Below are 65,850 nucleotides of genomic sequence, written 5' to 3'. Positions count from 1 at the left end.
CATCCCAGATCATTGCAGTTTATAACAGTGTTCACAGATCCACACTGATTAGGTGTTTGTTTCTACTAAAAGCTTTGCAGTTCGGTGTTTTGATAATAAGGTGCTTTGCAGTGTTTCCCTCCTAATACATTATGCAGGTGTTTGATGTGCGACACTCACATGATGCACCTCTTTAATGATGTCTGTAGCTCTTCTCCTCACAAAAAGTTACAAGTCCAATTTCACCTATAGAAACTTGAAGCAAACAAGATTTTAGTGGTCCCTTTTTGCATGTGCACCATGCTCCACAAAAGAGCATACTTGTTTAAGCTTTCTAGAAATCAAGTGCGGAAATGAACCTCGTCTTACTGCTAACACTGTATTTGAAATTCAGAAAAAAGAAATAGCTGATGAAGAGGAAATGAGGTGAAACATCCTTGAAGTAATATTTATTCAGCAACTCCTCCTCCAGACATAACACTGTGACGACAATGTCTCTCCCTTTCAACAAAGTTAAACGCCATTGACATTTTTAGAAACAGTATAGTTACTAATATTTTTTGTTTTTTTATCTGATTGCCTGTACTTATATTCAAGATGCAGTGGTTGCTTTTGTTTTTGTGTTGTTTGTACAAAGTACCTACTGCTTTCAAAGGACTCATGTAAGTAAAATATTACATTCAGGATGTCAAAAACTTTGCTTTATAAAGAACTAAAAGTATTCCTCATAAAACAAGCCCACATCTGACGTGGTGGTACCAGGAGTGTATCTGTTTCAATAAGTCAGAATCTGGTAAATCTTAATTTTTGCTGATAACTGCCAACATTTAGCAAATAAGGTGGTAAATGACCGGAATTATGAAGAAATAGATAGTGCTTTTCGGACATTTACCGAAAGCTTATTGGTAAAGGCAACTGGTTATTCTCGAGATCTTCTGGTAAATGTCCAAAGAAAAACATTATCATGTTTATATCAGACATTTACCGCTTTACTTGGTAAATGTTGACATTTACAGGTAAATCTTGATTTGCCAATATTCAGACTTTTACTGTAACATACACATTTGATTGAGTGATTTCATATGTTGTCTCATTAAGGACAGGGACAAAGAATAGGATACATTGTGTTAGGATCTCCAGATTTCCATGTCGCACTAATAGCACTAATAATTCTAGATTGATTTGTGAATGAAAAGGGATTGTAATCGTTTCTGTTTTGTACTTTTTTAAATTTGTTTTATTTTATGGAACCTAATTCCCTGTGATCACAAAGAAAGAATAAACATTTAAAGCCTCATTACGAAGCATGTACCTTATGCAAAACATGATTACCATGTGCAGTCCTGTTCACTATGCCAGTTTCCATAGCGGAAAACAAGGATTTAGCGGATGCAAAATGAAAGGTGTGGAATAGCGTTGCCACCTCATTTACATTGAATTAAGGCTGTTTATATATCAGCATGTTAAACACAGATAATGAGCTGCCGTACATTCGTGAGCTATAAGGTTTTGCGCATGCAAAAATGCTGCCGCAAAGCAGAGAGCATAAGCGGCAGAAGCTGTGTACCGATTTGAAATGTTGACCCTGGAGTTTAAAAACACGGAGGAAATGTATACCTTTCAGCAGGAATTGTTATCTCTGTAATGTAAAAGAGCCTTTTTAATTGCTGGAGCTACAGTTTGTTTTGATTTATTAAACCCACACACAAAGAAGAAGAATTTGCACACAACTGCTTTCATGAGTGGTGTAGTTCATCTTTTGACTCTTTGATTCTTATACAGCAGTTGGTTCGTGCCATGTGATCATACTGCACATTCACTGCTCTTCTTTTAAACAATGGAAAACAAGAATGTCTTTATTCTTTATTTACAGATAACTGTAGTGACCTGAACTCAGAGCTGCAGAGGGTGCTGACGGGGCTGGAGAATGTGGTGTGTGGACGAAAGAAAAGCAGCTGCAGTCTTTCGGTGGCCGAGGTGGACCGGCACATTGAGCAACTCACTACTGCCAGTGAGCATTGTGACCTTGCCATTAAGGTACTGATGGGAACAAAATACATTCTTTTCTCAACCAAATGAACACTTCAGTAATCCACAAGATACTCAGTACTGTTGTGTCGAGATGCCATTTCAGTTTGATTATTTACTGACAAAGGTTAAAAAGTTGATTAAACCCCAGCACACTGTGTTACTATTTCTTATCCACTATTAAAACGGATTCACTTTATTTGTATTGTTGTTTTTTGGGGGTTTTTTTTGCATATTATTTCACTTTCATCATGTATATGTTTGTACAAAATCCCTTTTAACTAATTTAACCATAGTATGTGTGGAATATGCTCTTTAAAATAAACTTCAGTATTATAGATAAGAGAAGTCCATTTTGTTTAGCCTTTCACAAGTGTGTTGATAGTCTTAGCGACCTTGACTTGCAAGTGAAATTTGAGAGAGCAAATTACAGGGACTGTAATTCAGCATCTCATTTCTTTGCAGTGGATCTTCAGCAGACTGCAAAACAATTTCACTTTCACTCGCTTGATAGGAATTGATAGCAAGTGATAGGAATTTTATTTGTGGCTCTTGAATCAAAATCTGTTTGGCACTGCTGTCTCACTGGTACATAAAAAGAGCTGATTATTGTCTTAAAAGATGAATACCAGACCGTCCTTGAAGACATTGTTTATTCTTTTTGGAGGGATTGATTAATGGAATGTGAGCATGATAGGACTATATTATTTATTACAGACATTTGGACTGCTGGTTTTTAAGCATTTTAAAGCTGGCAGGGCTAATGACTGAATCACATGACAGTGAACTCATCTTAAAAGCTCACCATGTCATTCTGGAGCCTTGAACTACAGAACTGCTATGAAATTCTGATAGCTACCTCATATACAGAATAATGAGAACATGAATAACGTTTCCTGTTGAATTATGCCACAAACCTTATTATTTTAATGAAAGCCAATGCTTATAAGAAGTAAGACACCTGGTTAGTTTTGCATATAGCTTGAAATATGAAATATGTGTCAGAATAATATCCCTGACAATAGGGTTATGGTGAAAGTAACTGCATGTCATTCTTTAGATTTTCCCTGCTATCTTAAGAAATTAACAAGGGTCATGGTAACTGATGTTTCACCTAGTTCTGATTGGCTGTTGAAAGCTGTGTATACCTGAATTTAGAGGAAACTTTGCAGGAAGTTATTACACTTTCTCCCGGTGAAGGTAATTTTATGTACATTTACAGTACTGCATTAGCTATTGAAGGCAACTCTTGAGAACCACCAGTTTTGTTGAAGCTATGCATTGCTGTGGATATTGGTACTGGTGGCTTTTTAGTGGCACTGATAATAAGTTTTGTATTATTAAACAATAAACCTGTCTTTAGGTTATTTTATTTTTTTCTGATTAGAAGATGATAGAATAATAAAATGAGAATTGCAGCCATATCCGATGACTGAATCTTACAAAGTCTGATAAAGAGCAGCTGTGGTCTCAAAGCTCGTCTTTTATGCCAGACAGGGCTGCTGTAAAACGTGTAAAGTAAGATGGTTGGTCCAGTAAGACTATGTTAAATAATTGCTTAAAACAGCTTAAATCAGCAACATAGATGAATTCCTTGCTCGGAGTAAATGAACAGTGAGTGCTGCTGTGCTTTTAATCATGTTGGCAGAATGTACACCCAGTCTTCATTAGATAGGATCTCAAATAGTAATCCACTATATCTTTGCTCCCTAAATATATTCAATCCTAATCTAACTAGCCTTTGTTGTAAAATACCAAACACTTAGCTCTGAGTTGAAATATTATTGAAGGTTGACACTTGGCTGAAGACAGATTCAAAACCTTGAAAAAGAACTGTCCAGCAATGTGCCAGTCACATTAACCATTACCAAACACTGTGCTGACTGATTCCTTACTGCTACATAGTGTTCTGTAACACTTATGGGGTAACACACTACACAGATATGACTAATTTTAGGAAAGTTAAAAAACAGTATAATGTTCCTGAGCATAAATAGTTACCTTTCCTGAGACATGCTGCTACTGTATGTGTAAGATGTATATTGGCATTGAGCATCAGTTTCTAACTTACTATGCAACCTTTGACAAGTGGCTTTACCGTATTTGCTTGAGTAAAAGTCGACCTTGTATAAAATTCGACACCCCCACCCCCCCATTGTGAGGCTGAGATTCGATTGTAATTTTTTTTTTTCCTAAATATATGAATAAAGATACCCTGATGGCGTTTGAGTGGCAGATTTGCAAAAATAACAATTTTATAGCACTTCTACCTAGAACCGCCAGACCCGTTATTTTGACATGTATTACAATAAGGTACATTGTTTTTTGAATATCCTACAATGGAATTATTTGAGTTTACAAGCCACACCCCCACTTCCTTCCTAGCCCACATGGAAGTATGTATTTCAATGGAATGTGGGGGTGTGGTGTGGTCTGGCTGTAATTCAGTGAAGCTGTGTCTGTGTTTTACATGACAGCTCCTGGATGTAAACAAATCTGGGATGTTTTTTATTATATATATATATATATATATATATATATATATATATATATATATATATATATATATATATATATAGACAATGTTGGAATCGTTTTCGCCAAATCTTGAGATGTTTGCGTTTTGATTTGAGAGAAATTAGAAGCATTTGCTCTGGCAAAGAGGGCAACAAGGATTTGCACACAACAATAGAGGTGCTGCTGTTTCCCACAGAAGCACTCTGCTGCAGGGTCACGCAACAGAAAAGGTAACATGTTTAGTTATTATTATTATTATTATTATTATTATTATTATTATTATTATTATTATTATTATTTCCCTCCATAGCGTTCATGTTGCCGCCGGTCATCGCAATCAGTAAATATAGGCTTTTACTATAAGTTATAGATCGGTTCATATGTTTTCTTGTTTGTTAGTCGAACCCCCCAACTTCAGGATTGTGTTTTGGGTTTAAATTTCTCAACTTGTATTCAAGCAAATACGGTATGTCAGTCCTACACAGGTACATCAGACAGGTAATGGGTGATGTAAAGTTAATGTTCCCTTTAGTGAAGTGAGTGGTTGATTTTATGTTTAGTAGCAGCAGTGCAGTACAGTATATCTTCCTTGTTGACGCAACACCCGTAGTTGAAGGCCTGACCGGTGTCTCTGTAACATTCTTCTCTGCAGACAGTGGAGGAGATCGAGGGGGCACTGGGTCGAGACTTCTACCCCAGCCTGGCAGAGGAGAGGTCACGCTGGGAGAAAGAGCTGGCTGGCCTTCGGGAAGAGAATGAGAGCCTGACCGCCATGCTGTGCAGCAAAGAGGAGGAGCTCAACAGGACCAAGGCCACCATGAACGCAATCCGAGAGGAGAGGGACCGGCTCAGAAGAAGGGTAAGTTTCTTCAAAGTAACAGCCTTCTCCTTCCTGTGTTCACATTGCTATCAGCTGGTGGCATTGCCTGGACCTACTGAAAGGTAAAAAAAGAAACTAAGTCAAGTAAACAAGGTTGTGACAAGTGCCTTCTTCAGTGTAATCTACAGTATGTTGAAGAAGGAACTTGTTGAAACTTGTGTCTACTCTGATCCAGTTTGATCTTAATGTTTGTTGTCATATCTTAGTATTACAGTAAATATCAACAGTTGGTTTTATTTATATTTTATAAAAACAGCAAGTTCTATATTGCTTGTGTTTATTTTTTGTATGAAGAGCTAAAAGAAGGCTTTGTGTTTTCTTGGTAGGCATTACATTCAAGCCACCTCATCTTGTTAATTTTCCACTGTGGCACTGATAAATGACAATAAATTGCTGCCTAGCAAATAACCCATGTGACACTGTCATCTATTTAGATCAAACTATATACAGAAAGATTTTAAATCTGTCTGGTGAAGGCAGAGCTTTGTTTAAGTTGATTTATGACTGATTTTATTTATTTTTTTGGCTTCAAAATACTGGTGTTTTTACTTTTGAAGGATGGGGGGAAATGTGCAAAATATTTATTATGGACATATGTGTATCCTCATGTAGTTCAATATTACAAGGAATGGATTCTAGAAAATGTGGCTGTCAGAACTGATTTTTATATTATTGTCTTGCTAAAGTGATTTAACTCAGGAATGTCCACTTAAACAGAAAAAACCTCATCTCATATTTTTGTTTTTGGATTTAATTTAGTTAAATTGTTAGTTAGTTAAATTGTGAGAGCAAAATAAGTTGGGGATGACCACTTTAAGACCTGTAATCAAATTTAGTGTTCTCCAAAGACTTTTATGACCTTGTTAAAGCTTAATCAAATCAAATTAGGCATTTAATATATTCAGTAATTGAGACTCATTGTTAACAAATCTTGTACTGCAGCTGTAGCCATGAAACAGCATGCACAAGGTTTTTTTTTAGCTTTTCTTGCAGGTCACTGACTAAGCCTAAGGTGTCATTTTCTATGTGTTACAACTGAATTCCGAGCTAGCTCTCCAATGGAGGTATTTTGTATTCTGTGGGCTTTACACTTTTAAAATGTATTGGAAAAGTACAACACATGTTAGCTAGCTTCATAATAAAAGCCTGCCATTTGGGGTTTTGGAGGAGCAACAAGGGTAATATGGATCGATTTCTAGTGTGGAAAGTGTGGCGTGCGTGATTAACAGAAGAGTGATTGCAGTGAGGGGGGGTACTGCTGTGGGGGGTTCCTGTCAGACCCAAGATGACTTGTCATTGAAGAGGCTGAATGAAAGGAGCTATGCAATGCGGATCATTAGCCCACTTTCATGCAGGATTGTTTGCTCCTTCCTTGTTATCGTCTGTCTTTTTCGTGATGAGGTGATAGTTACAAGATGTTTTATCAACTTTTGTGAGTAAAAAACTATTTTGCTTATTTGGTTTTTCATTGGTTTCCTGATACTCTGTGTTATGAAATATTCAAGAGCTAATTTGTTAGAATTGCTACAGAACAGTGTGTACAGCAGGACACGTTGTCAGGGAGTGATAAGGACCTGCACATTGCTCAGTTTTCTTTAAACTACTTTTCTTATTCCCTTTAAAAATATATAAAAGCAAGCAAATCCTGTCTGTTTTTATTTGCAGAGAAAGTGATGCAGGAATTTAATCTTAGTCTGGAGAATTTAGAGTCACACAGTTAACCTTCCTCTAGTCTTGTGACCTTCCCAGAATGCTTCTTTCCTTTAGGTATTCTACTGTATGTACGACTGATGTTCCAGTTTTATTCCCTAACCCGTAATAGCTTCTCTATCTACACTACCTCTGAGTGACATATTTGACTTTGATACATTCAGATTAGTCTTGTCTGTAGTACATTCGAGGAAACAGTACCACTGAATATATGTCAGGTATTTTATTAAGGCACTCAGCAGATGTCATAACCAAAAATGATATGTTTTGGTTCTTAGCTTGTGTTTTATACTTCCTTCAGACAGCTCTTTTCTTAATAACCCAGTGGTTTTCTCTTGTATAAGAGGTTTTCAGTGTGGTAAAACAGCACTTCTTTCTCTCCTGTTAAAAGATATTAACAGGAGTTAAAGTAGTACGTGTTTGGCCTTGAAGATTCCAGGAAAATAAGTGGCCAGGATGTTGCTGCCAGCCCTGCCCACAGAAAATAATACTCTATTTACCAGAGTCCACAGAGAGTGAATGGAAAACTGCTGTAACAGCTGCAAAATCAGCTTGTCTTCGTAAGCCTGAACTTACAGTCTGATAGCTAGTTTCTTGGCTAGTACACATTGTTTTTCCTCGTTCTTCACTGTGTTTGCAATCTAGTTACACTGCAGTCTAATTAGGGAGCCTGCGTCAAATAGAAAAACTTGGCTAATAACACATGAAAAAGTGACACACACATCTGTAGTCCTGCTTTTAACACAGGGAATGTTCCATTTTATTTGACTGTCAAATAGCTGCATGTGTTTATGTTGTGACATACAGCACTCGAACAGGATTAAGTAGAGTAGTGATGTATCTGGAGAATGGCTAAATATGTCCTGGCTTCACCAACAAGGCTGGTGATACCTAATATTTTCAATTTTCTCTTCCTGAAAAAGAATGAAAAACAGATGAAATAATGTTCTTATAAATAACTGATTACTATTGTAATACACTGCGAGCTAGGATCATGGGTATGCAATAAACAATGCACCTAGTTAATAGCGCTTGCACTTGCAGGTACGAGAACTGCAGACTCGGCTGCAGAGTGTCCAGGCGTCAGGCCCTTCCAGTCCAGGAAGACTGACCCCAGTCAGCCGCCCCATCAACCCCAGCACTGGAGAGCTGAGCACGAGCAGCAGCAGCAACGACATCCCCATTGCCAAGGTGAGTGGCAGACAGAGCTGGCAGGCCATCTGAGAGCTGCTGCTCAGCTCGCTGTCCCAGAACACATATACAAATAAATAAATAAACTAGTGCTTATATTATGTGCAGCTGCTGCCCAAGGACCACAGCTATCTGGGGGAAAAAAATCATCTGAAGCCCTGAAAGGAGCTTCCAATCTCCCCTTGCAGTAGCCCCTTATCTTATGCTGTATTGAAGACTTGATAGCAATTTAGTGGAGCTGTTTAAGTACTGTGCAGGTGCCATTCTGCCTTAATTGAGAGGATGTATAAATTTGTATGAATTCAAAGCAATTTTCACCCCCTAGATGTCCCCAGTGATGTGGATATTGTGGATGCAGAATTTAGGTCATCATGATCACTGGTTTGTGAATCGTTCGTCTGAATAAATTGTAAGTAACGGCAAACTTTATTGTATTATTTTTATTTTTATTTTTTTTTGTAGGTGGCTGAAAGAGTAAAACTCTCCAAAACAAGGTCAGACTCCTCCTCTTCAGACAGGCCTGTGCTGGGATCAGAAATCAGCAGCATAGGGGTAAGAAAAATGAAATGCCATTGTTTGAGGTACTTTAACTTAAACAGCAAACTGCAGGAAGGGTGTACTTGTTCAGGGTTGGATTTCGATTATCAAAGCCATTTGACTTGAAGGGAGGAAGCCACAAGTTATATTTTTTTTTTAACAACCCAAGAAGTAACTGTGGCCTCCTCTTTTTGAAGCTAACCATACCTTCTTATTGAACTTTGCTGAAAGCTCTGTGGTAAAGGGTTCTAATAAAGCAAATGTGTACCACATGATTATAATTGGTGGTTTGGTACCAGGGTTTCGTCAGTCATGTTCTCTTTTTTCACTGTATTTGTGTTTAAAAGTAGAACATATAAACATTAAGAATAATTTAAGTACTTTCATGGAAAGTGAAGATGTGAAAAACATCCATAACTAAAACTCAATGCAGTAAAACACCTATCCAAACTAACTGATTACAACTATGAAATTCTTTCTAGTCAAGAAAACCCCTAAAATATATCATTCAACCCCTTGACCTGTACATATACATACAGTACTGAACTGTTTCTGTAAATACTGGAAATTCAGGGCTGAACTGTGCATTTTCTATGACAACAGTACAGAAGAACTCAGTACACGAGAAGACAAGGTGTTTGGATAACCAGGGATTGGATAATTAAGGTTGCAGCAGTTGTACATTTAGAAATACTAAAAAAAAACAAATGAAAATAATAATAAAAACAAATATGAACTAATTTCAAACAGTAACAGATTTTTTTAAACCAAAAAAGTCTGTTTAACTGGTTCCAAACAATTTCTAGAATTTCCACTCCTTGGTAATGAACACATTTTCTATTGGTGGACGAGAGGTTTCTAGGCTTCATGAATTGCATTATTCTATCTAAAAGAAAATGTCAAAGTTTCACTTTAATGGGAAGGCCAAAATATGTTCAACAGTTATGTATTTGAAATAAATAAGAGTTTCAGTTTGGTCTGATTAACTTATGATTGCTTACTGGATGACAGTACTCACACATATGAAACAGCTTGTGCATGAAAATGTGACACTTTAAATCTCTGTCCATGAAACATTAATTATCTACTGAATATAATACAACATTATTTTGTGTGCATTTTGTGTACTAGGCTGATTATGTGGTGTGTTTATTTGGACAGGTGTCCAGCAGTGTAGCGGAGCACTTGGCACATTCATTACAAGACTGTTCCAACATCCAGGAAATCTTCCAAACTCTTTATTCGCATGGCTCTGCCATCTCGGAAAATAAAATTCGGGAATTTGAAGTGGAAACAGAAAGGCTTAACAGGTAGGCTGATTATTGAACTATATTGAATACCTTTTAGGACTTTAATTAATTAATAAAGTTTAGACCACTATAGTTAAGGATACAATTTTGCCATGGTAAAAGTATATACAAATCATGTCACCATTCTGAGTAAAAATAGACAATTTCATAGAATAAATATTAATAGTAATGTATTGTAATGTTTAACATGTATTTAGTTGTCTTTTAACACAAGCTCCTACTCACTTTATTTGTTTTGCTTTTTTTAACTGTACCTTTTCAAACAACAGTGTCAGGAATATGCTTACCTTTTAATTTTAACATGGATTCCTTGTCCAATGTAAACAAAATAATAATCTGAGCACTGAAATAGTTTTGTAAAGTGAGAATTTTACAATATTGTTTTTGTTAATGTCTATTTAAACACAGCTGTGGCTTTGATATAACAAGTTAACTTTTGATGTAATGTCTGTCATCCCTGATCCCTGAACAAATTCTGCCTCTACACTGTTCCACTGACAGGTACTGTTAAGCAGTGCAGAGCCACTACTGCAAGAGCTGAAAATCAGGGTTTCATGCTTATCCAATACTGTAAACCGTACTCTTTTGAAGTTTTGCATTATTGCTCTGGGATATTGCTCTGTTAGTTGCTTTGCCCTTAATTTCACCACTTTGCACTTCCACCAATTTCACGCTGACTGGAAATAAAGGGTTCTGTGAAAGTGGTGACCATCGTGGTACAATGGTATCTTTAACTAGAAACAACATTCTTAAGACTTCATGAGCAACATGCTGTGTAGACAAAATATTTGCATAGAACTGATTGAAGTGTACAGGCCACAAATCAGTGGCTGATTTTTGCACCAGTGATTAGTAATGTAAAGACTTTTGTAGAACTTTAGGAGCATATGTGAAAGTTTTAGTTCAGTCTGTAGATGACAAATGTCCATAACTGTGTCTTCTGTCAAGACCAGGGATTGAATAGACATTTTTTAAAGTGCCCTCTGTTGACACCTGCTGGAGTAATAGTCTAATATACCTTAAGAGGGGATTGACAGTCTGCCTGTCTGCATCTGTATCGAAAAATCAATAAAAACAAAAACAAAAAAAAAGAATTTCATTCTTAGATACAGTTCTTGCTTTCAGCCGAATTGAGCACTTAAAATCCCAGAATGACCTTTTAACAATCACCCTGGAGGAGTGCAAGAGCAATGCAGAGAGGATGAGCATGCTGGTTGGGAAATACGAGTCCAACGCGACAGCCCTGAGACTCGCCCTGCAGTACAGGTAGGTTGACTGAACTCCTCACTGCAGCACTTTCAAGGAGCAGACAGAGTAATTTGTTATTTTCTCTGTAATCATATGGTATTTCAATTAATATTGAAAGGTCTTTACTGTTTATCAATATTATAGAACACGAGATTGAAAAAAATTAACTGATTAAGACAAGTAGAAAATATGAATAATAGTAAACATCATGCCTGTCAGGTTATACAACCTCTTCCCTTCCAAATAAGCTGAATGAGTGGACTAGAGAAGAACATGTGTATATATATATATATATATATATATATATATATATATATATATATATATATATATATATATATATATACAGTGCCTTGCAAAAGTATTCAGACCCCTGACCAATTCTGTCATATTACTGAATTACAAATGGTACACTTGAAATTTCATTCTGTTTGATATTTTATTTTTAAACACTGAAACTCAGAATCAATTATTGTAAGGTGACATTGGTTTTATGTTGGGAAATATTAAAAAAAAAAAAAAAAAACTGAAATATCTTGCTTGCATAAGTATTTAACCCCTGTGCTGTGGAAGCTCCCAGTTTGCACATGAAAGAAATTGCCCTAACAAGGACACAATTACCTTACCATTGGCCTCCACCTGTGAACCATTAAAGTTGCTGTCACATTTTCTGGATAAAAACCCCACTGTTGAAGGATCATTGGTAAGGCTGTGAATCTGAAGGAAAATGAAGACCAAAGAGCATTCTACAGAAGTTAGAGATAAAGTAATACAAATGCATAGATTAGGGAAAGGGTACAAAATAATATCCAAGTGTTTGGATGTCCCAGTGAGCACAGTTGGATTAATAATCAGGAAGTGGAAGCTGCATCACACCACCCAGGCACTGCCAAGAAAAGGCCGTCCCTCAAAACTCAGCGCTCAAACAAGAAGGAGACTTGTGAGAGAAGCCACAGAGAGGCCAACAATCACTTTGAAGGAGCTACAGAGTTCAGTGGCTGGGAGTGGAATAATGGTGCACCAGTCAACCATATCAAGAGCTCTGCATAACACTGGCCTGTATGGGAGGGTGGCAAGAAAGAAGCCGTTACTCAAAAAGTACCATCTGAAAGCACGTCTTGAGTCTGCCTGAAAGCATGAGAGTGACCCAGCTGCAATGTGGGAAAAGGTTTTGTGTCTCAGATGAGACCAAGATAGACCTATTTGGCCAAAACTCAAAGCACTATGTGTGGCGCAAACCTAACACTGCCCATGCCTCAAGACACACCATCCCTACAGTGAAGTACGGTTGGTAGCATCATGTTGTGGGGATGCTTCTCATCAACAGGGACTGGGCATCTTGTTACAATTGAAGGAAGAATGGATGGAGCAAAATACAGGAAAATACTGCAAGAGAATCTGCTTCAGTCTGCTAAAAAACTGAAGCATGGGAGGAAATTCACCTTTCAGCAGGACAATGATCCCAAGCACAAGGCCAAAGCAACATTGGAGTGGCTCAAGAATAAAAAGGTGAATGTCCTACAGTGGCCCAGTCAAAGTCCTGATCTCAATCCCATTGAGAATCTGTGGCACTATTTGAAAATTGCGGTCCACAAGCGTCGTCCAACCAACCTGAACAACCTGGAGCAAATCTGCCAAGAAGAATGGGCCAAAATCACTCCGACACTGTGTGCAAAGCTGGTACATACTTATCCCAAAAGACTTAAAGCTGTTATTGCAGCGAAAGGTGGCTCTACCAAATATTAATGTGTTGGGGTTGAATACTTATGCAAGCAAGATATTTCAGTTTTTTTATTTTTCTTAAAAATAATTCCCAACATAAAACCAATGTCACTTTACAATAATTGAATTTGAGTTTCAGTGCTTTAAAAAAAAAATATCGAACAGAACGAAATTTCAATGTACCTGTGGCAGAGCAAAGCTCTGCCCTTTAAATTGGCAGGGATGGGGTTAACTTCCCCTACCTGCCTGGGTTTATTATGTTCAGGTGGCTGGGGTTGATTAGTTGATTAGGTTGATTAACGATCAATCAGCGCCCAGCCACCTGATATAAAAGGAGGCCTCTGCTTCTCATTTGGAGAGAGGGAGCTGAGGAAGCAGGTTGGGTTTTTTTTGGTTGTTTAGAAAGTTTGAATCCAGTGAAGGCATTGCCCAGCCTGGAAACTGTTATTTTTGTAAGTTTTGCTTTTTATCTTTTTTGTGTTTAAATTGCTTTGTTTTGGCCCTTGTGCCCTTTCATTTTGTGTTTATTTATAATAAAAGTATATTTGTTTGAACTGAAGTCTGTCTCTGGGCCTCTATCCACTCGCCAGCCTGCCACAGTACCATTTGTAATTCAGTAATGTAAGAGAATTGGTCAGGGGTCTGAATACTTTTGCAAGGCACTGTGTATATATAGAATGAACTAAAACAGCATTTAAACTATTGCCATAGTCCTCACACCTGTAAAGTAGTATGGACAGTATGAGCATCCACATCAATGTGGCCCTTTCAGACCTATGGTGGCCTCATTTCTAAGCGTACAGCAGTTCACAGAAGGGGCTCATCACATTCTCTTAAGTTTAACCATATGACGGGTCACTTGCCAGCACAACAGACATTTCCCACAATAACCAAGTAACCACAATCCTCCTTCCAGCTGGAGGAGAGCAATGAGTGAGACCACAGGCTAGACTTATCACTCTTTTTTTTTTTTTTAATGCTGCTTCATATTATCCAGCTGAAGCTTGGGTATGGGTTTGGGTTAGGGTATGTTTAGATAAGAGCACACAGAATACATGTTGAGACTTCCGGGTCTCTGATATGCCATCCTCTACGGGGGTTCTGTGCATAATTCATTTAAATAATGTTCTAGTTTTTTAACGCAGTTAGATTTATTGTCAATGTTATCACATTGCCAAAACTGTATGACTTTGAGCAACCATTTTAATTGCTGACACCATACGGCAAGAGACAGGACAAATACAGCCGTGAAATAGCCGCTGCTTGATGGCTTTGCATGACAGGTTACATGCATTGGCTTCATTTTTATGTGATATTTCCTTGAGTGTGGTGGGGGCCAACAGTACCCAGTGATTTATTTTTTTAAAGTAAAGTAATGTGAAAATGTGATCTCATGAATGCTAAGTAACAAGTGTAGGTGTTTTTAGATTTTTTTGTTTTGTTTTGTTTTACTATAGTAAGATAAGACATGATGTGTGTATTTACTGTAATCTTTGCGTTTTGGTTTGCAGTGAACAGTGTATCGAAGCATACGAGTTACTACTTGCCCTGGCTGAGAGCGAACAGAGTGTCGTTCTTGGCCAGTTCAGAGCTGCAGGTATTGGATCAGTAGGTAAGTAGTGAATGGTTTCCAGTAAGTGTGCTCCTGCTGAAGGGGAATATACTTTCATCAAGGGGTTTTTCGACAGGATGGGTTTGTATTTTAAATGGCATGACCTTGGATTGAACCTAGCCTAGGATAGATTGATCCTAAAGAGTTCTATAAAGCCACCAGAGCCTTTGAAGAAGCCCAGGCAGTCTAGAGTGTGTACTAAAAGGTATCCCCTTGGTATTCGTTTTCAAGCAAGTAAAGTGTGCTCAAGCAGTGTGTCACCTTCACACCAAGCTAGAAACAGCTATGTTAAACATAGAGGTGGATGCAGCGGTCCAGATAAGCTGTGTACCTGCTGTTTTTCCCCATTCAAAAATCAGAAATACACACAATTTAAACTGAATGTATAAAAATACATATAGCAATTTTGCTGCACAGCTTGTCTGCCTCCCCTTCTGCCTCCCCTAAAACCTCCACTAACAACTACATCTCCCAGAATACAATGTCTTCATTTACTAGGAAACTGTACACAAGAAAAAACAACCCAACAAGCGTTATCCAGTCTCTGGCTAGCCCTGCTGTCTGCAGTAAGAATAAAAATAATTCGAAACTACACAGGTTGAAGCGTAAATACCCCAGTCCAACTGGAACCATCGTCAGAGGCAACCTCTATAAAATGGTGCCTATAATATTAAACTAACTGTTTTATAACTTATTTATCCGTTTCCTTATTTTATTTATCTGTATGGCTTTATATTTTTATAGTTTTAAAATGTTCACTAAGTTTAAGAATTTAATGTTCAAATATAAGTAACGTAATTAATTTGCAGAGTCAGTGTGATACCTCAAAAAAAAAAAATGCGCTGAGCCGATAAAGAACCTTGCGGAACACACGCGTGGTTGTACAGCAGTTCAAAGTAACATTGCAGTTAAAATGGAAGGCTCTTTTTTAATACTTACCGCAATACCATTAAAGAATGTACAGTATTTGTCAAGATGATTCATGAGTTCTAGGTGATGTTGCATTTTACCCCCTGAAAATATGTTTTACTCTCTCAGTGTTAAAATTAGAGGATAGAGTTACTACCAGACCTAAAACCTTATCTGGAGCGCTGAGTGGGTATACTTCCTATTCACTCTTCAGATTGTTATATATTTATGATATACACCAGCAATTTATTTTTTACCTAATTAAAGTGAGTAATAAGATGTGCTCTGAACTTGAAAAAAACAAAAAAACATTAATGTATAAAAAATGTTTAATTTTCTGTGTTTCTTGTAGCAACTGAATTTAATATGTGATTGACACCTGCCGTTGCTACAATGTGATTATAATACATGGCCATACAGAATATTAAAAAACAAAAATGAAATGTGAATAATGATGAATTAGATCTATGTATAATTCAATTTCTACCTTTAACGCAATCACTCATTTCTTTTTTTTTAAGGTTTAATGGGTCTTGATTTTGACCTATCCACAGTTTTGCCACCTTTGTTATTATGGTATGTGCCTATTAACTACTAGGCACTATCATCTGTTTATAAAACATCAGGCAGCATCAATTTAAAGGTTTTATAAGCATTAATCACAGGCATGTTTTGCCAAACACTTGTGTGTTCAAGTTCAAATCACCCCCCTGCAGCTCATACAAGCAAAATTAAGTGAGGCAATCTAATGCCAATCTTACCCTCCGTTGTCTCTGCTGTTCTGTGTTTGATCTTGACAGCATCCTATTATTTCTTCAGCACTGTCAATCTGCTCTATGACAAACACTAAAGCACAGTACCAGATCTATGATAAAAATGAATTAAAATTCTGGTCTCAAATATCCTGTCTAGCCTCTTTGTGCTCACGCTTCTCTTTGAAAAATGTCAATGCTTTTAATTCATGCTAAGCTTGTATCCATCCACAGCAATACTAGTAACAAAGACAGTTGTATTTAGGATCTTTCCTTTGGTTTCAGTTTGATTTTAATCGGCAGATTTTGTTTTTGTGTTTGTATCTTTAGTTTCTTTTGACGTTTACACAATACAATACCACAATAAATGCATAGTTGCAATTATTTTATGGGACTTTTATTGTATTTATCAGTTTAACAAACCTACACATTCTAGGATCCATTTTAATGATCTAAAGTGGCAGATCTTAATACCGCCACCCTAAAATGTAGAAACCTTTTTTTTTTCCCCGCACTTACCTGATTGCAGTGTATTTTTATTGTATGTATTAAAGTTGACAACTGTGTCAATAAATTACCCACATAGAACCTCCAGCAGGATTTATACTGAGTTACAGGGATGGCATTTGTAGTCTCCACCGGTAAATTCAATAATGGACCACTCTGTCCCCAATAGTAGGATATATTAAAAAAAAACCAAACAAGCAAACTATACTTTTAGGTGTCTTTACAAAATCTACTTTATGTCTGTGGTTTTGGAACACTAAAGCAAAAAAATATATAAAATACTGTTGGTAACAGTCTGCAATATGCCTAAGTTTGTTCTTTCTTTGGGCAGGTTGTGCAACCCTCAAAATGATTGTACTCAAATATTTACTAAATCCACCTTTTTTTTTTTTCTCCATTTAATGTATTAATTGTATGCAACTGCATTGTGTTAAGCAGGTGAGCAGACAGGTGATGAAAACATTACCCAGATGCTAAAGCGGGCGCACGACTGCAGGAAGACAGCTGAGAACGCTGCCAAAGCCCTCCTGATAAAACTGGACGGCAGCTGCGGAGCAGCATGTGCAGTGACAGGATGCAGCGCGCTACCCTGGGAGAGTCTGTCTTCAAACAGCCACACGAGGTCAGCTGCTCCGTCCTGAGACCAGGGTTGTTCACATAGTCATCTGTGGGCGTGTTTCAGTGTTCATCACTAGTAGAGGAAGCATATCAGTTGCTGGGATATTCACATTTACAATAAAAAGGGCGCATTGGATATTTGCTTCATTTATTTACAAAATATAGATGCTTTCAGTTTAATTAAAGATGTGTAATGGTAGTGTTTAGATTTTGATCCTTTAGAAAAGTCAGCACAAGCAATTGGCAGAAAAGCCATGACGTGACAGGTTTGAAATCTGAACAGTCCTGGTTTAAACTGTTTTGCATGCCATGTCTACCACAATATGGCCGTGCTATAGCATAGCAGGATTTCTATCCAGATTGCAGCAGCTCCTTGTATTAAGACCTGTTGCCTGGAATACTGTGTGTGAAAGATAATCTTTGGCTTTACGTAAATGTTCCCTTCTTTATGAAAAAATGAATGGTAAAAGATTCCTCTTGAACAAAACCCATATCTCACTGCATGTTTTTGCTCAGTATAGACTTTTTGGCACTGGTACAGTTAAATAAACCAATTGCTGTCATCAGCAGGGCAGCTTGGTGACTTGCCAGCCATAGTGGGTGTGATGAAATATCAGGATTAGTTTGCACTTTAGAAAAGGGCATGCAAGTAGAAAATGGGATTGGAAATGTAAAAGTTTCAGCCTGCCAGGTGTTAATATTCAGGGGATGGTGAGTAATCCTGCAGTGAGGAGTGTAGTTATTAGCACACAGAGTATACAATCGGATAATAAAAAGCTTATTTTCTTTTTATATATATATATATATATATATATATATATATATATATATATAATATATATATATATAATAATCACAATACCAGAATCATTTCTAGTCTGGATTAATGCTTAATGACTTGTACAGTAGATAGAATAGTGTAACTGTATTTAATTTACTTTACATTTCACAAATAGCCTTGCAGTTTAAAGATTGCATTTTCTGTTTCATACTGTCCTTTTAATGTCTGGCAAACAGGTTTGTCACAGTGGGCACTTAAACCATTATTTTAAGATTGATGTTTATTTATTTGTTTAATTATTTTTGCTTTGTATAATAAAATACAGTTTGATAGTCATGAAACTAATCTCGACTTGTTGGTCAACCTAATAACAATTTCAAACAGTTCTATGCATTCCACATTTACTTTATTCCATAAAAAAATAGAAAAAAATGTTGTTTTCATCTAGTTTTGTCTGCTTTATGCAGGTCTTGAATGATGGTTTATAATTAGATTTGCATAACACACTCATCAAAATTGTAATAGCAGTTGGTTAGTTTTGGAACATTTGTTTATTCTTATGAGACTTCATTATTCCTGGAAACGAGCCTTATAAAAGCAAAGCCCAAAAATCCTCCAGCAATGTTCTCTTATTTGATATTGTAATTAGCATAAAGGTTTTGGAAACTCTTTCTGCCAATGCAGTTTTTCCTGTGAGGCTAAATGTGACTAATTTTTCCCAGAATGTTTTACATTAATAAAATTACACAGTGAGGCAAATAGGTGTATTGCTAGCATCACCTTTATTTCCCTTCAAGGAACTTGTGACATAATGCTGTAGTATATATAAATGAAGAGGAAATGATTGCTTTGATCATGTGCAAACAAATGGCAATTATCAAGCTGATCGTTCAGCTTCATCAACCGTATCAAGATTAGCAGTATTTTGCTTTTCACTTTTTTCCTCAATTGCTGGTGATTTAAGATTTCTTAACCCCCCCCCCCCCCCCCCCACACACTTTGACTTCTGTTGTTTTTGCTATAGTAGTTGCTATGGCAGCTTTGTTTTAATTGATAGAAAAGTGTAATTGTTTTCAAATAAAGTAAATACAAAGCAATATATGCAAGTTTTCTGATTATCTGTCAACTGGCAACGTTCCCCTCTTAAAAGAGGATATGACATGTTGGAGAGTCTCTCCCCCCTTCCTCTCCCCCCTTCCCCTCGCTGAGAAAGACAACCCTCCTGCTATGACTACATACATCTTGAAGTCCATGGTATTCACATCAGAGTTGAGTGCCTTTTCAGGTAGAAAGCTCATGCCAATTGAGTGTGGAAAAAAATGTACCCTGAGAGCACTGAGCTCCACTCAGGCCTCTGAAAATCATAACCTCGACTAACAATTTAGAAAACACCTTTGAAAAGTCTATGTTTGTTTATGTAAATAAATACCAGCAAATGCGTGTGCTGTGGATTTACTGCCTGACCTGACGTCACCACGGAGTAATCTTTGACAGGCTCTTAAATGCAATAGCTGGCTTAGATCATGCCTTTTGGAATGTAGACATTGATAATACTGAAAAGAGGCTGTTTTAGTATTGTATAATCATAGTTTTGCCTGAAAGAAAAGACACCTCTAATTGTACCTGGAGAAATTACTGGTGCTCTTTTTGCCACTATAAACGTATATCTATTATTTAGACACTGATAGAATCTGGCCAGTTATTTAATGAAGTTGAATGGAATATTGGAATTAACCAGTTCAACTAAATAGAACCTTTTAGGCATTCACCGTAGATCAAATATTTACTGTTTTAACAGGGATTAGGCTTCTTTGTTTATTGGTAGTTTGATAAATGAATCAACATTTCACATCTTTCAGATTAAACCTGTTGAACTTTCTAGTGGAGTTCCCAGTGTGTACTGGTGTGTCGGCAAGAGAAGAGGGAACGCAAATGACCTGCCCTTACTCCTGCGCATTGACTATACGATTACATGTCCTCTTTTAATCCTCTCCACATTCTTAAAGTCAAATCTAACACTCTATTAAAATGTTTTACTCTCCAGCACCACAAGCTCCACAGCTAGTAGCTGTGACACAGATTTCACAAAGGATGACGAGCAGAGGCTAAAGGACTACATCCAGCAGCTGAAGAATGACCGAGCGGCAGTAAAGCTGACCATGCTGGAGCTGGAGAGCATTCAAATCGATCCCCTGAGCTACGACGTCAAGCCTCGGGGCGACAGCCAGAGACTCGACCTGGAAAACGCTGTTCTCATGCAAGAGCTCATGGCAATGAAGGTACACTGCTAAGTCAAGGACATTGTTGCCAAGATCAGCAGAAGGATTGGCTACAGTGAAGGGGAGGGTGGTGTCATCAGACCCTTTAGATATGGTGCATTTTTACTGGTTAGACATCTCCCTGAATTATAAAAACTCTGATTAGATATGGTTTGAGAATCTTATCACTCTAACACATAATAGTATAGGCAGGAAGTCAATATTTGTTTACAATTGGCATTGTTTTCGGTTCCACCAAATAAAAAAGGCAAGTAGCTGAAACCTGAACTATGTACTGTGAACAGTAATTGAGCGTTAACAACTACTGTCTTAAATACGTTTCTATAACATGTGAATTCAGTTTGACCTCCCCTCCTCATTTGCTGTTGCCAGGAGGAGATGGCTGAGCTGAAGGCCCAGCTCTACCTGCTGGAGAAGGAGAAAAAGGCTCTGGAGCTGAAGCTGAGCACGAGAGAGGCACAGGAGCAAGCCTACCTGGTGCACATCGAGCACCTCAAGTCTGAGGTGGAGGAGCACAGGGAGCAGCGAATGAGGTCCATCAGCTCCACCAGCAGCAGTGGAGGTGGCAAAGACAAGCAGGGCAAGGTATGTGCGAGAGTGGGTAAAGATGATAATAATATGCATTTTACTCGACTGGATTGAGATCCAGCTAAAGAAGCTTTGATATCCCTGTTGCACTCAAACCTGTTGCTGCCCCTTTTAGACAGATGGTCTTGCTGGTATTGTCATTGCCGTACAGGCAGAACACCATCTGACATGGTATCCAGGTACAATTACCACACAATCTTGACATGAACAGCTATCAGATCGAGGTCCAGATGAGGTCTCATTGATGACCTTAACCATGGGAAAACTGTGTAATCGGATACATATCAAATATAACGCTGAGTGTACATAAAAGGACATTTGCATGCAGCGTGGAAGGAGTTCTGATTCCCCTGCATGTTCCTGTAAATATGTTTTTGCTTTGCTTATTTTTATCCTTTTGATTTGGTTTCTGCAAATCGGCCCGTTCTGCACATTGTGTTTTATGGGTAGTGAGACTCGGGTCTGTAAGGCTGCAGTAATGCAATATTGTCTGAGGTTTCCCCTGTCTGAAACGCAATGGCCTCCCCCCTCTTCCTTTTATAGTCAGTCAATTGGTTTAGTCTGACTTGGTCATAAATCACTGGACTGTGAGCAAAAAAAACCCAAATAAATAAATAAATCTGGTAGTTAACAGTATAAAAGAGAGATTTATCAAATGTAAAAAAAAAAATGAATTATTTTAATTGTACACAAGCTCATGGAGTTTCCAGCTGTACACCAGGAAGTTTGCAATAAGAGTACCAGCAATCAGAAAATGAACAGTTATATAGCATTCATGGTTGGCAAGTGTCACACATCAAATCTAAACAGTCAGAACAGTATTACTCCTGTTGGAAATACATGTACCGTTTCATTGCTTTTTAGGTCCAGTTTTAACAATCAAGTAACATGTGACCCTGAAGTTCAGTCTTTTGATGCTGGAGAGGTCGACAGCAAAGACAATTGTAGACCAGTGTGTTTTAACTTCAGTTCCAGGGATGATGGATAAACAATCCATTTTTGTTGTCATTTTGTTCATTTTTACTTTTTTTTTTTTTTACTGGATTTCTGATAGAAAAGTGCTGCAGTTGAGAATCATTTTATTTGACCTTTGGGCATGAATAATTGTTTAAAATGGAGAATACTTTGAAATTGTTTTCTATTACTATTTTGAGGTACAGTATCTGCAGCTCTGTATTGCTTCCTTGTGGTGGAGAGGTTGGTACAGCTGCATTTCACTTAGTTGGTCTTATTAATTATTGGCTCCGTGAAAAAATATGCCCTGCAGAAAGGACTCCCTCGATAGCTATGTCTTGGCAAAGGTTGATCCTGGAATTTAGTTTCTTATCCGCAGTGTAAATATGCAACCCTTGGGTCTGTTGGAAAATGTTACAGGGCATTAAGCCAGTAGTAGGTAATCCAGAGTTTATTCTGTACACAGTTATTTAGCATACTAGAATAACATTGTTATCCTCCTATATCAGTATATTACCATCGGGATGCAGGTCCTGCACAGAACTGGTTTGTTAATGGGTTTTAATGTCATGTAGCGAGACAGAATAATGTATTGTTTTGTAAAGTCTGGATTGGTAGTTATTCTTCACACATAATGTGAATCATAAAACTTGATAGATCTGTGTACCATCCTCCCTGGTTAAACTGCTGCTGAAAGTGAACTGTGAAGGTACTATACTGTAATGGATTGTGACATTACCATAGTACATTGTTTACTGCTTCAGTAGCTTGAAATACCCACAAGGAATCATTTCATAAAAAGCAACATATTCCAGGGTTCTTGGTGCTTTATTATGTAATCTGGAGAACGGTTCCACTGGGCTGTGACTCCAGTTACACTGGCTTCATCTGTGAGACATTAGGCTGTGCTAGCATTACTGGAATTTAAAATCCATGCTAATGTATTACTAGACACTATTGTAAGGTGAATCTCTTTTTCAAATCAATGGGATGCCTTTTTTACAATGTGGGAAGTGTAATATGCATGGCAAGGTTCTGCCGTGCAGAGCTACAGAGTTCCAAGATTCTGAAGTTCTGCTTTTCCTTGGAGTGGCACAGATCATAGTTGTGACATTTCAGAGAGCAACCAAGTTTCAGACCCCCGTTTCAATGTGTGGCCTGCTTCCTAATTCATAAAGTGGGGGGGGGGGGGGGGTTGGGTCTGGTAAAAAAAAATAAATAAAAAAATGTCACCAGCAGCAGAAAATTGATTTTATTTGCAATGTAAGTCTTACATATGTTTCAACAGCTGTTTCATGGGCAAAGTGTCCCTTATCCCTCCAGCAGAGTAAAAGTTAATTTACCTTTGCAGTAGTTAAGCATATGTGCTGTGAGTGGAGCACGCTGGTAGTTAAGCTCCCAGTGGAGAGGTAAGTTTGTGTCATCACTGTTGTTTTTTACTTCACAGGATTCCGGAGATGGGGGGACACCAGCTGTAGCACTTTCCGATCTAAGAACCCTTAATGACAGTGATCTGGCAGCAGAGCTTGCAAATGCACTCAGACGGTAAGTAGCACATTAAACAACTTGGAACTTCAGAGTACATTTTCAATGTTGGCTTGCTTTTGTTGCCTTTGTAACTGATAGAGGGAGACGTGTGCTTAGTAACAAGAACATACGTGTCTCCTAATTGTGTACTACTGGGTTGTCTCCAGGGAAAGTGGACTAAACAAATAGAAAATGTAAAACTGAATTTGCAGAATTTACTTTACTTCCTAAAGCATGTTGGTCATTAGGGGAAGCAGCTGGTTGCTTACTGACAAGTAAGAAGTTGTTGTAATAGACTCATCACTGTCAGCAATCAGACAGCGCAGGGACACAATCAAAAAGACAAATAATGCTTGGGGATATATTCAAAAGTTTAAGAGTACAAATCCAAGGATGTTATGATGAGGTTGTATAATGAACTGGTGAGACTGCACTTAAAGTACTGTGTTCAGGTGGCCCTGGAGAGATTCCAGCGAAGAGCGACCAGACTAATCTCAGGGTTTAAAGGAATGAGCTGCAAAGAAGAAAAAACCTAATCTATTTAACCAACAAAGAAGAATTAGGGGGACATGGCCAAAGGCTTTAAAGTCTTAAAAAGAGATAACATAGTTAACTCTAACCAATACTTTAAATGCAGTACAGAAACCAGGACCAGAAGACACATTTGGAAATTAATTGGAGATATAGGACAGAGGGAAGGCGCTACTTGTTCACAAAGAGAGTAGTGAGGGTATTGAATGGGCTACCTAATCATTTTGTTGAGTTAGAATTATTTGGATCCTTTAAGACCAAATTCGACAAAGTTTTGAAATCCATCAGCGACTAGGAACTGGACCAGCTTAGTTTGTAAAATGTTATGTTCCAACGCTAATTCCTTGTTTTCCTTGGGATTGTATTCTGTATATTAACATTTCAATAATCTTTCCATGTTTGTTTTATAAAAATGTAGATACGTGGTCTGAACCAAATTAAATAGTGTTCTTTTATGAATAACTAGTGGTTTTATAACCCTAAGTGATGGTGAGCAGTGGAAAGGGCTGCTGTTAATTGAGTTGTTAGATGGCCATGCATTTTACTCTGTAGACACTCACACAGTCAGGCTTTACTTCTTTTTTTTGTGAAGATATTGTTATAAAGAGATCATGTCTGTGATTTTGTAGAGAGAAGAAACTTAAGAGTAGAGCCCAGGAGTTGGTGGCCGCTTTGGAAAGACTCACAAAAAGCAGCGAGGTGCGGCACCAGCAGTCTGCAGAGTTTGTCAACGACCTGAAAAGGGCCAACAGGTAAGAGCTGCACTGCCATACACAAGGCCTTTTAATGTTAATGCAAATCAGAAGTGGTGACTGGGTCTAGGATTTCATGATATTGGGTTAATGCATATCAGAGAAGTGTCACAATGTCAGTTCTCAGGAGAGACTGACTGCTTACAAGAATTGGCGCCTCTGTCCTGAAACTGAAACCAGAACACGTTACAAAGGCCCTTTAGCAAAACCCACTGATATCCTAGACTGCATTCAAATGTCTGGTATTGTTAAAGACACATATATATTGATACATTAGCAGTTTTAGGAATCTAACTTGGACCCTGCTTTTCAGTTCAACTTCGTGTAACCTCACATTGTGTGTAAAAAAAAAACAAAACATATGAGTTTAGTTTGAATTAGGGTTTATTGAAACAGTTAGCATAATGCCACCCATGTGGCACAACGTACTGGTAAGATATTGGTCAAATTTATGTTATACTCAAAATGTATTGCTAATAGCAGGTTACCTTCCGGAGCCTGAGTAAACACAGATGTGACTGTCCTACATGCATAGCTGTAGGTTGGGTGTAATCCTAGCTGTTCTAAAAGAGAAGAAAATGGTATTACATGTATTACACTATGTAACACAATTTTTGTTCCTGGGTAGTAAGTGTTATTTCCTAATTGCTTATGCCTCAAAAGTATAGAACATGGCTATTATTCCCCACAATCTTTGCTTTTGTGACCAGGACAGCGATATTTCAAAATATCACTATTTCCAGTGGGAAAACAGGCAAATGCGTGTCTTTTCGTTCACATAGTCAGAAAAAAACAACATATGAATCCAAATTAACATGTATTTATACTAAAGTAATACAAAAATGACTACAAAAGATTTAGAAGTGAGTAGTTTTTCCAGATTTACAATTATACTGTATTTAACCCCCAGCCTGGCTCCTGGGTGGTAATTACACCTATTGCTTACATTAACCATTTACAATGGAAAACAATGTGTGGCTTAATAGTAACCATACATATCTAAAGGAAATCATTTTGTTGAAGATTTTTATTGTATAGCCTAGTGAAATACAATGTACCAGACAGAAGTGGTTATTTTTCAAATACCACATGTATATGTATTTTTATTGTCTCACACTGTGACATATACTCAAAGTCCTGGGGAGCCCCCTGGTGTTTAACATGTGAAACTGACACCTCAGTGTTTAACATGTGAAGCTGACACTTTACTGTTAAAGAGGATCTGTTTCCACTCAATGGTTGTTGAATCCCTTTAAATTGTGCACGTCTATATAACATAACCCTTATATTTTACATACATGCTTCACCAGTAAGGTTCTACTAAATAGAAAGCCCGCTCATTCTGTTTGAGAAACCATAAATAAAGGAGGACCTATAACTCTGGGCACACTTTTGCAGTGTCATGCAATAAATTACTCTCCGATAACACGATAATACACGAGCACAGCAGAGAACACTAAAAAAGCATGTATCAAGTCAGTTTGTATTGTGCTTGATGAAAGGAATTCAACCCTCTAGAGCAGCAAAGCTGTTTGCTATTCTTCCTTTATGACAAACTGCCATGTTGTTTCTCTTTCCAGCAACCTGGTTGCAGCCTATGAGAAAGCAAAGAAGAAACACCAAAACAAACTGAAAAAGCTGGAGTCTCAGATGATGGCCATGGTGGAGAGACACGAGACGCAAGTGAGGATGTTGAAACAGAGGATAGCACTGCTGGAAGAGGAGAACTCCAGGCCTCACACCAATGAAACCTCTCTTTAAGAAGAGATCATTGGCTCCCATAAAGGTGCCCCAGTGAGAGAAAAACTCATGCACTGCTTTTAAAGACCTGTAACATGGACAGTTTTTGCTGCGTCACCTTGAGATCATCTCAGCTAGCAATCATTTCTGACAAATGCATACTTTACCATGCAGTCCTTTAAGGCACATACATGTATCATTGCAGTATATCAGCTGCTGCTGCTGCTGTTGCTGCTGCAACCCACTGTCATCGAACTTCAATCTTTGGAGAGCTTCACACTTGAAACAGCACACACCCTTCTTCAACACTTGTGGATGAAGACAAAAGCAATCTCCTCTTACAAGCTTGTTTGATTTTGTTCCATTTCCACCAGCAGTTAATTCAATTATCACGACAGAGAAAACATGCTTGCAAAGCATTACCACAAGAAGTGCCATTGAATGTATTGCAGTACCTGTCAGACTTTTATACTGTGCATCACACATTATTTTACTAGCTGCCATGGTTTCTGTTAGTCTAACTGTCTTAAGTTTTTGTTTCAAGATCATTTACAGTATTCTTTTTTGCAGACCATTGTTTAAGGTTGATAATAGACACCCCTATAGTTGTTTTTAGGGCATGTTTAACCAGATACATAACTCAAAATCTAAAAGAGATCCTTACAGTCACTGAACTGCCTTTGTATAACCAGTCTGCTCCATTACAGTGTTAGGACCTACAGTCAGTGTTTACATGCTTACAGTCAGAATATACAGCTATTCTGAATAACTGGATTACATGTGCATTGGCATTTGTATAGTTTTTTTTTTTATGTCTCAAAGTGTTATTCAGATACCCATATGAAATTCCCTACTTTCCGTTGACTTTGACCTTGTAGCACAATATAACACTTACACTGGTTACAACAGACCCAGCTGAAATGAAAGTTGTCCATTACTGAAGTAAATCTTCTAATTTCCTAAATAAGCTGAGAAATAGTCTACCTTGCACAACCATGTCTTTTGCACACATGGACAACATCAAAATGCACATAGACAAAGCATTGTTATTCAGAATACCGGTGTTCAGAATATATTCTACATAGAATAATTATATTGTTCCTGTTCTGCATTTATCATCAAATTACAGCACAATATGTTGCTGGTTTGTTTTTAAGTACTTCTGTATTCCAAGGTACCGGTATTGGTATTTGATTCACTTTGGAAATCCCCAGGTTTGACTGTGATTTCATTTTCAGACAAGAACAAATACCAGACCTCTGCACTTTAACTGGTCTGAAAACTGATAAGATTTATTATTAATGTAATATTTAAGAATGTCTACAAACTCTTCATTTGCACAGATATTCTATTGCTGTGGAAACAGGTCTCTGTCAACACTTCCAGTGATTTAAGTAACAGAAATAATTTGGGTTTATTATAATATGAAGTTGTAAAGCATGTCAGGGGGCTGCGATACAGTACAGTGAGCAGACTGATACAGATTACTAGTTCATTTCAGTCACCACTGACATGTGGAGCCATTCCATTCTCTAATGATCAAGAATGCCTTTTTTCTTCAGTTTATAATTCAGTAATTACATGGTTGTGTAAAAATGTACATTCACCAGGTTGAATGTACAGCTATATTGTAAGCACATATTCATAGTTTGGCTTTTTAGAGGTGTAATACTACAGCGCCAAGGAACATCATTTCATAAACTGTTTAAATTCATGGATCCAAGATACCATTCCAGAGCAAGTGGACAGCGGTATTGTTTTAAGGGTATTTCTGGTTATCTCCTATTGTCTTCCTATTTTTTGTGTTTCTTCAGTTGCTATAAAATGGTTATTCGACTCATTTTATATAGAATTGTAAAAAAAAAAAAAAAAAAAAAAAACAACTCTCTGCATTTATTTATGAGACATTTAAAATACCTTTATTTTACAAAAAGGTCATATATCCAGAATAAATACTTTTATTGGTACACGTCTATCATCTTATGTATATTTGTATATAAATAAACAAAACGAAAACCACAAGCCTTAAAAGACTTTAAAGTCTGCAAGAGGCCTGGTCTTTTCCTGTGCGAAGTGGGGTCATTCCAAATCCTCAATTACTGGGTGCTGGGATGTCAGATCTTAGTTGCAAAATTCATGCATAATGGCAATAGGATGCATTTTTTAAATCACGTTTCAGCTCAGTCCAAGAGTTTGCAAGATATGTGCCCCCGATATTGGGGGAATTACAGCTGCCATTAAAAGGACACCCTTATTATTAGGCTTCATCATCTCACTTCAGAAAACAGACTTTTGACACTAAGACTGTTACCACTGCTCCATTTTTATGCACTCTGTGTACACAACAGTTTCCAACACCAGTCAGTTTACTGTCTGTTCTTGTGCACTTACATTCTCGTCTGAATTTGTTTTTTCACATTGATACACATTCCAGCAGAGGATAAGCGCAACAGGTTAATCCACTGCCAGGGAAGGGTGCATGCAGAGAGAGCAGTTAAAGACCACAGCTCTTGTGCATGTTGTGCTCATTTTTTTAAGAGGACACTGGAAAGCAGGTTGGCCTGCTATTTCAGGGACCGATCTGCATCTCTGCCACTGGCACAGCATGACTCGCCCCATTCGTCCCCTGGGGTGCAGTCAATACAGTCCCCCCTAGGACACGATCCTCTAGGGGTAGGAGCAGGACTAAGCCTTTGCTCCTCTTAAATCTTTCTCTTCATCATCTGGCTCAGAGAGCTCCCCCTCCTCCACCAAGAAAGAGAAACAGGAGCTGTCGTAGCAGGCATTCTGGTACTGCCCCTTCCTGTCAAAGGAGCTCACCTTCCTTATCAGACATGCTACATGGACTTGCAGGTACCTTAGGCCACAGAAGATGAGCCTAAATGCTCTATATTTTATAGGGTGCCTGCTGTGTGTCAGCATCCAGCCCCCTCGGTTCTCCCAGATTTTTTGCACATGGTGCAATCATCCTGGGACCACCCAACAGCTGCCCCGTCTGTCTCCAAGTAGCTGGACAGTTTGTATAGGATGCACGATGCAGGGAAGCTGGGCCTTGCCTAGTTTCTGCCTGTTGAGGCTTCCATCACCTCTAATGCAGATGCCTAATCTAGCATTGCTGCAAAAAGACGTTTCATGTCCTTATAAACAATGCCACGTCACTGAAATGATACATCCTCAGCATTTTGCACATGTCTTGGTAGCTACAATAGCATACTGGTGGCTTACCAGTCCATGCTGCTACAATCGCTGTCCTCGGACTATAGGCCCTTGCCCCTCCAGTTGGACGAGCTGAGCCTAGTCAATAACCTCTTGCTTGAACCTCCTGGTCAGGCATCGGGCAGGAGCGTGGCTGCATTGGTGGTGACAAAAAGGCAGACCTGGCTTGCTCAGGCTTGAGTGCCTGACAAGGACATGGGATTGTTACTAGATACACCTGTAACACCAGGGCATAGGTTTGGGCCGGCAGTGGATCTGAGGGTAAAATGCATTCACCAAGCACATGACTTCCAAGGAGTTGGCATGCTTCCTCCCCAAGCAGAAGCCCCCAGCCCGTAAGTCAGCAAAGCATTGAAAAAACAAGCATCCTCAGCCCCAAAAGCAGATTCAGGTTCCTGCAGCCCCTGCTAGAGCTAATTAGCAAAAATGTTTTCATGTTGCTCAATGTGGAGACTGGCACAGATAATGACACCCTGCTCACAAGCAGCAGCCACGAGCTTCTACAAACCAGCAGCCTTAGAGATTTTCTGCCACAGGTCCAGGGTCCATTCTATCAGGCCCACCTGGATTACTGACAATCATGCACCATGGACACGTGGGTGATTACCACCATTAGGGCCAGTTACTCACTGCGTTTCAATTGGGTCAGGTGACTGGTTCACTACAGTGGACCTCAACGACCATCTATAAGACCTGGCCACAGGAAATACTTGCGGTTCACCTTTCAAGGTACCCTAAAATGGGGGAGGGCTATGTACGAAACGTGCTGTAATTTCTAAACGGTTCATCCGACATGGATGAAAATACCCTCAAATTAAAGCTGATAGTCTGCACTTTAACCCATAATCATTGTATCATTTCAAATTCAAAGTGCTGGAATACAGAGCCAAAACAACAAAAAATGTGTCACTGTCCAGATACTTTTGGAGTTCACTATGCATACATGTTGAAATAATACATGGCAACATCCAGTTCAATATCTACAAAGCCTAAACAAGAAACTATTATTGAAGCACCAAAAAAAAGAAACTATTATAATTCATTATATTTAAAATCAAATGTTTTATTGTTAAGCTAACACTTTTAGTTATTGTGGAACTATTTTTTGTTGCTTAAATACACAACAGGGTGTGTGTTATCATGAGATACCCCACGCCTTGGATGCAAAGAAGTGGCGATATCTCATGATAACACACAGACCCTGGAGTGTATTATTGCTATTATTAAATGGATAAAACCAGGAGGAGACCCGGATTGTAATTGTGAGTGTTTTGTCATGTCTAAAAACTGTTTGTTTGTTGTTATTAGACAGCTAACACAATCCAGAGCTGTCTCAAAAGGCCAGCACCAAACCCGGACAACATCACTGAACTTGTGTCACTATTAAACTGTATTTGCACCACAAGCACTATAGCACGCACTGTGGACTTGTGCTCCTATTTGTGTTAAATGTGGTTGTTTAAATATAGACTATTATTTCAGGGCAACCCCATGGATTGAACAGGGCAATACGCAAACTCTGTGTATTGTCTTATCATTATTGTATACTGTTTGTCATTAGACTTTGGATTACAAAATAAACCTCCATTTCACCAGTACTTTGTTGTCTGTCATTGTCTTGAGCACTGCAACCCGTTTGCCAGTGCTTCTATAATTGTTTTTTGTTTAGGTTTTTGTAGATATTGAACTGGATATTGCCATGCAGTGTTTCATCATATATGTATGTGTGGGTTTTGTCCAGTACACAGAGCAGCTGCAGCTGTTGTGACATTTTCATTTGTGGTTGCTCGTTTGACAAGAGGAGGTTGAGATGAATTTTCTTTATCTTTAGATACCCGGGTCTTTTTCAGGTATTTAAAAACAAAAACAAAAAACCCTAAGCACAGATATTAATGTTTTAAGTGCATGATACTTATTTAAATAGTATATTGTACACATACTATATAATGTGCCACAATTTAGTCCCTTCAGATCTGTAGACTTGTGTAACCTATTTCAGTTTCAATAATAATAATAATAATAATAATAATTTCAGTTTGAATAGTTATGTTAAATGCGCTTCATGCTGCAGGATTATTTGCGACAGTGGCCATATTCAACTGCTGCTGCTGTTATTAATGCAATGCTGTATTTGTATTGATCCAGGGTGATGCAAGGGTTCTAATAATGGAGGTTTTATTTATTTTCTAAATTGGAACACAGCGTAGTTTACACAAAACAGAAGTATATGCAAGGAATATATCTTGCTGCTGTTTCTCTCTCTCTTGCTTTTCCTGTTTATCCCTTTCTCACATCTGTTTTTTCTAACTTCATTGTTTACCGGTCTCTGGCAAACACAATAGTTCAAAACAAAATTTAAAAAGATGCAGGCCTCCAAATCCGAACTGATAAAGAAACGCGAATATTTCAGTCTTACATTAACTTGGCATCTAAGCAAAGCATTGTGAGTAATGTTATTCTAATACTGATTTAATGTTGTACTTTGCACCTATGCATTTTGGAGTGCATGCTTAGTATCTACTTCATTAAAATAAAAACATGTTTATGGTTTTCAGTCTGTTTTCTGGGGTACACCGCTCACAATACTTTAGTTATTTGTTTATTTTTAAATAAAAGCTACTTAATTTTTAGTAAGAAGCTGTATCTGTGCAATAACTGTAAAGCATTCCATATTGGAAGCCACACATTATTATTATTAATGGATAATTAAGAGTTATCGCGGACGTAAAAGATGTTTTCTTTCTGATTTAGTTCCCGAGAAGAATAGTTGCCGCAATTATTATTGAGGTGTACTTGCCGCTAATGCAAAGCTTATTTTTAACGTTGTCTTTATTACGCCTTTTCACCTCTTTGTTCCTTAGCCCACCCCAGTGTAGCTTTGCTGTGGTCTGGGTCATTGTCATGCTGAAAGGTGAACTCATGTCCCAGTTTCAGCTTTCTTGCAGAGAGCAGCAGGTTTTCCTCAAAGACTTCTCTGTACTTTGCTCCATTCATTATCCCTTATATCCTGGCAAGTGCCCCAGTCCCTGCCAATGAGAAACATCCCCATAACATGATGCTGCCACCACCATGCTTCACAGTAGGGATGGTGTTCTTTGGGTGATGCGCTGTGTTGGGTTTGCGCCAAACATAATGCTTTGCATTTAGGCCAAAAAGTTCAACATGGCTACAAATCTCCTGTGTTTTTTTGCATACTTCAAATGGGATTCTAGGTGGGTTTTCTTGAGTAATGGCTTCCTTCTTGACACGCTACCATACAGGCCAGATTTGTGGAGTGCTTGGGATGTTGTTGTCACATGCACACTTTGACCAGTCTTGGACATAAAAGCCTGTAGCTCTTGCAAAGTTGCCATTGGCCTCTTTGTAGCCTCTCTGATCAGTCTCCTTCTTGCTCAGTCATCCCGTTTGGAGGGACGGCCTGATCTAGGCACGGTCTTGGTGGTGCCATACACCTTCCACTTTTTAATAATCGTCTTGACCGTGCTCCAAGGGATATTCAAAACCTTTGATATTTTTTATACCCATCCCTTGATCTATGCCTTTCAGCAACTTTGTCCCGGAGTTCTTTTGAAAACGCATTGATGCTCAAGTCTTTGCTTTGAAATGCACTACCCAGCAAACCCACAGGAACTACTGAATTTATCCTGAAATCATATGAATCACTACAATTTATCACAAATGGAGGCCACTTAACTTGGTGTGTGATTTTGAAGGCAACTGGTTACACCAGAGCTAATTTAGGATTGCTATTACAAGGGGGTGGACACTTATCCAACCAAGCTATTTCACTTTTTATTTTTAATTAATTTTCTAAAAATGTCTAGAATATATATTTTATTTCACTCAGAAGTTGTGGGGTAGGATGTGTAGATAAATAAATAAATAAATAAATAAATAAAATTCCAGGCTATAAGGCAACAAAAGGTGAAAATTTTGAAAGGGGTGTAGACTTTCTATAGGCACTGTATACTGAGCATCAAAAGAAACTTCACGTATTTGAGCATCAAACAAAACGTATCACTTATATTTGGATAAAATTCACTAGCAGTGATTGAAAAATGACAAACTCTTTTAGAGTAGGTACGGTGACTTTTTATTGTGCGGATTAACAATTGACATCACAAAGATGCTGCAAAATGATTTGTCGATCTTGGGCAGGTGTTGCGAGTCTTGGTCTCCCAGTTTGTGTCATTCAGTGTCTGGTTATACCATTTCGCCAGGTTTGAAATTGCCGGCTGTGAAGACCCAACACCGCGAGCCACAGTACGCTGCCCTAGTCTAGCCCCCAACATGCCAATTGCACAAAGGCACTGCTCTCTTAGCATAGTTTTTTTTTTTTTTTTTTTTTTTTTTCCTTTTTCCTGTGATTTTCTTTATTGTTTTTATTGAAGCTTGCAATTCAACAGTTGAAGTCACTCCATATCCAGTGTCAACTGTCTCAGTAATTAGGTGATTAAATGCAAATACTTCAGTCATAGTCACTCAAGCGTGTCATGGTCAAAGATGAATGACTGAGTGATTAAAAAGAAACCAAAAATATTTCGTCAATGTCCGTCATTTATATACCTTTTTTCGAAAAGAAATGTGTTGTTATAATGGTGATAAGTTTCTTTTGATGCTCAGTATAGATTGCCTTTTTGACTCTGCAGACAAACCCCAATTTTACTAGTCTCCCATAAAACCAGAGGTTCAGAGAAGGTTCCCTGAGTCCAAGATTTACTGAAGCCTTTAAAACAAACTAACTCATTTGGGGAAAAAAAGGCTTACTTCAGGTGTTTTTGAAACTACATCCGTGGCACCCTGTGTTTAAAATTGTCAAGCCAGTTGTTTGAAGCTTTTTAAAATAAGGATTACATGTTTGTATTCTGCTCCCCCCTCCCCAATATAAGAGCACTGTGTACTTCAAAATGCAACTCCCTTGAAAATAACTTTGCATAGTTTTCAAAGCATTTGATAAAATGCTTTCTGACAGATCTTCCAGTTTTTAAAATTTCTATGCACTTTCATAATTTTATGCCATTAATAAAAGTTTTAGGGAAAAAAGGAATACGAAAAACTCGCCCATCTAGTCCCTAGCTTTGTGGTATTCATAAACCAGTTACTTTACAGTTTCATGTTGACAGATAAATGTGTACACTAACTGCAGTAAACATTTACACTTACAATTATTAATTGTGCCAAATCCACAATGAAGCATGAAATACTCCAGTTAAACAGACATCCACCATTTTATTAAAATAATAAACCTATTCACTTAATAAAGCACATAACATACTAAATTAAATTAGAATCAAAATGTTAACACAAATCACAATAATACATGCAATCATTTCCATGAAAGCCTTTATTGACCAACATTAGAATGAGATCCAAAAAAGACCAGGTTCATTAACTTTATGGCTGCAGTGTTAAGCTCTCACAATGTGTGTCAGTACCTTTCTGAGCAGTAATGCTGTCTTTACACCTACTATAGCAGGGGTGTCAAACTCAATTTTACCAAGGACCATATCTTAATTTAACATTTGATTCGCGGGTCACAAAATGCACACCTTTTACATATACACATGCATTAGGTGATATAGAAAACATGTTTATATTCCCAGTTTTTAATACATACACATTGATTTTATATATGACTTATTAATTTAAAACACGTTATCTATCTTACCTAGTTGCTGCCCTGTGCATTCTCATTTACTGAAGAAATCTGGCACCTTTTTCGTGAGACAAGCTTGTCAATATCGGGATTTATGTTCCGTGCTGAAATGATCTTTAGCACGAAGTGTAGATGCTTGTTATTCAGGCGAGATCTTTGCGCAGATTTATTAATCTTCATCAGTGAAAATCGCTATTTGTACGTACTGCCAAACATTGATATGGCGCGTGCAGCCTGAATGCGGAGCTGTGGGAATGTGGCTGGAAGGAACGGGTAAAACTGCTCAGCCAAGACAGAATCAAACTTAGCCTTCAGTGTGCTATTCCACTGCAATTCAATCAATTCCATCTGGATGTCTTCTGGTCCAGTTTCCACATCTACATCAAATGGGTTTGAAAAAAGCTGGAACTGGAACTGCTACTTGCAAAAATCTGAAAAACGGTGCTCAAATTCCACATGCAACACGTTTAATTTAGCAGCAAACACACTACCAGGAAAAGTAAAATCCGCCATAGAATCACACACAGCTTGGCACGTTAGGAAATGGGAAAGGTTTCCTTGCTGCTTGTGTTTTTCCCCCCCACACGTGTAACTTTAGCTAAAGCACCTTACCACCATCATACATTTCAGTTATCACTTGTTTACAGCCTTGCAGTTTCACATTTAAATTGCTGAGCTGTTTGGTTATATCGCAGAGAAATCCCAAATCACACAATCACTTTGCATCTGAAAGCTGTCTTATTTCTTTCCATTTATTGTGCATGAAAATGTATATTTCTCGACGCAATTCAAAGAACCTTGTAAGTACTGCAACGGGCAAAGCCAGCGAACTTAGGTGTGGTGCAGCAAATTACCATATTGAGCACTACGCTAGTCAAGCAACTTTTGGAATTGCGGGCAATTCAAACCTTTCGCCCAGATAAAATTTATCGTTTTCAAAACCGTGACCATTATGTGATCCATTTTCAGCACCTTCCCACACAGCGCTTGCTGGTGTAGAATACAGTGGTACGTTATAAGTGTTGTTGGACAATTCACCTCCTGTAGTTTTTTGCACACCAAAGTAACAAGCCCATTTTTTTTCTCCACACATGGGAGGTGCTCCGTCTGTTGTTGTCAATCCAACTAATTTCTCTCACTGTAATTTCTTGCGCGCACACTTCTCAAGCTGTTGAAATATATAATTTGCTGTGGTAGTGAGGTGCATAGCTGCAACATCCAAAAGCACTTGGGTAACAGTGAAGTCTGCATCAACACCCCAGATAACAATAGGTAACGCAGCGGTATCAGTAATATCTGTGCTCCCGTCAACAGCAAGAGAAAAGGCTACGAAATCACTTGCTTTTTCAGTGAGCTCTCCTGAACATCGGTAGCCATGTCATCCACTCTTTCAGCCACGGTATTTCTTGAAAGACTGACACTTTTTCTCAGGACAGACTATATCTGTGACTTTAAGCATGCAGTCTTTTACAAAAGCACCCTAACAAAAGTGCTTTGACAACTTTGCGATTATCTGACACAAGGTATCTTGCCTTTACTGCCGCATCACTTTCACTTTTTGCCTTTTTAAACAGGTTCTGCTGTAAATCAAGGGTTCTTTTTAATTCGGCCAGCTTTTCATGCCTTTGCTTTCCTTCAAACTCACCATATTTTTCTTTATGCTTTGTTTCATAGTAACGCCTTAAACTGAACTATTTCATCACCGCAATACTTCCCTTACATACCAAGCAAATGGGTTTTTCTTGCTGCTCTACAAATAAATATTCAGACTCCAGCCCTTCATAAAACAATCTGCCTTCCTTATCGACCTTTCTTTTCTTCGACATTTTGAGTTATATTAGTATAACCAGTAGGCTAGTGTCTAACGGCACGAGATATGATTGGCTGTCTTCTGTTTCTTTAGCTCTGAGCTTCCCAATACTTTTCTGATGGCTGATGGGATTTGGAGTTCTTACGTGTAATAACCCAATAGACTCAAACTGGGCCGGGCCAAATTACACTGTAATGAATGAACTTTGCAGGGGTCCAGATAAAGTACCTCCAAGGGCAGTATTCGGCCCGCGGGCCTTGAGTTTGACACCCCTGCACTCAAGTAAGGTTTGTCCAAAAAAAAAAAAAAAATGCTGGTTCATTCTGATCAAGTAATTTGCTTAAATGATTAATAACCTTCTGAATATACTATCATGAAATCTCCATCTGCTGAAATAAGTGCTCCTGCCTATTACTAGTGCATCAGCACACACCTGTAATTCAGAGGTTAGCAACTGAGGTTTTTTTTTTTTTTTTTTTTTTTTTTAATAATAAACTGAGCAACTAAGTAATCACAACGGAAAAACATTACAATACAAACAGATCATTCAGTCGTTTTTTTTAAAATGGATGTAAAATATTAAATAAATCTGCATCTAGAGAAATAAGATTACAGACTCCCTTCGAGGTAGAGACAGTATCACATTTTTCAACATAACTGTACTATTATGAGGACCAAGATTTCATTTTATTCTTTTTTGGCTTTTGTCATCTCTCATTTGTATCCGATTTGATCAGCATGGCTAAAACATTTCTCAAACTTTTATTTTTTAAACCAGGTTTATCATAGCAACATGCTAAAAATGTTTGTATACACACAGTTCATTCACACTGCACTTAAACTGGCTCCGCTTGTAATCACTATAGAGGGTTCAAATAGATGGGTCAAACCTATGGACTAGATTCTGATTCAACACGTCACGCAGCATAAACACACACTGGTACTGTAGTTCATTGAAAAACCACTTGCCGTTAAGAACTGTCTTTACAATTGATTTTTAAAGGCACAGGAGCGAGCCATGAGGGGCCTACATGAAAAAACCAAAAGGTAAAAATGACTAGAAATATTACTTTTAAGTTGTGGGCAGGTTCTATTCAGAGGAAAACTACACAGTCTCCAGAATTACTAGTCATTAACACTAAATTCTTTTTAGACTTGATTTCACACTGTTTAAGCCTGTACAGTAACAAATATGTGCACTACTAAAACATGTTATCTAATTTAAAATGAACTAGCAATTATCTTTAAACTAACGTTCGTAACTGATCTGCTCTTTTGGAAAATTAAAACTGCTGTTGGTAGCTCAAGTTAACATGTCCCTGTTTATTACACATGGTTAACAAGTGTGTATTAACCCCACTGGGGATACTGTGGAGGTGCCCAAAGATAATTCAAGTTTACATTTCTGCACATATCTGGAGAACCACGTCTCCAATTGTAATCAAACTTGGCATGGTTGTTCTTCAGCAATTCACTGAGTGTATCTAGGGATTTATATTTCACAGCTACATTTTTTTACATGTAAATGTGTGGATGTAGGTCCACACATATACTGTATCATTTTGAATTCACAGCTGTGGAGGGGATATGTACGGCAGCAGCACACTTATTAAGTGCGTACAACCATAGCAAATACCTGGATCCAAATAAAATACAGGTGATCTACACTAACCAGCAGAGGAAGAAATGAGATTCACATACCTGTGTCCTAAAAGCACTGAATAAAAACAGAAGAAAACAGAAACTACAATAAAACAACAACATGTGCAGGTACACAGTACAGACAGCTTAAATTATCCTTTGATGATATTGCAGACTTGAATTATTTTGAATTGTTCGCAGTCAGTGTCTTTTGTTTTGCTATTTTGCAATTAAAAATATTTTTAAAAAAATAGGATACTTGTATTTCATTTGTCATTGATCCCAAAGCTGCGTTTACAAATCCACTCCTAGAAATAATGTGTAGATGTTTCACCAAAAGTAACACAATACTATTGTAAGGTTACAGACCCCTAACAAAAACTTAGAAATGAAATCCAGAACAGTAATTAAAACTACATATACTAAAAAAAAAAAAAGAAATTCTGCATTCCTTTAAAAAACAAAATACCTCCTGGTCCATTTAAAATCCCAATTAGTTCTCTGTAAACAATGTGCAGTTTAGAAGATGCATTGCCAAATTCAACACTGTTCAACTCAAAGCAGATTAATTATAAGCCATAGTAATGCTCCGCTAAAGTCATTTCTCAGAGCACACAATCCTCAATGTAAAGCAAGAAAATACAACTTGTGCAAATATATTGTGAAAACAAGCTTGTTATCCACAACACCCTTAAGTTTCTATCGGGGGGGGGGGGGGGAGATACTGAAAAGGTTTACAATTCAATGGAAAAAAAAAAAGAATTAACAGTTTTCCCCTCCCACTTCAAGCAGGATAAGCTCACAGCTGTTTAAGTATCCCTACATTTCTTCAAAGTCCTGAGAGCGAGAGAAATGCTTACTATTATTATTATTATTATTAAAAAAAAAACAGGTATCCTATTTTGAAGGGAGTGAAAAGCTATGTTATAAAATTAGCAAGAAACTACTCAGAACAACTGAATTGTTCATTCCTGCAACTCTGTTGGATTGTGCTAGTTTAAAAACATATTACAAATCAATATACTCCTCTAATTTGCCCTTTGCATGTCCTTCAAAATATTATCTTGGTTACAAGTCTATTACCCTCCTGATTGTAAACCATTCATTACTCAAAGCATTTCATGATAGCATCCCGATCAAACTTGAAGCCAAGAAAAGCCCTGGAAGAGAGGACATATTCACAGTCCCCACTGCATTCACCACATGGCCTCTCCATGTGGTCAAGTGGCTGTTCATCATTGGAGCTGCATAATTCACATACTGCATCTGTGGAGGGAAAGGAACCTTTTTGAATTGAAAGCCTGAAAGATCAGACTCAAATGTGCACTGACCATAATTAAAGTCAAGAACCAAATAAAATATAAAAATAAAACTAGTGACAGACAAACATTTGGTTTGTTTCTTGGGTCAAAAAAAACAAAACAAAAAAATACAACAAAACACTGTTTGAAAGTTAAATGTCTACCCGTCGCTACGGATTTTTTTTTTTTTTTTTTTTTTAATTTAGTCATCTCCAATTTTTTGCCCCAGTTTTCTCCCCAATTTAGTGTGCCCAATTATTATCTGTATCCTCTGCTCACTGCTCACAGCCCCCACGTCGACTCGAGGAGCAGAGGCTGGAGCATGCGTCCTCCAAAACGTGCTCCTGCCAATCTGTAATTTTTCGCACTGCGGATCCACAGTGAGGCCACCAGACCTATAATGCCGGAGGACAACACAGATCTGGAGGCTCCACTGCAGAACCACCGGCGCCCTATCGGCCACAGGGTTCGCTAGTGCGGGGAGCCGTGGATTTCCCTGCCAACCTAAGCCCTTCCCACCCGGCCAGCGCTCAGCCAATTGTGCGCCACCCCCTAGGAGCTCCCGGTCACAGTCGGCTGTGACATAGCCTGGACTCCAACCTGTGATCCCCAGGCTATAGGGCACATCCACATGGAGTGCCTTTGCTGGATGTGCCACTCGGGAGCCCCCAACTACAGATTTTAATACTCTGGAAACTCCACCCTTTCTCCAATAAACAAAGCTTTCACTTGTATCAAACATATATTCTGAATAGTCACTTTGTTGCCATTGACTCACAGATAATTGCATCAAGGCAATCAATAAAAGTACCTTGCTTCCACTCTTTATTTAGTATTAGTCTGCCTGTTGGTCATCTTCCCATTACAATGTTGAAAATTGGGTCAAGAGACTGGGTTAAAAAAAAATGATGATAAAGATACTATAAGACAGTTTAGGAGAAAGAATGTTGAGATTGCTTGATTTCAAATAGTATATTACACTATAGTGTCCACAAGGTCAGACTTTCAGCTGGGCAATAAATGTTATGGGGGAAAACATCTGTATGTTAATTTTAAATGCCACAATGTTACTGTGGGTTGGGTCGTAAGATAATAGAATGACCTGTTTCAAAGTTGTCCTGAAGTCGTCTTGGTTGAAGCCTCTTCTCTGACTTCTGTGGAAACAAATTTAAATTGTTGACATGATACTTTGACCTGAAAAGGCAGATTAAAAGCAATAAATAAATAAAACACCACCCCCCCCCCCACCCACCCCCCCCCCCCCCCCCCCAGCCCCCACCCCCAATTCAAACATTAAGTTACTCCAAGTAATATGCTTAAATACGGAGTTCACAATGTTGTTAAGGACAAATCAGAGGTTCTGTACCAAACAGTTTTTTGAAAAAGCTGGACATTGTCAATTATACGATTAGATGGACCTGGGAGGTTTTAGGAATCAAAGCAAGTGTGTTCTAAATGTGTCTGAGCTTTCAGCACGTTGTATCATTGTATTGTATTGCGGTTGTGAAACTAACTAAGCCAAATGGTCCAATAATAAAAAAAAAAAAAAGACACTCCTTCGATGAATTCAACTTACTGCAGACTGGTGAGGTTTAACCTGTTGATTGTTTACCCCATTTGCCCTTTTCTTCATGTTAGGGGAATCCTGGTGCAGCTTTTTACCATTACCCTTCAGACCTTGGTTCTGCAAGAAAACAATTGAGATTGTTATCTGATGAACAACTTTTGCTAACTGTCACGTTTCTCAAACTTTTACGTGTCTCCAGACGCTGCTTGAATTCAGGAGCGGACTTGAGTAGTCGGAAGATGTTCAGGAGGTTAGAAAATACAGTGGCACAATAAAGGACAACACACACATATGCTACTGGCAGTTCTATGCTACTGCAGGGCTTGAAATTAAAGCAGGCCATGCGGCAATTGCCGTGGGTGCCTTTATCAATTGCCGCAATGCCCCTCAAAATGTTTGTATTCACTGCCATTCTGGCTGCAGTGCCCTCTCAGCTTCAGCAACTATAGAGACACCTGCATTAGGAAGCATTTGGATCCAAACAATATGATTATGTGGTTACGTCGCACAAATTCCATACACAACGCATGTGTCAATATTTATAAATGCACTAGGACGTCGGTCCCTAAAGGAAAATAAAAGCCGTGTATCATATTTAAACTGAAGCGCGAGAGGGTCGATAACAATCTGATCAAACACAAATGCATGGAAGTCCACCAGGTGCTGTATTAATATAAGCTGAATACGGTAACCCCAAGTTCATGGAACAGCTGTGATGATTACCAAATTCGTGCAAATACGGTTTTGTAAAAATCTTGCTTAAAATGAAACACTGCATTTAAGAAGTTTAGAACATTAACAACGAAAATCATGAATAAAAATACACGCAAGGTCTGTTTGCACATGTGCCATTACAAAAATGCCCTGAAAACTTAATAAAAACACAAAGGGACAATAATTAAAAACATATATAAAACAGGAAGGTCAAGCTGAAACGATTGTGAATGCCAACAAACCAGTGTTGTCTTTTGCCAATCACACCATAATATTTAAAAAAGTTTTTTTTGTTAGATTTTTAACATTTGTTGCATCTTCTTTAACAGCTACATTTATCCCATATGCAAGATTTAATTGTGCAGAAACCTACCTGTTACATGACAAGCTGATAATATCTCTTGACTTCAGCCAGAGAAGCAGGCACAGTAATTTTAAGACGTTACCATTATGGGTTTTGTACTAAAGCAGCATCAGCTACTGCAGGAAAAACCAAGTTTATTTCTCACTGACCATTTTAAGAACGGTAACAGCAGAACACATATAAATACCTGGGACTGTAAGAAGTGCACTCCTGAGAAAAAATGGTATTGTGTTTATTGTGGTGTACTTAATACTGCAAATATATTATGTACAGTAAAATTAAGTACAACATAAGAGCTGGCTGTGTTGCATGCTCAGACCAGGACTCCACTAACTCAAACTGAACATGTGAGCTGCAACATGCAATTTCCCCATATCAGAACTGTACACAATTAGGAGGTGCAGTCCCCAATTCCATACACAACACTTGCAAAATACATCAAATATGAAATGCTGAGTTAATTATAGTCATCAGTTGCATAGTTCACATATTTCGACACAATGAGGCAACAAACAAGTGAGTACAGCATTAAGTTACTGTTTTAAAGTATCACTTTAGTGCAGAGGTTTTTAAACTGGGGTGCCAAGACCCGATTGGAAAATATTTTTTCTGACTTCCTCCCGATTTTAACAACTCTGCTGTAAATGGCAGACTCTGTGGGCCCGCCTCCAGGATGACTGACTCAATGAACTACCCAGGAAGGGACCACATTTAATCTGACCAACCCCTTGTTAAAGCTGACCAATTCTGACAGGTACTATCTTTGATCTTATTTCAGATTGGTCCATTGCGACACGAATATCCAAATTCTAAATTTGCTCGCTATGGCTGCCGTGTGCATTGCTCCATCAGCAGCTGAATTATTTTTTATTCGCTTGATTCATTCGTGTCTGGTATGCATAGCCCTTAATAATTCTTTTTAAATCTGTAAGAATTCTTTTTTTTGTAGTTCTTTGTAAAATATCGTGCGATTTAGCAATTATTATGACATTACCCTACAAAATAATCGTATGAGAATTTTAATATCATGACAGCCCTTCCTGCAATATCCATATTCTACCACAAAGGGGAGCTGAGAATTTCTTTTAATGGTTTCAATTACAAAACACATTTTAGAAATTTTAATGTGGACCTTTTATTAATGCCAATATGCTGTATTTTCTTATATTACTATTTTCAAAATAACAAAGCTTGTAAAGAAATATAGTATATGACCAATAGGAACAATGTAACCCAAAATTAATTTCTTGTAGGTCTGAATGTTTTTCAAACGTACCTTCATTTTTAAAATATCAAATAGCTCCGGCTGATTTGTTTGGTTGAATGGCTTTTGTGGTTGCTGCCTTTGTTTAACCCACAGCTCTCCTGGAGATCCATCAGGCAACACTTGATTCTGCCTCGCTCTGGATCTAACAAAAGAGAAAGCTCAACGTAAATTGTTTGCTTGCAAACCACATAGTTTGACATCCACAGTTTGGCAGCAAGACATTATCCACTGGAGTTCAGCAAAACATCTATAGCTACAGAAACATTAGAACCAACTGCCAAATGGGAATTTGCTACAGAATGATGTGGCATGATTTGGCATTTTTTACCGGATTTTGTCCATGTGAGGTTTGGATGGAGTGCTGCCTGTTGAATTGATTCCATTGTCGCTGTCTGAAGATCCTCCATACTTCTTTGTTATCCATTCCCTAAGTGGTCTGCGGAAGGGAATAGAGAGAGTGGAAAAAAGATTAATCACACAGCTTATTTAAAAATAAAAATACTACACAAGTTCTGAAACCCAAATGTCCTACTTTTTTTTTAGAATTCTCTCATAGAGAAATAAGCATAATCAAATTGTTTCATTGTATCAAGAGGGCAAATAAATAAATAAATAAATAAATAAACAACGCACACAATCTAGTCAAACCTACCTAATGAATGGAATGGCCATAAAGAACTTGTTAGGAGCTAGTCCAAGTTTGGACTTGGGAGTCATGTCATTCCTGTGACTAGGAAGCTTCTCTATTGAGAACCATTCAATATTCTGAAACAAACAAAAACAATTTTTTTTTTTTTTTTTCCAAAAATGTTCTCTTATTCAACCCAAGGAAACATTTCATCTCAAACAGATCTGTAGCACACACCCTTATTTCTTTTCTCGTCTTAGGATTGAATTTTGTATCCTTTGGCACCCCTGGTATTATGTACAAACGAGCCAACTGATCATTGATTTTCAACTCGATGAAATCATCTTTGCAGATGCGATCACGGATGTCAAAGCTCGTCTCTTCAAGCACCTTAGAAGACAGAACAAAACAGAATGTTAGCTTTAAGAAACCCACAGATTTCACTGACATATCTAGTCATTCCACACTCCAAAGAAAACAATTTATCTGCAGGACGGACAGCACACTCATACAGTATGCTATTCAATGCCGTAATTTTACCTATAAGGACACAAGCTTCCTTACCCCCTTAAAGGTGGGGTGCAATGACATAAAAAAGTAATTGTTGAGTGCAGCTAAACTTTCTATACATATCCTGAAAATTTTATTCACATTCGTTACTTAAAGTGGGGAAAAAAGGCAATTTGTGATTAGACTGTTTTCAAAAACCTTCGAGACCTCTACCCGGAAGAGCGCGCGTGCGTGATGTCACACCAGGACATTCACTCTTGTACACAGAAGTGAAAGCGATGTTACTGGTTTTTACATTGGCTTCACAATGTCAAAATTGGTGGTTTGTTGTAGTCTGTTGATGGTAGAGGAGAGGAGCATGACAGGTTTTTTTTTGTATCAGTTTCAGGTTTTTTTATTTGAATTTGTTTTGAGGCAGTACTTTCACGTCTGCTTTTAGTGAAAAGCTTGTGCCAAGCATCCTTGTTCAGACGGTGAATTTATTTTGAAGAATATCGCTAGATTGTTGCTTGTATGCATCCCTGCTGTAGTGCATTACTGGCATTTAGTTATTGAATCAAACAAGAGGTTAAATTATCAATTGTATGTTATCGACTACACCATCCTCAATAAAGGTGAGGGTCCTCTAATTATCTCCCACACAGGTATTTAACTGTGCAGAACATCAGTGGCTGATAGGAAGTAAACAAAACAAGGAGGTAGGCTGCAAAAAAAGGTTCACAGTAAAAACAAGACAAAGACCCTGAAGTATATTGAAAGTTTTGGTTATTACTTTTTTATTTTTTATAATAAAATGTTCAATAGTGATAGGATTTACTTGAGGTAACATCAGACTTACACAACAGTACAGTCACACACACACACACACACCCGATAACCTTCACTGTCTATGTAGGCTATGCCTTGCTTCAAAGGTTCTTACTCACTCGGTCGGCTGACACCCTTTAAACAAATACAAAAGAATACAAACTCTACAGTCTTTGATTCAAGACACAAAGAACCACTTTTTTTTTTTTTTTTTTTTTTTTTTTTTTTTTAATTTTTAAAAAATGGGAGAGTTCTCCCAGCTCAGGAACTCCATACAAAAAAGCCTCTCATTTCTTTACAGTTGGCTTTTTTAAAAGCTGAGCAAGACAGAGTGTGTCAGATCTCCGTGGCAACAGATCAGCCGCACCATTGAACCTCAATATGAAATGAACATTTATGAGCTTCTAAGCTTTCCAACGATACTGCCCCTTTCAGTCTAGCTGCTACAATAATGGAGCAATAGACTCAAAACGAAACCTAAGCTGTGAACTCTGTCACATGATGAGAGGCTTAACTTCAGCCAGTCGTAGTTCCAGCTAGGAGTATAGCATACACACACTGAATACGTCCTTGGAAAGCCCAGTCTGTACTATTAAACAAGCCATGGTAGGTGGCTTTTACGGTGCCCAAGTAATATGTGCGTAACCTTTGGTGCGCTGGCGCTCCAAAATGAATGGGGCTGAATTAAGAGTTAAAGGTAAAGTCACAGCTTGCAAAACACCTAAATAGACTTAATATTGTATTTTTATTTTTAACTGTTTACTTACTACAGTGTACAGAGTTTCTACAATACTTAAAGATAGCAGCCGAGAATCACGTACAAGAGAATAGTCTCGTAAAATATCCAGCGCTACTTCTATTTATTTATTTTAACTATAACTACTCAGAATGCTGCTCATAGTGCTTTCGTCACTGACACCCGCTTCCTTAGAGATTGTTGTAGCGTTTGGTGTCTTAAAATATGTCTGTGGGATTTTCCCGTACTGAAAGTCGCAGATATACAGAAGCAACTTGGAAAATGCATGATTCCCTTAATCCCACGCTTATATTCAAGCCCTGTGGTCTCCTTTTTCAGACTTACTGCACAACTTTCTCCGAACAAATCAATATAATAATTCTTACATATACATTAAATAACTTATTCTTAACTTGTAGCCTATTAGAATCTGATACAGCCTATACCTCAACATCGTAAAATAGCCCAAGGCATTTTATCAGGTCAGATGGAGAAAATAATAATAAATGAAGTTGAAGTTTATGTTAAGATTGGCGAACTAAATAATCCGGAGGCAGAAGATTTTACGCGGGAGTGTCCCGACTAAATCGATAGACTTCACAGGAATGCATGCGAGAACGTGACATAACGTGATAATTTTATCACACTATTTATTAATAATGTACACGGGAGGTTGTTTCGCGTCACTTTATACATATTTTCATCAAACAGTAAGAGATAATTGCCCGCTTTTGCACCTCTCTTTTCCTGGCAGCCGCTCAAGTCCCGGTGATTTAACTTTTTTTTTTTTTTTACTATAAGAAGATGATGCTGCTGTCCTGCAGGTTCCATCCGGATAAATGGATTGTACTGCATCCTTATTTAATTTAACTTTAACAGAAACCATCTCGAACAGCATTACATTAATAAAGCTGTCTTTGGTAAAGTGGGTGCTGCAGATGCAGCTTCTGTTGGGCTTAGCATCCCAATCCCTGGTCCTCCTTATGAACTTCACCCAGTGCCGGCATTGTAACATCTCTTTAGGAAACCAATGGCCTTGCTGTGTTGGAGCAACCACATAGTAACACCTATTTACCATGGTATCTCTGCCCTGTGTGCGTTGTTTTGGCGAGCGGTTATGCAGGAAAGAAGCAGGCAGGATGGCACACTTGTCCTGGTGTGATGTCACGCATAAATTAGCTGCAGCTTCGCGTGAACTGAACTTTTCATAGTGGTGTCAACTTGAGTTGTTTTTTATACACTTAGCGATAAAACCTACACATTAAAACTACACAGATACTTCTGACCTACCAACAGTACTATACAAGTGAATTCTGAAAAAAAAAAAGAAAAATCATTGCTTCCCACCTTTAAAACAGCTTACTGCTATGTCAGTCTGATAGTCCAACAGATTTAAGATACTACTTGAAAAGTAGAAATAAATTCAAACTCAAAGCCCATGAAATGAAATAGAAGTTTTCGAATAACCTCTTTATAACACTCACTTCTCGTACAGCACAATCATGTGGAGCCTCCTCCTTGTTGACTTTACCTTTAGGAAAGCCCCAGCCAGACTTCGCAAGATAACCCTGAACTAGCAGTACCTAAACACAAAGAAATATTTGTTTACAAGTTTCTGGCATTAAAACAGAAATATTTTGAAAAAAGAAAAGAAAAAATAGTCACAGCATTTCATCAGAGCAGCCACCAGCGTAAACTTTTGGTTAAAATGTTCAACACACTGGCTCTATAATAATCTGAATCAGGTATCCGGTCAAAATTTAGTTACAAATGGTTAAACAATTTAATTAAATGCCATTTGGCTACACGCATGCAATTTATAACTAAGGAGTTAGTCATGTTGCTGTCATTGCCAAATTAAAACAGATCGGCACATACTGTAGCCTACTCAAAATACTTACATTTTCAAGTGTTTCGTCAAGAATAATTGCACCATATGTTGGGACACCCATTTTGTACTCCTTCCATTGATCTAAAACCTTCTGCACATCCTCTCCATGAGGCAGTAAAAATGGACAGTGATTAAAAAGTACAAATGATGTTAAGGGGGAAACAGATGATTCACCGGAGCTGAAAAGAATGCAGTAAAAGTATGCAGTGCTTGTGCACACTCAAATTACATGTCTAATTTAAACTGTCTTTTGATGTCTGTAATCGAACAACATTATTTAATGTACTTTATGTTATACAATGGTAAAGGCTTGAGGTGGGGCCGATAATTACTTTCCAACACACACCCCCTTCCTCATCAATTTATTATTCCTCAAAACATCAGGAAGGATATCAGCTTTGGCAAAGTCTCTTATCCCACACTGAGGTAATCCTGGTGAGTTCTGCATGCAGAAATCCAGGTAAAACCAATGGGCCAGCTCAATTTGAAAGCACACTCGAATTGCATTGTCCCTTTCTTCACTGGGAATGTGAAGGATGAATCGACTGGAGACAGAGAGAGAGAGATCATTGATATTTTGCAAAAATCTGTAGTTATAAAGTGCATAAAAAGACAACTCAGAAAAGTTAAATTTTTCATGCAGGGTTGAAAGTTCAGTTAATTTTGAAGTAGCCTAGAATTTTACCCAGAACTTTCTCAGCCACACTGCAATGCAAGCTCAGCTGTGTCTTATAAAGATCACAGTAGTGCAAGGAAATTAGTCATATCAATATCCCCAGCATTATAAAATTAGCTTTTAAAAGTACTAAACTACAACTGTGTCTGCCTTTGTTGTGTTTTTAAAAAAATGCCTGTTTTGTTCTGGGGGGCTGCCCATATAGATCGCGCAAATATCTGCATTACACTATACCCAATAATCTGATAAATGTATCCAAAATACGAATTTAAACTAGTGGTTACAGTTTTCAAAAGCCTGTATAGCCGTACCAGTTAAGTGGACCAATTAAGCTTCTAATAAGGTCCAATAAAGTACTTTACGATGTAGTTGGAATAAAAACCTGCAGGGACACCGGCCCTCCACGACGAGTTGTGCACCACTTGTCTAGGCAGAGTGAGTTCCTGAGAGATACACACAGTGTATCAATATCCGTTTGTTTCTTCAGGATTGGCTATGCTGTAGTAAAACTGTAGATGTGTACAGCATGTCCAGTTTATCCAACGAAGTAAAATGCCATATAGATAGAATAATGTATTCAGCCTAAGCTACCCGTTATACAACTTTTGTTTAACAATAATTGTGGTACTTTCTCAGAAATGGCACTTTATATTTGGTCTTTCATTAAAATATCATATTAGGAAAGCGAAAAAAGTGTTGTATAATGTCTGAAATGCATAACAATATGAATGATGTTGTTTTTAAATAGCATTTACCTGCAGAGGTCGTCCAATAAACCGCTGGGAATCTCCCCTCGTTTTGTCTCCATGTTAACGATAAGAACATCCCGAATTTACAAAACCCTAAAAAAAATAAATATTAACATTCAGCAACTACGTAATTGTGTCAATATCTTTAATAAAGTGCGAAACGGGAATACATCAGTGCGACCCACCGAGAGAAACTACCACAAAAAGTGAGGACCAAATCTGAGACAGACACTAGCGCTGTCCAATCACAAAATGCCAATAAGAAATAGCTACATGACGTTAGGAGGGAAAACCGGTCAGACCTACAAAGGGGTGTTTTTTCTATAAAAAAAATAAAAAAAATCTGTTTGATTTGTCATTTTTTTTGTCATTCCGTCTGATTGGCATCATAGTTGACCAATGGATAGGGTCAATAGTGCCGTTTCATTTACGTACGAACAAAGTCTAACCAATCGTCTGAGGACCGCTCTTGCAAGTTCGGGTGAGAGAATGAGGAAAAAACAAAAATTAGAATCAAGCACGGGTCAAGACAGCGCATGTGCGCTACACAAATTTGGTATAGGTGTGTTTTGGGTAAGTGGTGGAATATGTTTGGAGGTAGTAAAATAGGTATTGGTAAATAAACATCAGACCTGTGTTGAATGACTTGATTATCATAACAAGCTCTGTACAACTAGTAGGTGTGCTATCATAACATTACACGTAGGTGAAGAAGTACCGTGTGATGATCTGGCGTCTTTGCACTTCTGTTTTGTTGAACAGCATACTGCAGAGCATGGAACTTGGCAGAGTCTCCAGAAAATGTTGAGCAATATGACTGTTAGTCATTGCACATTTCGCCCCCTCCCCTGTCACGTTTTGCAATTCAGAGTGAACAGAGTAAAAATTTAAAAATATATATTTTGTGATTTATTTATTTAAAATTGGTATTTCATAGTCATGCTTTTATACCTTGTATTGCTTTTGTTCATTGATCATCTCTGGGCTTTACATTACATGTATCTGCATCTGATAAAATACATAACCTTTACAGGTTTTACATTTACAGGTTTAACATTTTGTTTTTTGACTTGCATGTTAAATAAATGTTTGCCTTTTTATTCAGGAAAAAGTGACAGTTAGTAGATAGAGTGGAAAAGTAGCAACAAGACCAAGTGGAAGGGGGTGGTGTGCGGTGTGCTTCAGTATGATTTCCAAAAGGGGGCAATAATAAAAACAAGGGCAAATAACTGTTAAAAAAACCTGCTAGGTCACCACTATGTGTGTTTATTGAAATTATGACAAAGTAATCTCATTTTGACTTGCCACATACTTTCAATGGCCTAAATCATTAGTTTGCTAAAATCACCCTGAAGCATACCAGACTTCCACAGCCTATTTAAATGTGCAGTATATTGGGGGAGGGTTCTCACCACACTCAGTTTTAAACAGTTCTGTGTCTAGAGCTAGAGGTAATGTCTATTTATGCATTGTGCAAACTCATGGGATACTGTCATCAGTTTTACTTTTGGTTGTTTGGTGGTCGATGTTCAGAGGGGTTCACTGCTATTTTTTAGACAAAATTAAATTGCATGTGAAAGACAGAACAGTAAAATGTATTAAGCAATATTTTGATACATATTTAACATATGTGGTCTATGAACCTGTTGTATAGAGTTGGCTTCCAGGAAAAGGTATGTGGAATGCTGCTGAATCGGCTGTCATTTCAATTATTATTGATTACATAGTGCTGCGGTATTTTTCTTTCCACATAAAAATAATATATATATGTTGGTCCCATGTTTCATGAGCTGAAATAAAAGATCCCAGAAATTTTCCATGCGCACAAAAGCTTATTTCTCTCAAATTTTGGCAACAAATTTGTTTACATCCCTGTTAGTGAGCATTTTTCCTTTGCCAAGATAATCCATCCACCTGACAGGTGTGGCATATCAAGAAGCTGATTAAACAGCATGATCATTACACAGGTGCACCTTGTGCTGGGGACAGTAAAAGGCCACACTAAAATGTGCAGTTTTGTCACACAACACAATGCCTCAGATGTCTCAAGTTTTGAGCGAGCGTGCAATTGGCATGCTGGCTGCAGGAATGTCCACCAGAGCTGTTGCCAGAGAATTGAATGTTCATTTCTCTACCATAAACTGCCTCCAACGTCGTTTTAGAGAATTTGTCAGTACGTCCAACCAGCCTCACAACCGCAGACCATGTGTAACCACGCCAGCCCAGGACCTCCACATCCGGCTTCTTCACCTGCGGGATCCTCTGAGACCAGCCACTCGGACAGCTGATGAAACTGTGGACTTGCACAACTGAAGAATTTCTGCACAAACTTTCAGAAACCGTCTCAGGGAAGCTCATCTGCGTGCTCGTCATCCTCACTAGGGTCTTGACCTGACTGCAGTTCGGCGTCGTAACCGACTTCCGTGGGCAAATGCTCACCTTCGATGGCCACTGGCACACTGGAGAAGTGTGCTCTTCACGGATGAATCCCGGTTTCAACTGTACCGGGCATTTAAGAAACCCTTAAATAGGTGTCCCTGCTTTCCAACTCTTGTTGGTAAGCAGCTCACTGCAGTGCCTGGAACAATCAAAGCAAACTCATTAGTCCTGTGTTATATGTTTCTAAGAGCCCACACAGTTATTTTTAAAGAAAGCAGCAAAATGTTTCATTCAGAGAACCACAATGACAATTTCCTGCTGTAAAAACTCAGAACCCTTAGCTGGTATAACCTTGTTTCTGTGTAATTAAATATTGAACAACTCGTCCACCTATGAGTTCAGAACACACACAGATTTTCCAACATATTTGGCACACTAATAAGGGTGTGGCTGCCTGTGTGACGTACACCACATCCTGGCTCTGACGGCCCTGTAGTATTTGTGACAGGGCGATGCTAAAAAGCAAGGGAGACTTGTGCATGTTACAGTATTGCAGTGGGGCTTAACTTCAACGGAAAGAGACAGCAAACAGGCTATACTGAACTGAACCATACAAACAGAAAAACATGGCCGGGGCGCTAAAAGATAGGTTTGAGAAGTTTCTTAATGAGAAGAATGTAGTAAACGATCAACTGGCAAAAATAGAGGCCAGGACAGGAGTAAAGCGATCCTACATTGCAATCGGTAAGTCGTTGATTATAGACCACGCAGCAAACAGGAGAAATATAAGAAAAGGGCTGCTTCTTTGACTGGCAATTGCGTGTCACTGTTGTATAAAAATGGAAGTTGTGTTTTAAATAGAACAAACCTCATTAGAACCAGCTATGGTCAAACGTTTTGGCGTCACCGACAATTTTAGGATTGCGATATATATATATATATAATGTGTGTGTGTGTGAACATAATTTAGATATTTTGCTTAACAACAGTACAGTATATTTCATGTTTCCATTTTTGTCAGTTTTTCGTTAAGTATGGGAAACTACAAAGCGGTGTGTAATTCAATATGTTAACGTGACATTATTCAGCAGGTTTCATTCGCGACTTTGAAGCAAATTTAGTAATAATTGGTTGATGAAAAATATTTGGTCATATCTGTATATATTGCTATGGTAAATAATGAGTTATGTGATTTTTTGCATATTGTAAACTAGGGGAAAAAATACCCGCCATTCCAGTAGAATAATGTCGTATTAACATTTTAATAAAAATATAGCTCGATATATATTTTTTGCAAGGAACCCTTGATATTATCATATTTACTGTCCCGTTACGTAAACATTTTCTTTTGCCAAAAAAAAAACTGTAAAATCAGGATAGATATCTGCACCACCCTGTTGTTTCTTTCTCAAGCTATTTCTGATATACCTTGTGAAAGTTACAGTCGGTGTTTAAAATATAACTATGATATAAACTGTAAAGCTACCGCGTTTTATTGTTTTATTTTGCAGCTGTCATTGCTATTATTTCTGTATATCTTGTGATCGGATATGGAGCATCGCTTTTGTGTAACCTCATTGGATTCGTGTATCCTGCTTATATTTCGTAAGTTATTCTATTTGTTATTTGTTATTTATTTGTTTAGTGTTTTGTGTGTGTGTGTGTGAGAGAGAGCTGGTTTAATTAAAACCCAAACCATTTTGAACTCAGCTATACACAGGCTATGCTGTTTAACGGTTACGTCATGCTAAAGCCTATGTCACCAACACAATATAAACTGAAGAGATACCTGTGCAGTGTCCTTAACATGCGTATTTATATACAATGCAATATTATGACAATTCAAGCGGCTGTTTGTGCTTTTCGGTATATACGGCACAGAGGATCACATTATTTAAAAATAAAAAGATAGAGGCCAATGCAGAGAACAGTTTCACAGTATAGGTACACATTAGTTTCTTTAATGTACATTTTTGAATGAATCAGCAAATACAAAGTCTGTTAAGAGATCTTGCCTAATGTTGCTATTTGACAAGCATGTTATTATTAAATGGGGTTACTAAACTAGCCACAAAAAAAAAAAAAAAAAAAAAAAAAAAAAACATAAGTATTGAATTTAGCCCAGTGTGTTGTCATTACTGTGTTAAATATGAGTTTCAACCCAATTGCGATAGGATGTCAAAACCAGCAGTCTTTATTGGGGTGTGGGTTTTTATATTCCAGCTGCACTTGTATTTAAAGTAGAAAAGCCTAAACAGCAGTAATGTGATAATCCAGTACCTATAAATCAAGAGCCGTATATGGATTGAGAACTATCGTTTGGACAGCCCTAGTGTAGAGTACATTCTTATTACATTCCTAAAACAAGCACTGATACAGAAATAGCAAATTGGAATAGCAAACACATTCTAACAACAAACAGTAATATACATTTGTAGCTAATTGCTCCCCTGTAAGTGAGTATGTGTTGGGCAAGGTTTTAACAATGATGCTGTTTGATGTATCATGGTCAATAAATTGAATTTGTAGTTTGAAAATGAGCATAAATTAACAGGAATTTAAACTGATGCTCTTTTTTTTAAAATTACTGGTTCAAAAGCTATATTGTGACCCATTGTAGATTAAACCAAACTAAACATATTTTAAGGTTGCAATTGTGTCACAACACTTTTTTTTTTTTTTTTTTTTTTTACCTTCTCCATTTAACACCTGTTTAATGTTTCTGCCAGAATCCACAAAATGACAACATAAACAGTTTTGCTCGGTCAGCTTATTGTAAGAAAGTTAGCATTGTATTTGCAAGAAGGTCAGTGTTGAAAATTAGTTTTATTGTTTAGGCATGACACACAATCACATACAGTAAGAATCTGTTATAAAATTTGAAAAACATGAAGAAAATAAAATATTAAAGGATGTGTTATAAAATTCATCATATGGGTTAAGATGGAGCAATGAGTTCTATAAATATGTTTGCACCTTTATTAATATCCATTTGCAGTAGCTTTTCAAATATCCTATTCCCGCCTCCTATGTTTAGCAGTGCCCATGTTCTTCTAGTTTTCACAGTTGTTTACATCGTCTCAGGATTTTGTTTTATTTACACAATATAATTTGCCTTGTGTTAAGTCTTCTGCCATGAATGACTGTGCAGTGAAGCCAGATTGGATCATCTGCTACTCTTCCGTGTGCAGTCTGTCTGTTTGCTTGACAGCTCTGAAATGTCAGAAAGAGTCCCACCCTTTACCAACAGGAATTACCACAAGCACAGACACAGACCAGAACTGGCACATTGACAAAAAAACATTTCAGGATGCGCAACTGATGCGTTATCATCTTAAATTGCACTAGGGATTTGAATCACCATGTGACTGGTGTATTACTGGGTTCTTCGTTGTTGAGAAATCTATTAGTTCAAGACACACGGATTGTGCACAGCAGCTAATGTTTCTGGCACAAACAAGAGACCGCGCCTTTATTGAATTTAAGATTTTTAACTGAAGGGCAATGGTTATTTAATGCAGTTGTGTGTGTGTGTGTGTGTGTGTGTGTGTGTGTGTGTGTGTGTGTGTGTATATATATATATATATATATATATATATATATATATATATATATATATATATATATATATACACATACACACATACAGCACCGTGAAAAAGTTAGAGACGTTTATGTGATGCCTTGTTGTATTTTTAGATTTTCTGCGCCTGTTCACTCTTAAGTTACCAGTTGTGTATTCCAGAAGTGTACGACTACACAGTGTCATCCACTGAATGTTTTTCTTCTAACCACCCCATATGCACTAAAAGAAAGGTTGCATACCATAGCCTACCTCTTATTCTGATTGAATAACATGATGTGTTTATTTTGCTGCTCACACTGCCCTTATTAAAATGATATTGTTTGTGACTTTCAGAATTAAAGCAATCGAAAGCATAGCCAAAGATGACGACACAAAATGGCTGACCTACTGGGTGGTGTATGGAATTTTCAGCGTGGCTGAATTCTTTGCTGATATTTTCCTCTCTTGGTTCCCATTTTACTACATGGGCAAGGTATGTTATTTTTGTTGTTTTGTTGGAGATATATATATATACATAGTGGTTTGCAGAAATATTCACCTCCTACCAATAATGTCACATTTTGTTGAATTACAAATAATGTATGCACAGTTTTTCAAACAGTTTCTTTTTTATTAAAAACTGTAGTGGTTAAACTGAACAGTGTTATATGAGGAGGTTAAATGTCAGCAAAGAAAATTTACAAAATGAAATTTACTGGTTGCATAAGTATTCAGCCCCTTAAGTCAGCACTTGGTAGAGGCAAATTGTGCAGCAATTACTGCTATGAGTCTTTTTGGATAGGTTTCTACTACCTTTGCACAGGAGGATGGTGACATTTTTGCCCATTCTTCAAGGGAAAATTGCTCCAGTTCTGATAAGTTTGTTAGGGATCATCGATGGACTGCAAGCTTCAAGTCTCGCATTAAATTTTCGATTGGCATCAAAGGAGAGGTTGGTGTCAAGAAGTACACCAAGGCTTCATACTGTGGGGGAAGGCAGCAGCAGACAGTTTCCGAGGTTCATCCAGGCCTCAATGTCTTGAATGCAAGCCGAGAGCTGGACCATGGCAGAGGGGCTTCCAGGGTTGAGTTTTAAGTAGAGCTGGGTGTCCTCAGCATAGGAGTGAAACATGAGGCTGTGTTGGCGGATGAGGTGACCCAAGGGAAGCATGTAGATATTGTAGAGAAGGGGCCCAAGAACAGACCACAAGGGACACCACAAGTGACTGGGTTTGCAACACCACTGCATCCAGCATAGAAAACAGACTGCATGTGTCTGGATAGGTAAGAGGACATCTGGGAGAGACAGGTTCCAGAGATCCCAGCATACTTCTGAAGGCAGTCAAGAAGAATGCCATGATCTATGGTGCCAAAAGCAGCTGTTAGGTCAAGGAGGAGAAGCACAGAGTGAGCACCAGCATCAGCATTGAGTAGGAGATCATTCACAATCGGAGCAAAGCAGTTTCAGTACTGTGATGCGGCCGGAAGCCAGACTGTAGGGATTCAAGCAGATTGTTATCCGTGAGATGTTTCATGAGCTGACTGGCTACAGCCCTTTCTATATATGTATATGAACAAAATTTAAATCTTTTATGTAACATCATGTAATCAAAGAAACTACAAAACTGGAAGCCATAGCAGTAGTACAGTATTTCATGTTAGATTTCAAAGTGCCATATTTTTCAATTTTTGTCAGTTTGTCATTAAGTATAGGGAACACTTTAAAACGGTATGTAATTCAATCTGCTAATGTAACATTATTCAGTAGGCATCATTTGACTTCATAAAGCAAAATTTGTTAATTCTACAGGGTGATGCAAAACCTTTGGCTATAGCTGTTAATAATGAGTAAGTAAAAATGGGATAGTGTCTAAGATGTTATATATAAATAATATACTTGCAGCCAGAATTGATTTTAAAGGTTGAATGTGTAACACGTACATAAACCATGTGGTCCTTTTCATTTCACATTGTAAAAGCCATGCCATGTGACCGGTGTGTGATTTGTGGTCTGTTAGTCTTTACCAGCGTAAGCATAAGCTGATAACAAAAAAGATTTAAGAATGACTAAAAAAAAAAGACTTTCCAGTTTTGGAGAGACCAAAAATACAGTTAAAAGGGACAATATAAGAACTTGGTAGAAAACAGTAAACAACCTGATTTTAGGTTACTGTGGCAAAGTGGTGAATACATGTAGGTGAGTGCAGTGCAGTGCAGAGCGGATTAATCACACAAACAAATGATTTACAGCTGCAAGGGTGTTTATTAATGTTGATAATGTCCAGAGCATTATAGCAAAACCTGTAAATAATAACAATGATGCAAGTGGTACAGCGGTGTGTATCACTCCTGTTCGCAATCAAACCTGGAAGAGTGAGCTTGGGTGCTGTAGCTCGCCCCCCTTCCTAAATGGCCGACTTCCACCTACCCTACGGAATAAATTACCATGCCATTTGATTAAGGTTACTCTGTTCCTTCTTTCTAGTGCCCTCACAGGTCGAGAAGGAGATCTAACACCAAGGGTCATTCGATCTCTGTTACAGTTACCTATAGCATTTTACAATGGAGCAGTTTCTATCTTTTATGAAAATGTATGTGCAGTGGTTTAGTGAGCAAATCTTCTCGTAAACCCCTAGGGTTCTTATTTGGCATTTTATCATACTGAAAGCCTTCTCATCAAAAAGGTAATTACAGTGTATGCTCATTATACAGTTCTGGTTTAATCTTCTTTGTGAGCTTCAGAGACATCTCTTGCTCTAGAAACAAACCCCAGTGAAAGTTAAACTCTAAATACAGCTGGCTCGAAACACGGTAAACTTAAAAGATACCATTACATTCCAGACAAAGAACTGTAGCTAATTCATTTGAACATGCTTTAATGTCACAAACATAATTGATGGCTTTTCCATTTAAATTAAATCCTTGTTTTTCAAAACTATAGAAAACAGTGAAACCTGTGGTATTAAGAAGTACAGGTAGTGGACAAAAAAATGGAAACACCTGAATAAATGAGGGATACCAAGTATATTGAAAGCAAGGGCTTCCACACAGGTGTGGCTCATGCGTTAATTAAGCAATTAACACCCCAGCATGCTTAGGGTCATGTATAAAAATGCTGGACAGGCCTGGCTGCCTATAATTATGGCTAGCATGGCTGCAAGAGGAAACCTCAGTGACTTTGAAAGAGGAGTGATTGTTGGAGCGCGTTTGGCAGACGCTTCAAGTGACCAAGACCGCTCAACTTGAGGATGTTTCAAGAGCAATGGTATCTAAGGTGATGTCGGCATGGAACTCCGAGGGAAAGACATCATCAGCAAAGGGCAACAGTGGGTGCAAGCGCATACTCCAGGATCGTGATATCCGTGCATTAGTTAGAAGTGCAAGGCAAAACAGGCGAGCAACTGCCGATCAATTGACTGCAAATTTCAACCTGGGGCGCGAGCAGCCAGTTTCATCAAAAACGGTCCGCCGAGAACTCCACAGTGTGGGTTACCATTGTTGGGTTGCGGTGCACAAACCACTCATCACACCTGGCAATGCACGTTTGCGAGTCCAGTGGTGTAAAGAGCACAGGCAATGGACTACCAAGCAGTGAAGAAATGTGACATGGTCAGATGAATCATTCTTCACCATGTTTTCGACAAATGGACGAGTGCACGTGTGGCGCCAACCTAAAGAACTCTACAGCTCTGCTTGGTTCCATCAGTGAAGGGTTCTGGTGGTTCCGTAATGTTGTGGGGCGCAATTTCATGGCATGGTTTGGGTGCACTCATTCCCTTAGAAGGCAAGGTCAGTGCTAATCGCTACTTAATGGTACAGAGTGATCATCTTCACCCCATGTTGCAGCATTTCTTTCCTGCCGCGGGGGGGGGGGGGGGGGGGGGGGGGGGGGTGTCTTCCAGGATGACAATGCCCCCATCCACAGAGCACGTGTGGTCGCCCAATGGTTTGATGAGCATGACACTGATGTTATCCATATGTCATGGCCTTCTCAGTCACCTGATCTGAACCAAATTGAGCATTTACGGGATATTCTGGAACAACGCCTGAGACAGCGTTTTCCACCTCCATCAACTAGGCGTGAGTTGACTGACTTTCTTGTGGAAGAATGGTGCCGCATCCCTCCAGCAGAATTCCAGAGGCTGGTAGACTCTATGCCACAGTGCATACAGGCTGCACGTGGTGGCCCAACGCCCTATTAAATGACTTTACATTGATGGTTCCATTTTTTTGTCCACTACCTGTATGTTATTACTCTTACAACTGAAAACAGATAGTCCCTTTCTATATTTGTGCCTGTTTGGATTACTGCAGTATGAATCATATCAAACACTGCCTTAAAAGTGTTAACTGTCTTTCTGCTTTGCAAGACATGTCACACGATTGCTTACAGGCACATATAATGTAGTAAGCATATTTGACGACACTAAACGCAAGGTGTGCATTTGCTTTGACTACCCTTGTTTGTAAAATCAAACACGACATACAGGAAGTGAGTATTTACATGTCCAGGGATTTCCTGAATTCAAGTTCATGTGTGGTGCTTGTGAAATGAAAGGGTGCAGTCATGTCTTTCAAGCTGTCGGCTGCTTACAAATTTCCACAGTCCCTCCACTACGTTAGAAACACGGATGTCTGTGCACTACTCTGTCTTGTGAGCTACATACTGTAGTTTTAAAATCTTGAACCCATTCTTGTCCCCTTGAGCACTATGCTGCTTGGGTATTGGTTTCTAGTGTCACAGAGGATCACCATTAGTTTGTTTTGCCTTCTCCCAGCCATATGCATCTGCTATGAGACAAGGTAATTCTACCCCTCACAGAGACATAGTGGTATGCAGATACGTCTTGAGTTCAAAGGATTTTGAGGCATGAATGGGAACAGCAAAACAAAAACCAGACCGAAATTGCTGCCTTTAGAGCTTGTAACTTGCTTAAGTGAGAGCTTTGGGAGGAGGTGAAATAAACATCAATGTACACATTTCAGAAAAATGTTAAGCATGCATTGCCAAGCTAATATTTATAGTTGTTAAGGAAGGGCAGGCCAATGGTAAATGTTTGCCATTTGGGCAACACTGCAGTAAATGGCTGTGGTGAGAAACAATGATAAGGGTTATTATTTCCTATGAATTTCTGTGGAATGCAGTATAAACTGGTCAGTTATTTGAAATTAAATACATGTTGCTGTTTGGGATTCTCTAGAAAAACAAGAACACTTTATCCTTGGAAGTCTATCCCAGAAATAGTAGCTCTAACCCAAAGCTCCTTGTGCAGGCTATAGACCTCTCCAGCTGCATATCCACATGGGAAGTTCTCAAACACTGATACCAGATTCCTAAACACTAAACAGTAAAAAGCCAAAAATCTTTCAAAATCTTGCGTTTTAAAAGCATACCAAATCAGATTAGAAAGAACTTTGCATTTTACCAGTGCACTTCAAAACAGCAGCAGACAATGCCTACAGTCCATTATGTGATGCATAATCTTTGTCAAAAGCATGTCTAAGCCAGTTAGCAGTTGTCCTGTCTAGATTTAGCATTCTGTAATGAACAAATGGAGTGGCTGTAACTAGTAATTTACCACATTATCTTGTACGTATTGCAGAGAAAAAGAAGAAAAGGAGAGTTGGGCCATGTTAACATAAGTGTTAAATGTACAGTATAGGACTTTGTTAAGGATGAATAAATGTCATCAGATGAATGTATATAGACTTGTCGTTCTTCCCTAGTTGAGACTGCTCAATTTACCTTTAGGCAGCAAAGGTTTTGCACACCATGGTCTTGTTAAACTGTTGTGCAGTTAAATCCATGCGCCTGTATTCCCTCATGGTTGACGCATCCACCAATCAAGGAAGCTGTAATCTGCAACCCAAATTCAGCATGCTAGTCTGTGAATAATTATTAATGATCAGACTCTTGTGTAAAACTGATATAAACAGGTCTGAGATTATTATAGGGTTAACTTTTAATTTCCAGCCACAGCGAGGAAACTTCCAGCACCGAAACGCAATGGTCAGAATTAGTAGATAAACAAGTGGAGGAGAGATCTGCTCAGCAAGAATGCAAGAGGCTTACATGACAAGCAAAGCATGACTAGACAAATAAAGGATAAGTCAAATAGATAATGTCAAGCTCTGCTGATTAGGATACAGAGATCATTAATACCTGTCTGACACCGTCCATTTTAAAACATCATTTGCATCTTCAAACAAACAAACAAAACAAAACACAGAAATGGCACGATAGTAAGATTTAAAGCTCTTATTAATCAGTTACCTTGAACACAGTTTCTTTCTTTTCTTTGCCTGTCTAAATGGTTTGGTTGGGAAAGAACCACACTATTGGAAACCTTGTGATGGTTCCAGGAAGATCACAGCTTTACGAGATTATTCAGCAAAAGAGAAGTCATACGTAACTTAATTCCCTCAACTACTGCAAACTCCCTGCATTTGCACTGGCATGTTGTGATAAGGTCTGCAGACAGACAGCCACAGCATATTGCTTAGTCACTCTGCAAATCTCAACTAGTTTCTAAGAGATAATCTCAGTAGGGTGTGTGCAACTTGAAGGTACAGTGACGCATTTGAGAACCACAAAGGCATGTGACTCATAGAAGACGCAGCAATGGCTTGCAAATACCACTGGGAGACTAAATATAGGCTAGATACTTGGTCTGCAGTCAAGTATGCAGGGTGTGATTTCTGTTTTTAAAGCACATTGACATTTGTGTGTTTGCCAACAGTGTGCTTTCCTTGTGTGGTGCATGGCTCCCACCCCTTCTAACGGATCCATGATAATCTACCATCGGATTATCCGCCCCTTCTTTCTGAAACATGAGGCCAAGATGGATCGCGTTGTGAAGGACCTGAAAGACAAGGCTTCCGAGGCTGCTGATACTATTACCAACGAGGGTAAGGCCACAACGTTACTAATACTTTATAGTATCACCAGAGTAGTCCCACTTGAGGTAGATAATTACTTCTCAGGATGTGGTGAGGCCATAACAGATGCACAAAGTTATAAATGTAACGCACAAAGTAAAAAAAAACCAGCAAATGATGTGCCTAATGAAAATGTAAGAAATTGATATAAAATTTAAAACAACCACATTAACATCCCTTTATACCAATAGGAGTCCCACGTCTTCTTCATCTTTAGACAAACAAGTTTCAATCTGTTTAAACAACATTAGGGATCTGTTGGTCAGGTTTAAGGGTTCCATGGGAAAAAAATAGTCTGTTTACACATATGGCATACACCTGACTTTTAATTCAGCAGTATAGTCTAATATGAACTGTATTAAAACCAGAGCCCATCACGACAGAACTTCTGCTTTTAGTTGGTTTATATCTACTTGCATCTTCTTGGACAGTATTAGAGGCATTGCATTGTGCAGCACAGTGCTTGTCAGGAAAGAATGGACCAGAAGAGGCAGAATGTTAGAAATGAGGTTTTTTAGGATAGTTAATGTAGGTAGTTTGTAGCTTTCTTAGGAGCCCCAGTTTTTAGCTTTTGCAGAAGACCAATGAAAATGTCAAAAGTGGTAGGAGTGTTTGCTTTCAAAACGGTTTCCTGATGTCACAGGATTACCTAGAGAAAGAAAAAGTACAGTAAACCCAACTAAATTTGCAATAATGAATTATATATTTATATATATTCTCAATTTCTATTGGTTAAACTTATTTATTTAGTACCAGTGTGTTTCCTCAGATGCTGGTCAATCCCACAGGGCCTGTGTCTGATCCGAGAATGTCTGTGTGCACCTACATTTCTGATTAGATCAGCAATATTTATTTTTTAAAATGTTGGCCCGATGTAAAAACAAAATCAGTATTGCAGCTAACAAGAGTGATAGTTTTAGAATATGAACATTTTGTATTTAATTTCCAGACATATATCGGTGTTCTTGCTGTCAGCCAGTGAAGTGAGGTTACAGAATTACTCCCACACCCCTAACAAATCTACACCTACAGTTCAGTATAGACCTATGTAAAAACTTGCTAAAACAGAGCCAAAAAAGTACTGTAAGTCGAACAACACAGAGACAGAGATGCACTGTTTGCAATCAGGGGATCAAGGGAAAACCAATGTGAAAATGCAAAGGGAAGTAAATACAAGTGGTCGGGACCGTTTGAAGACAGAAACTAGAAGATAGACGAAAGCAGCAGAAAATCTCAAACCCACAACTGAGTGTTGAGTTTGAAAACACGATTACATGTTTGGGTGTAAACATTAGGTTTCTGGGTAATCTGATCTGCTTAGAAGACTGGCCAAAGGCAAGTTGATCAAACTAACTTCACTGCCCAGTACCAACTTCTGTGAACTCAGATCAACAGCAAGGATAGCCAGGAGTTGCAGGGAAGTTCAGCAAAACACAAAATATGGAAATTGGGTGTGGAGAACAGAATTTCTGTTTTCGCTAAACTGCTTCCCCCATCCCCACTGGATTAACCGAGACTACACAGTAGTGACAGCCTTGGTGTGGAGTTGAGAATGGTAAATCTCATAATACACATTTTGCTCCAAGACTTTATATTATGTATATTAGACACTACAAACCTCACACGTTGGCAGGTATCTTACCTGCAAAATTCCACAAAATTGACATCTTACAAATTCCTGTGGTATTGACTTGTTACAAGAAATTCTGTGCCCAGCCCTATTAAGGCCACCATTTTGGGGCCTTGACTCTTCTTAATATAAAGGTTTCACTCTTATTTTCATTTGTGTTTTTCAGCCAAAAAAGCAACTGCAAACATAATGTTTGAAGAGAAGAAGAGCTCCTAAGCCCTGGACAAAGCCATGTTTAAAAAGCTTAATCTCTTTGGAGAACTGTGGTAGAAAAAGTTTAAATAAATGTTGCCTTGGAGTTTTTCTTTTTAATGAACCAGGAGATCTTTTCAGTTTTGCTCACTATTGTATTGTTGTATGTATCTGTAGCAATGGATTTGTGTTACGTAAAGGCAGTGCAGTGGCTGTTCAAGCTTATTTAAAAACTATTTTAATCATGTATACATTGGAACAATGCATTTTTAGTGTATTGTCCTGCCCCTGCACAAAAAGGAACCTAATAAAGAACAACATATTACTATGTATTTATTATTTGCCTTTTTGGTATTAAAGATTTACCAGGAAGTAAAACCCACTGAAGCCAGGGTGTTCTTTCCAGGCTATCCTTTGATTAACAAGATGGTAGTGGCTGGAAAGTTCACAATTTTACTTAGTTAACCTATTGCACCTGCCGTGTTTTTAGGAATTTACTAAAACATATCTTTGGTCATGTGCTGTGGGTTACACAGCAGTATAAAAAATGGCAAGTACAAAATACTGGCACAATACACCGAAACATCTTTACAAGCTATTTCCTAAAACATGGCAGGCAGATTTACAAGTCAAAACTGTAATCACTGTAGCCACTACTAGTCTTACCTATTCCCTTATTAAAATTAGTATCGGTAAAGGATCCACGAGTCATAAAAAAGGTCATGAAAGAAAAACTTTTTTTTTTTTTTTTTGAGTGCCTGTTCAGTTGACAGTAACAAAGTGTAGTCCAAAAGACCACTTTTACCATTAAAAAGTCTATCTGAGGGTCCTGCCAACTTGAAATAGATGCTGAAAATTACATCACAGCTACAACAGTTGACAGCAATTTTGCTCCCAAGTCAGACCCTCTGTCAGTCTTACTCAGTATTTAAAACCAAGC

General features: G+C 38.2%; 3 protein-coding genes across 6 annotated transcripts in view; 2 read left to right on the top strand and 1 right to left on the bottom strand.

Moving 5' to 3' along the window:
* Positions 1 to 27,275, top strand: part of LOC121315149 (colorectal mutant cancer protein-like) — a 146,689-nt gene extending 119,414 nt beyond the window's left edge. For 2 of the 3 annotated variants that reach the window (XM_041249121.1, XM_041249142.1), the window contains 13 exons: positions 1,853 to 2,016; positions 5,177 to 5,383; positions 8,159 to 8,305; positions 8,768 to 8,857; positions 10,004 to 10,152; positions 11,278 to 11,418; positions 14,634 to 14,734; positions 17,338 to 17,524; positions 20,346 to 20,580; positions 20,953 to 21,165; positions 23,570 to 23,667; positions 24,810 to 24,932; positions 26,513 to 27,275. In XM_041249121.1, the coding sequence (XP_041105055.1) occupies positions 1,853 to 2,016; positions 5,177 to 5,383; positions 8,159 to 8,305; positions 8,768 to 8,857; positions 10,004 to 10,152; positions 11,278 to 11,418; positions 14,634 to 14,734; positions 17,338 to 17,524; positions 20,346 to 20,580; positions 20,953 to 21,165; positions 23,570 to 23,667; positions 24,810 to 24,932; positions 26,513 to 26,693 (2,036 nt within the window). In that variant the 3' untranslated portion in view covers positions 26,694 to 27,275. The remainder of the gene's footprint in view (positions 1 to 1,852; positions 2,017 to 5,176; positions 5,384 to 8,158; positions 8,306 to 8,767; positions 8,858 to 10,003; positions 10,153 to 11,277; positions 11,419 to 14,633; positions 14,735 to 17,337; positions 17,525 to 20,345; positions 20,581 to 20,952; positions 21,166 to 23,569; positions 23,668 to 24,809; positions 24,933 to 26,512) is intronic. The other variant, XM_041249131.1, reaches the window with a different exon arrangement.
* A 10,622-nt stretch (positions 27,276 to 37,897) lies between these two features.
* On the bottom strand, positions 37,898 to 50,452 carry LOC121315141 (m7GpppN-mRNA hydrolase-like). 2 transcript variants are annotated; one of them, XM_041249107.1, is made up of 12 exons: positions 50,391 to 50,452; positions 50,212 to 50,298; positions 49,174 to 49,325; positions 48,791 to 48,918; positions 48,374 to 48,472; positions 45,074 to 45,226; positions 44,861 to 44,973; positions 44,537 to 44,644; positions 44,218 to 44,350; positions 41,873 to 41,980; positions 41,399 to 41,450; positions 37,898 to 40,261 (listed from the first exon to the last, which is right to left on the bottom strand). In XM_041249107.1, the coding sequence occupies exons 2-12, from the start codon at positions 50,262 to 50,264 to the stop codon at positions 40,101 to 40,103; spliced, it is 1,260 nt and encodes a 419-aa protein (XP_041105041.1). In that variant the 5' UTR covers positions 50,265 to 50,298; positions 50,391 to 50,452; the 3' UTR covers positions 37,898 to 40,100. The 2 variants fall into 2 exon arrangements, with proteins under 2 accessions (XP_041105041.1, XP_041105034.1); XM_041249100.1 differs by having other exon boundaries at positions 50,212 to 50,436.
* A 2,633-nt stretch (positions 50,453 to 53,085) lies between these two features.
* Positions 53,086 to 65,235, top strand: LOC121315135 (receptor expression-enhancing protein 5-like). Its single transcript, XM_041249087.1, has 5 exons — positions 53,086 to 53,328; positions 54,096 to 54,189; positions 56,504 to 56,642; positions 62,890 to 63,058; positions 64,885 to 65,235. Exons 1-5 carry the CDS (start codon positions 53,211 to 53,213, stop codon positions 64,932 to 64,934), a joined length of 570 nt encoding a protein of 189 aa, XP_041105021.1. The 5' UTR covers positions 53,086 to 53,210; the 3' UTR covers positions 64,935 to 65,235.
* The last annotated feature ends 615 nt before the right edge of the window (positions 65,236 to 65,850 follow it).

This window comes from Polyodon spathula, chromosome 1 (assembly GCF_017654505.1).
Source record: "Polyodon spathula isolate WHYD16114869_AA chromosome 1, ASM1765450v1, whole genome shotgun sequence".
Taxonomy (NCBI): domain Eukaryota; kingdom Metazoa; phylum Chordata; class Actinopteri; order Acipenseriformes; family Polyodontidae; genus Polyodon; species Polyodon spathula.
The sequence above is the reverse complement of the archived record's forward strand: the minus strand, read 5'-3'. Positions and strand labels throughout refer to the sequence as shown.

What these genes read in the sequence shown, in the direction of transcription:
- LOC121315141 (XM_041249107.1), bottom strand. Translation starts at nt 50,264, where the DNA reads ATGGAGACAAAACGAGGGGAGATTCCCAGCGGTTTATTGGACGACCTC. An exon ending in ATGGCCATTCCATTCATTAG is followed by an intron (nt 44,645 to 44,860) that starts GTAGGTTTGACT and finishes TCCCTTCCGCAG; the next exon opens with ACCACTTAGGGAATGGATAA. An exon ending in CCTCACATGGACAAAATCCG is followed by an intron (nt 44,351 to 44,536) that starts GTAAAAAATGCC and finishes CTCTTTTGTTAG; the next exon opens with ATCCAGAGCGAGGCAGAATC.
- LOC121315135 (XM_041249087.1), top strand. Translation starts at nt 53,211, where the DNA reads ATGGCCGGGGCGCTAAAAGATAGGTTTGAGAAGTTTCTTAATGAGAAG. An exon ending in GTGTATCCTGCTTATATTTC is followed by an intron (nt 54,190 to 56,503) that starts GTAAGTTATTCT and finishes TGTGACTTTCAG; the next exon opens with AATTAAAGCAATCGAAAGCA. An exon ending in TGATACTATTACCAACGAGG is followed by an intron (nt 63,059 to 64,884) that starts GTAAGGCCACAA and finishes TGTGTTTTTCAG; the next exon opens with CCAAAAAAGCAACTGCAAAC.